The 69995-nt window shown below is 53.5% G+C and overlaps 1 protein-coding gene across 4 annotated transcripts; it reads left to right on the top strand.

Annotated features, from left to right (window-relative positions):
• The first annotated feature begins 56713 nt into the window (after nucleotides 1-56713).
• DLX4 (distal-less homeobox 4) lies at nucleotides 56714-63148 on the top strand. 4 transcript variants are annotated; one of them, XM_090292484.1, is made up of 5 exons: nucleotides 57945-58002; nucleotides 58936-59384; nucleotides 59529-59634; nucleotides 61379-61575; nucleotides 61971-63148. In XM_090292484.1, the coding sequence occupies exons 2-5, from the start codon at nucleotides 59091-59093 to the stop codon at nucleotides 62211-62213; spliced, it is 840 nt and encodes a 279-aa protein (XP_090148610.1). In that variant the 5' UTR covers nucleotides 57945-58002; nucleotides 58936-59090; the 3' UTR covers nucleotides 62214-63148. The 4 variants fall into 4 exon arrangements, with proteins under 4 accessions (XP_090148611.1, XP_090148609.1, XP_090148610.1 ...); XM_090292485.1 differs by lacking the exons at nucleotides 58936-59384; nucleotides 59529-59634 and adding an exon at nucleotides 56714-57088 and having other exon boundaries at nucleotides 57770-58002; XM_090292483.1 differs by lacking the exons at nucleotides 58936-59384; nucleotides 59529-59634 and having other exon boundaries at nucleotides 57118-58002.
• The last annotated feature ends 6847 nt before the right edge of the window (nucleotides 63149-69995 follow it).

The following is a 69995-nucleotide window of genomic DNA, read 5'->3' as shown; positions in this document are numbered from 1 at the left end:
CTCTGGGGATGGCCCCCACCTGCTCCTGCCTTCTCCCATCTCTCTTCCACAAGCCTGTTCCCACTCAGCCTCTTCTTTCCTCTCCTCTACACACCTGCCCAGGGCCCTTAGAACCCAAACAGGGAGCAGCAGGAAGCAAGAGCTGAGCCTGCACTTTGAATTCAGCTCCAAGTGATGTTCTAAGGGGGATGAGAACATTCTCAGGAGGATTCTCTGCTGGTTTCCTACTGGGTCTGATGACTCTGGGTCTCCTGACACATTTGGGAGGCCATGGAGTTTAGGGCTAGATTGCCCAGCTCCCTTTTCTGGGCTGCCCTAAGTGCCCCTTTAGCAGAGGGCTTGGGGGGACAGTCTGACTCCAGGCATATCTCCCAGGGAGTGATGCCTTGCGCACTCATTTGGCAGGGTGGTGCTGGAACCTTGGGCTGAGCTCCACTTTGAGGGGCAGGCTCTTCTTTAGGAAAGGATCCCTCTGTGAAGCCCCACTCTAGTCCTGTTGGCCTTTTTGGAGAACCCCCAGGTCCAGGGGTGGAGGTAATGCATTTTCACTACTTTGTCAGAAAGAAGGACACGCCCCCTGTCCTGACACTTGGTCTCCATCTTGGAGAAGCCTAAAGGTGGAGTGCTGCCCAGTTTACACCCTGTTTGAATTTGCTTCAAGCCAAAGGTGACTTCCCATTTCCACCACCAGGCTTCGGGAAAGATCAAAGGCAAGAGCTGGTGAGTTCAGGGAAGAGGATTGAGGAGGGCTGGAAATGGGAGAGTTGAGATTTATGTGGAGAGCTGGAGCAGGGGAGGACACAGGAACAGAGGCCGCATTCCCAGAGCCCTGGCCTAGGTCTGGCTGTGCCTATTCTGTCCTGACCCCTCTCCCAGGAAGCGCAGGTCACCTCTCCGTCCCTTAGTCCTGACCTCATGACAGAGGCTGCATGCGGGCCTCCTCTGTCCCTCAGCAAGGTTGTCCTGGTTCCTCTCTTAGCAGGGGTCTCTCTCCAGAGCAGGGGCCTCAGCAAGAAGAGAGAAGCCGCGAGCGCCCTGGGCACTCCCCTCGCGGCACCCGCCCCCACCTGTGCGCGGGGCTGGGCGGGAGGACCGGGCTCAGGCAAGCGGCAGCTGTCACTCACGCACTCACGCGGGAGGAATGCAGACGGCAGGGCTGCCCTGTGGTCACGTCTCCGCCCCACCGACGGAGGTAGGCGCCCAGGTACCCAGCCTGTGGGCCTTGGGAGCCCGCCAAGCTGCTGATGAAAGGCGCTGCAGATTAACCCTTTCTTGGCCGCGCCCTTCGCTGCTGCCGCCGGCTGCTGGGTGGTCGTTGACTGAAAGAGGCCAGAGGCTGGAGAGGAGGCTGGGCCAGCAGGCTAATGAGTGGGCGGCCTCACGCCTGAGGGCGCTGGCAGGCGTCCCCCACTACCCACCACTCGCCTCAGCCCCTTTGGTGCTAGGGCTGACACAGATGAGACAGGACTCCCCATAACAGATGACACCACCTCTCCCCACTCCCCCAAGATTCTCCACTGGGTTCTAGTCAACCTTCCATTTTGATGTGCTCTCTCCTGGAAAGTCCCTGGAGTTTAAAAGCACTGGACAGGGAACCCAAAAGTTCATATGCTCATCCAACACACACATATGAAGAGCTGAGAGGGTCAACTCAGCCATTAGACTCAAGAAAAGTGAGCTCTGAGTCCTATTTTCTCCAGACTGAAGAAATGCAGCATCAATATTTCAAAATGTGGGGTTATTTATTTGTGTCTGTTTAACAGCAACCCACATTTCTCCCCCAAGCAGAATCTCAGGCAGATGCCTAGTATATAAATCAAACAAAGGGGAGAGTTTCTGATTGGAGTAGAGGGCGAAGTCCCCTTTCCCTCTGACCCATCTCATGAGATGACCTAGGGAGGGCCCCAGGAAATGCAGTTTGGAAAGCTCTGGAAAGCTTGGAGATGCAGGCCAATGTGAGATCTTTTTTTACTCTGATACTTTCTCTTCCTTTTGTTTGGGTAGTTCAGAGAAGTGTCTGTTCAGTAGGGCCTTTGCAAAGCAGGTATTTGCTCTGTGTCAGGGCTCACTGTGGGGCATTCTGTGCTGCCTGGAGAGGGCTGGGCTCTGCTTCCAGGGTCTGGGGCTGTGTCAGCCTTATGATTACCATTCAGGGTCTTTGTCCCGAGGCCTGTGCTCCCTCTCTATACTCTGGAGCCAATGTGTCCCCACCAATCCTGTGTGTCACTCGCCCCTCCTCTCTGTTCTGCTAAGAGTTCCAAAGATCCACGTGTACATGGGGTGTCAGGTGGGCAGCGTGAGGAAGGCAAAGCTCTTGGACTTAAAGCTGCCTCAGAGTTCAGATCTCTCCCGGCTCCTCACCCCTGCTTCACTCCTAACTGCAAGTGGATCCCCCAGAGATCAAAGCACTATGTTGATCCTCACTGAACTGGGCCACAGGTCTGGAAGCACCCCCATCTCTCTTCCGTCTTATCCAGCTTCCCACCCAGGAGGACTGGGAGCTCCAAGAGAGGCAGGAAGTCTGAGGTCCAGTAGGAGGCAGTGCCAAGTTGGGGCAGGAAGCCAGGCGGCCTAGGGCCCAGCTCTAACCCCCACTCACTCTCCAGAGATCTCTGAGCCTCACCACCCCCTGGTTCCAGGGAGAGGATGGGGGGAGGGGGGGACGGTGCCGTCCAGAAGCTGGGTTTCTGGAGGGGCAGAGAACACAGGCTTTGGCTGTAGTAGAATTGGAGAGTAGACATCAGGAAGGACTCCATGTCTGACCTAGATGTCCAAAAATATTATCTCCCTCAATAACTGAGGCCTTGGGCAGGCCTTATTCTTAAAGGCACCACCATCTCCAAGATAGCATGACTAAAATTTGGAAGTCATCCTTAATGTCCACTTCCTTCATCATCCAGCCAGTCACCATGCCCCACTCTTCCTGCAGCATTAGTGGTTCAGAGGTGCCCGCTTTTCTTTCCACTTTGATTGTTCTGGACTCATTTTTAAAATTTTTATTTATTGATTTGAGAGGGAAAGAGAGAGCAAGAAACATTGATTTGTTGTTCCACTTATTTATGCATTCATTGGTTGTTTCTCATATGTGGCCTGATGGGGAATATCAGGACGATGCTCTAAGCAACTGAGCTACCCAGCCAGGGCCAACTGAGGCCTTTTTTCAACAGGTCCCTGAGACTATTGCAACAATGGCTGATTCCCCTGGCTCCAGGGTAGCACACAACCCTCCTCCGCACTTCACTAAGAGGGATCTCAGAATACAGGTTGGAACATGCAACTCCCATGCTCAAAAACCTTTGATGGCTCCCCATTGCCAGCAGGATAAAGTCCCAACGTTGTCTGGCATTTATAGCCTGCCCTCATCTGGTGCCAACATACCTTGCCAGCCTGGGCCCCCACTATGTACTCCATCCCCTTCAACTCCAGCCAGTGGCTCGTTTTCCCCTTGTCCTGCCATACACTTCAATGGCCGACCACCTTGGCTCACAGACAAGCTTGTTCCTGGCACTTAGGGTGTTGTGGAGGAGAAGGATTAATCCTATAATCCCATAAATAAATATATCCTTACAAACTGTGACAAGTTCAGGGTGTCTTTAGGAACTCAAGGAGAAGTTATAATGGAGTAGGACAGATGCAGTATGGGACTCAGAGAGGGCTTCTAGGCAGAAGAGGCACTTCGGGGTATTTTTGCGTTATCCCTTTGATCTTTTGTCAGGATGAATTTCCCCGTCTGCACACCCAGAATTTTTTTTGGCGTTCCTGCCTAGTTTGTCATTCTGTCTTGAACTGGAATCTGTTTTGTGTGTTCCTGCCCCTAGACCCCCAGCAACTGAGTGCTGCTCACTCACTTAGAACACCACCATACAGCACACAGTAGGTCCAAGACACAGGAGGCCTTTACTCAAAGTGCTTTTATTTTCGAGCTGAGGATGTGAGGACGTCTGCATTGAATATGCCTGGAAGTAGACCTTAGAACAGGAGACATTCTCCAACAGGTATTCACTGAGGTTTGGCACAGAAGTCAGGGCTGGGGGAGATGGCCTTCCAGTCATTCCCTCTCCCTAATGCTCTATCCCCTCCCTGTCTAACTGAATCCTCCCAGTTCTGGCCAGGAACAGCATTCCATTTGGCTCAGCTCCCCTCCCAGCTAATCCCCTAATCCCCCAACCCCTGGTGATCCATATTTGGGTGGGGGTGGGGGGCAGAGGAAAAGGAGCTCTCTTTCCTGCTGGGAGACTTGCTGTTGGCGTCAGAAGCCATGGGTGTCATTAGCTCCAAACCTGGGCTTCCTTCGCCATCTCCCCAAGGTCCCAACCACTGGGGAGTGCCCCCTGCAGGCTGCTCTGCTGGCTGGACCACAGGCCTGGGAGAGGAAGGTGCTCTTCTTTCCCTTGGTAGCACCCCCACTGCTAAATGCCAAGCAGTTCCTTCCCCCTCCAGCTCCTTGGGGGCAGAGCACAGAGGGAAAGAAGAGACTAGTGTGCCTGGCTTTGAGGGGGGAGATTGCTTTGGGACTGGCCCTAATCTAGAGCCTGCTTCTCTACACACACTGTCTTTCTCTAACCCCAGCCATTTCTAGATCGCAGGGCAGCAGGCAATTTCCCAGGTTTCCCAGCTCCCTCCAGCTTCCCCGGGACTTTCCCATCAGTGGTGAATTTTGGACCTGAGTAAGGAGTAGGGTGAGGCTGTTAAACCCATGACGGTGCCAGGCTCCCCCTTCATGAGTCCTCTGGTCTGATGGTAAGGGTCCAACCTCTACCTCAGGGAGTATCCCTTTCTGAGGGTGGAGACTCAGTCTCTGTTGTGAAACTGCTTCCAGGGTGCTGAGGGTCACAGTATGAAACCAGGACATAGATGCTTAGCCTGTCCATGGGGGCCAGCAGCTGAAGTGCCCCAGCAGGCTGCCCAGGTAGGGCCTGCTCCCACAGTTCATTCATTTCCTCCAAGGACCTGTGTCTGGGAGTCTCACTGCAGTCTTGCTGCAGAGGCCAGGGGGCAGCTGGCAGGTGGGGAGGGGGGGAGAGGAATGTGCCCCAGGCCAGGATGTGCCCAGGATGCCACTGGACAGTCCCAGCAACCCACCCCCTCCCTGTGACCTGTTCACCCCATTGCCTGTCCACCATGGTCCTGGTCCCTAGGCTGGGGGTCACAGCCAGGTCCTGGGTTCAGCTAGTCATTCCTGGGAGGAAACCTGGCCTCCACACATGAGGGGCATCTTGCGGGGCATTAGTCACTGCCACAACTGACATTTTAGAAATGCTGACCCTTGGCTGGCTTATTTAATCCTTGCCTTTCAATATTGTATCGCCCCCACTTTACAAGCATGAAATCCAAGACTCACGAGGATGAAGTCACTGGTAGTTTACCTGGTGCAGCCTCGTGTGGAGACACAGTGGACGGGGGTTCCCGAGGGCAAAAGGAAGAGGCTGCCTCACAGCTCCTGTGAGGTAGAGACAGGGGCAGGGATTCAATCAAAGGGTCCTTCACAGCCCAAGAGGAAATTTTCCTCTGCAGTGAGGATTAGATGTGAGCTGTGAGTGGGGACCGAGGGGCAGAAGGGACCAGAGTATGCCAGGGACCCCGCACTAAACCACCTCTGTCCACCTCCTCTCCTCACCCTTCCTGAAGCTGAGGGAGAAGGTGATGAGAAGGTAGCTCCCAGAGCCCCTGAATATCAGCAGAGAGCTTGCCCCCATCCCCAACCTTGTGTGTGACTGCCCAGGTGTTCTATTGTCACAGGCCCAGGGCAGCATCCCTGAGACGCACCCTCCCTCCCCCAATGTGCCTTGTGGTCCTCTCCATGGTGATGCCTCAGAACATGGCCAGGGGCTCAGAACAGTGAGTCTGGGGACAGACTCTCCAGCTTGCTCTCTGATCTGGCTGGCTGTTCCCTGCCTCCCTCTGCTCCCTCCCCATCAGCTTCCCTCCCAAACACTCAGTCATTCATTCCCCAGACCACCTACAAACCACCCATTTGCGTGGACCACACAGCTCCTCTGCCCAGCTCAGCTCCTGGGGATAATGGCCGCTCCCCAACCCCCATCCTTCCAGGACCCACCCCCAAGCCTAATTACCACCTTGGCACCTCCGGGTGGGGGAAGAGGGTGGTGGGCAGCACTGACCTCTGTTTATGCTTGGCAATCTCTGGGGCACAGGAGGCCTGCTTTCCTCTGGACATCAAGGCACAGGAGCAAATTAGAGACCCTCAGCTGAGTTCCCTCTGGGCCCTCCCACTCTACCTCTCAGTCTGGGAGCCCAGGCAACTGGGGCAGGGCAGGAAGGTAAGACGGTGGAGACAGATCCTATTTGCTCCTCTGTCTTCCTGGGAACAACGAGGGCTCAAGGAGGAGTGGACCCAGACTGTCCCCAGGATAGGGTCAGGGAGGACCCCCCAGGAGCACTGGGCTAGGAGTCACACTCTCCCCATCCTTCCACCCATCGAGCCTCAGTTTCCTAGTGCATGAAACAAAGGAGACAGCTGATCTCTGGTCTCTAAGGACTCCCCCAGCTTGGGGCCTGGAACCCCAGAGAGGTGACTGAGAGGTCTCTGCATTGCTGAGGGGACCTCCCCTGCTCACCTACCTCCTGAGCAAGGAAGCATGGAGAACTGAAGTGGATGTAGGAGTCTGCTGGAGGACGGAAGGTGGGCAGGACAGGGAGACAGAGCAGGGTCAGCCTGACACCTGTTCACACTGAGTGGGAGTCAGTATTGGGTGCCATGCCCGATAAGGAATGCAGAAGGCAGTAAGTCCTCACAGGCTTCTGGAGCTGGTGCGCTCTGTTCCCCCACCCCCTACCTCATCTCAGCAAGGTGGTGGCAAGGGAGGGCCTCCCTGAAGTGGCTTGTGACCCTGAAGGGAACCCTGTGCTTTCCTTTCTGCGATGTCTACACTGACCCAAGTCCAAGGACAGGTCTATGAAGGCAAGGACCAGTCTACTTCCAGTGCCCAGAATGAGCCTGGCTCAGAGGAGGCACCCAATAAATGTGGGATGAATGAATGGGAAGGGAACAGCTGGGAGGAGATTGAGGCAAACCCAGATGTGCAAGCTTACCTGTGGCTCCAGGGGTTGGGGTTGGCAGGGAGAGGGGAGAGCGGTGGGTGGGAGTGGTGTTGGGAGGTTCACCCTTCCCAGGCAGAGCCGAACCAGGCCTGGGCCCTGGGGGCCAGGGCCACCAGGGCCGGGCCAAGGCGGATGAGGTGGTCTCTGTGGGGCCTCTAAGGATCCCTCCTTCCCCCATAATTATTTCTGATTAGCTTCACCACAACAGTCAGGCTGGAGAGAACGAGGGGTGTTTGGGACATGGTGGGGAGGGAGCAAGGTGGAGCAGAGCACTTAGGACAAGCCAGGACCCCCCAGCTGAGCTCCCTCCCCACAGCTACACACACACACACACACACACACATACACGCACACGCGCACACACACATGCACGCGCGCGCACCCCCCCTGAGCTGGAAAATTCCAATGGAGCCCCATCTACACAGGCCTGAGAGCAGCAGTGCTTCGGGGGAATCAGGCCCTCTGGATAACGCACCCATAGGGACTAACACAACCCTCCCCCCCTCCAAGTTCCTGGGAGGGAGGGAGGGTGGGCATCACTTCCAGTCAGAGGGGAGCAGGGAACAGAAGAAGCACTTCAGGCCAGAGGAAGCTTTGGCAGGCATGTCCGCCACCATAACTCTGGGCCCAACCTGGAGCCGTCCCTGGAGCCCCGTTGCCAATACTCAGAACGTTCTTCCTGGTGTGTAGCTGCCCTTCTACCTGGTCTGTGCTAAGCTGAGTGTTTGCAGATAGATTAACAATGTCCAAGGCCCTCATCAACCTGCTGCTCTTGAGATAATTCATGTTTGGGCCTTCTCTGGAGGTCAAGAGGCTGGGGTCCCCTCTTCTGTAACAATGGGGTGGGGTGGCAGGGAGGACTTTCCGTCCACGTCCTCAGCAGGCCGAGCAGGAGCCACAGCTCAGGTCACTCATATTCTTCCAGGTTCACTTTCCAAGGAGGTGGAAGGAGGGGAGCAGCATAGGGAAAGTATCCCCTCCTTTCCTGATCTTCTGGGGTACAGAGCTGAGAGCTAGGTGCTTGTAGACTGGGGGAAAGAGAAGAAAGATGGGACATGCCTGCTTGCTCTGGAGCCCCGTCTTCGGAGAAACTATTTTTATGTAATCAATTGTAGTATTAGTTTACAATTAAAAAGAAAAAAGTAACTTACCCTAGGTTTGAGCACCCCTCTTCCTTGCTTTACAGTCTTTCACTGGCTTTTAGCGAGACACCAATCCCTTAAATCAGAGATCTGCTCAGTCTGATGGGGGACGCGCTGCCCAGTACCTCCCCTCCCAGTCCCTAGTCTGAACAGAACCAACTCCCGCCCTTAGGGAACCTGTAGTCTGATGCGGGAGACACAATGCACAAACCGAATGGGCACTGCTGACCCGATGTCCTCCCTGAGTTCCGTTCTCCAAAAGGAAGCTAGTTTTTTATAGGTGCTAGGGACCATGAGGCAACAGCGGTTTGGGGAAGGCACGCAGGCTTCCTGGGAGAGTTGCTCCCTGGTGGCAGCGGGCTGCCTGGAGGAGGAGGCAGGCCTGCCTGGCTGGGAGTGCAGAGGAGGCCGCCCCAGTGGCGCTCCCACGACCGGGGCAAGACCGTCTGGGCGCCGTCTCCGGTCTCGGGGCCTGCGGTCGGGGCACCGCGGGGCCGTGTTTGAGCCGGTCAGCTCTCCACGGAAATTACAGGGGCGCTCGGCGCTGCGGTCGCGCCCCCCGGGGCAGCACCCGCTGGTTGGAGGCGTTTAAATTGAAAGCAGCTTTGGGGAGAGGGGGCGGACGCGGGCCGCTGAGCAATGGATGGGAGGGGGCGCAGGGCACAGCGACCCCATTGTCTGCGCCCGCCGAGGGGCGGAACCTTGCGGTGAGCGTGGTGCCCCCTCCCCTTGCTCCGGCCCAGTGTGATCCCAGCAGGTTCCCACGCTGCCCGCCGGGGGACCATGGCCCCTAGCTTCTTCACTTGAGTCTCTCCCTTTCCTCCTCTGGTAACACAGGCCTACACTTCCTCCAGGAGGCCCTCACAGACTAACAAGCACTAATAGTCGTGATGTCCCTATGTCCGGGAAGGTCAGAAGACCTGGATCGAGTCCTCTAATAGGCCCTGTGACCTTGGGTACACTTCCTGCTTTCTCTGGGCGCCAGTGTCCTTTATAAAAACGTCGATACTTAATCCTCTCTGCCTACCTGCTTTAGTTATATTAAAGCTCATTCATGCTAGTGTAAGGGAAAGAGTTATAAAAGCTGTGAAGTGCTACAAACAGCTGCAGAGTAGTATATACCAAGAGTAACTCCCCCAACCTCTACTCCTCACCGTGTGGGTTCGTTTGCACACAGGCGTGCTGGTGCTGGAAATCTAGCCTGCTTTGAGGAGGTAAGCAGGCAACAACCTAAAGCAGGGAAAACCACAGTGAACTTCCTGGAGGAGGGGAATGTGGAACAGAGCTAGGAAGGAGGGGAGGGAGCAGTACTGGAAAAAGGGGAGAGATGGCCTCTGCCTCTTGGGAAAAGATCAGGAGGAGAGGCGGGAGCTAGAAAGGAAGAAGGGCTCCATGAGATGAACAGGTCCTGCCTGGGAGCAGCAGCTAGAGAATTGATTTGGGGACAATGGCTGTTTGCCCATTTAGTGGGTGGCATGTGTCCTGGAAGGCAGATTGGTGGCAGAGCCTTATGCAGCGATGGTGTCTGTTACCCCTGGGGAGTCTGGGGAGCTCCCCTTGGCCCTTTCCTGGTTCTTTTCCCTGAGGGCTTTGAGCACCCAGAGGCAGGCCCCTGGGCGCTGGGCACCAGGTGCAGGGAGCTGGGCTTGTTGTTTCCTTTGCTTCCAGCAGCAGAAGGTTGTTTGTTAGGCCTGATGCCCAGGGACATGCCCACTTGCTCCACCCCTGGCAGAGCCACATGTTTCTGCTCTTCTTCCTGGAGGTCCTTAGTGGGCAGTCAGGTATGAGGGCAGAGCCCATGGAACCAGATCCCTGTTATGGGCACGTGATGCATACACACTTGGTGACCAGACAGAGAACTGAGCCTGGCCGGAGGGAACAGGAATCTGTAAGGGCTCAGGGAAGAGACAGGAGCAGCCCTGGAAAGGAGGAAAACAAGAGGGTGAGGCAAAGGAGTAGGGAGGACAGGGGCTGGGCCAGGTGTTTCCACTAGAGGAGTGAGGCTGCCAGATAGAGTCCTTCCTAGTCCTCGCCCCGTCTCTGACACCCGCTCAGGCCCACTCCTCCCCCCAGGGCTCAAAGGCCTACAACAGAGATGGCTTTGATCTGGCAAGTGCAATGAGATCTATAAGTGGGCTTTGGGGCGCAGACTGAGGGGGCCTACTCACTGGGCTCTGTCTGTCCCTCTTACCTTCTCCCCTGGCCTGAGCAGCTGCTGAACCCACCCTCCCAGGCTAACTCACTCATCCTGTGCCCTGACCATGGGGACAGGACGGGAATGCCATGGGGAAAGAATGAAGGAGCCCAGGAAGGGGTGGTGACTGCCCAGAGTGACCTGACTGGTGAGGGCTGGCCCACCCCAGTCCAGAGAGCTGACAAGGCTCAAGGAAACTCCTAAACATCCAGGCCTGGGACCCATGGATACAACCTCTTCTGGGGGCAGGAGCCCAAAAGCTTCCTATACACCGAACTATATCAGCAACCCAATACTAACAAGTTGTACATCCCATTTGGGTCTAGAGCAAGCTTTCTGAGGGTTCTCTCCTGCCCCCTTTCCTCCCTATTCCTCCAGCCCTCCCTTCTTCATGACCCTACTTCCTCAGAGCCCCAGGCTGGCTTCTACACATACCACACCCCCCTTGGACCATGAATGAGCCTTTCCCAAGCTCACATCTTGTGGGAAGCCCACCAGATTGAGCAGGAATGGAGAAGTTGGAATCCAGACACCCACAGGCCTTGTCTCCAGACCCCACAATGGGCCAGACCTGAATGAGGAAGTGTCCAGCTTTATCCTTGCTCACTCTGCCCAGCCCAGGGTCCTCAAGGTCAGGGCTCTGAGCAGTGGGGAGAGAAGAGAGAGGCTGAGGCCTCTCCAGGCCCAAGTTTCCAGCAAATAAGCTCAGCATGGGATTGGAGTGACTCTTGGTTCAAACACTTTCTTGGGGTCAAGGATGGAACTTTGGGGAGTGAAAGTGGGACAGGAGAGGCTTAGTCTCTCATTTGGGTCATCCCTGTCATCAAAATGTCCACCGGCAGCACCTCCTCCAAAGAAGTCCTTACTCTCAGGAACTTAGGTCTGATGCTTCCAAATAGGGCATCTGGAGGAGGGGACCCAGGAGGGGAGAAGGTAAGTTGCCCCAGATGACTTATGAGGCTCCTTCTGAGCCAAGATTCTGCAGTCCTATGATCCTAAGAATCTTGGAGCCTGAGATGTTGTGGTCCTGAGATACTAGGATTGTAACCACTGTCATCATAACAATGGCTCCAGGTGCTGCTACAAAACTATCCATGCACAATGTCACTGGGACAGGGAGCCCAACGGGCTCTGTCCAACTTCAGAGCCTGCTCGCTAAGATGCTTCACTGAAGTCTTTGGGACCCTAACCCCTGCTCTCCATAGGGTACATGATTCAGCACATCACTAAGTCCAACATCAAGTCCTGACTAGTGTCTTTGGTGGAAAAGCCACAGGTGGCAGGGTGGATCCTCGCAGGGGAGAGATGAAGACAATGGTCTTCTGTCTTCTTCTGGGTCCCGGAAAGCTTCCTGGTGGAGGAGAATGGGCAAGAGGAGGCAGAAGAAGGGGAGGAGAAGAAAATGTTATTTCAAAATAGGAGGCAAGGCCATTCCAGATAGCAGGGTGGGCGCTTGGAGGGAAATGACCTTGTGTGAGAATTGGGGGGAGGGGGGGACCAGAGAAGGCAGGACAGAGAAAGGAAGTCTGGTCTGGCTGCATTCCCCTCCTCCACCAGCCAGGGGCCCAGTGTCTGGGGACTCAGACCCCAGGGGGAAAATAGGGCTGTGCCCTAAAAGCCTCATTTCCCACCTCCAGCTGCTCGGCCCTCTGCTCCAGGCTGGAGGCCACTTTCAGTCACTCTTAGGCCGAACCCCTAGGGGAGGGGTCCCACTGATCTCCCCCAGGGCTGATTAGCAGCATACAGCTGGAGAAGGACATCTGCTCTTATCCTAGTGGAAGCCTGTCCTTGTTCCCCCAAAGGGATGGAGCCAGTAGACATCTTTCACTAAGGAGACAGGGCTGCCTTTGCAGACATCTGAGGAGGCTGGACAGAGAGAATAGAGAAGGTAAACACTTATCTAGTGATAGTCTTCTAGCAGGTGGAGACATCTTTATTTTGCAGAGGAGAAACTGTGACCCAAGCAGGTGCAGAACTTGCCCGAAGTCCCACACCGGTAAAAGATTGCAGGCCAGTTTGTCTGGCCCCAAAGCCAGTTCTTTTCTGGCTTCAAGGTGCTAGGAGGTCTGTGCCCAGCCTCTGTGTTCTGCCCCTGTCTCCACCCCACCCCCACCCCCTGCCAACAGATTTGCTCCAAAAGGAGCTGTAGTGTTGATTGGGTCCCTTCCTGGAGGCAGGACAGGCGCATTTCCCACTTCTTGTTGATACTGCAGCTTTTCTGCTAGCTGGTAGTCATGGCTTACCTTCACCGAGGGTCTTCTATGTATTATGCACCGGGCTGAGCATTGTGGAGGCTGACATGTTAATCCTCTCAACTGCTCTACGAGGACGTCCTGTGACTCTCTCCATTTTACCAGTAAGGAGAGTGAGGCTCAGAGAGGTGAAGTAACGCTCAAGACCACACAACCGTGAGCAGTGGAGGCGGGACTGCCATCCAGAATCCTCTTGCGTAAGCTCTATATGATTTGGTGATACAATTGTTGGGGCTGTGACTTTCCAGGTCCCCTACTTGGGGTTCAACTGGACTGGAAGAGCACACCCTCTCATGCCTGCCCTTTCCACCTGCCTGAGGCTCTGTAGCTAAGAGATAAAGCCATCTCTCCCAGCCCAGCTCCTGGGCTGCAGAACTCCGCTCACTCCTGTCACAAATTGGGGATCAGTTCCCTCCAGGGTCAGAAAGATATGGCTTGTGTTTGGAAAGTAGATAAAATTGGAGGCTCACATCCTGCTGTTTATTTGCTGTAAGACCTTGGGCAAGTTACTCAACATCTCTGTGCCTCAGTGTTGTGTGGTCATCCATAAAATGAGGAAATGAGAGTAGCAGGCTCACAGGGATGATGAGGGGACTGATTTGGAAAGACTTTGCAGAGTTTGGAACAGTGCCTGGCACACGGGAGATGTGATTGATCTATTATTAGCTGGAGAATCAGGAGGGGCCTGTTTAAAAGGAGAGGACTGAGCCCTGGCTGGTGTGGCTCAATGGATTGAGCGCTGGCCTGTGCACCAAAGGGTCACCGGTTCAATTCCCAGTCAGGGCACATGCCTGGGTTGTGCACTGGGTCCCCAGTTGGGGGCACATGAGAGGCAACCACACATTGATGTTTCTCTCCCTCTTTCTCTCTCCCTTCCCCTCTCTCTAAAAATAAATAAATTAAATCTAAAAAAAAAAAAAAAAGGAAAGGAGACGACTGGAAATATGGGCAAGTCTATAAAAAGGACATGGTTGAGTTTGGGGAGGGGGGAGTCTAGGTTACCTAATTTTCAAGGCCAAGGGTTCCTGAGAGGGAAGGAAAGGGTGGATGGTTTCCAGGTGACATTCTTCCCTTCCCACCCCCATCCCCAGGAGGATAAAAATTCCTCACAGGTTTCTGTGCTTTCATGTGAAGCCTGCCAAGCCCTGGCCAGCATTCCTCTGCCCCTCCTGCCGGTTGGGGGCTGGTGGAGGGGGTCATTAGCCCCTTTTACAGCTGTGTAAATTGTGAGGGTAGAGGCCTGTAACTGAGGTCCCAGCTGGGAGCTGCTGAAGCCAGTGGCCTGCCCCCCAGCGGAGGGGCTTTGAGGCTGAGGACAAGGGGAGGAAGCCCAGCTGGGTGAGTATTCAAGGGCACGCCCTTAAACCAGCACCTGCGATGTGTGCTGATGCCTGTGAAGGGGACCAGGAGGACCCAGTCTAGTTACTTCCCCTGCTGCCATCCCTATCATGACAGCCCCTAGAGACAGCATTCCACATGGACACCTGGGGACATGCAGGGACACAGACCCCTGCCCTGTCTCTGCAGCTCCCAAGTCACTAAGGTGCAGGCAGGACCTAGAAAGACATCCAACCCAACTGGTCAGAGCCAGGGAGCCAGGGGAGTTAGAGGCGAAAACCGCATGGGTGGAGAAGTAAGGGCAGGTTTCCTGGAAGAGAGGGTAGGAAAGATCAGGGTTGGAGCTCCAAGGCTGGGTGTGATTGGGCACAGAGGCCTTCTCCTTTATCCCCGTGTATACGTGTTCTTCTGCATTCATCCCTTGACCCATTTTATATTTACTTGTCTGAACAGGACCTGCAAAAGCCCTTTCTCCATCAGCTGGAGCTGTCCCACCACAGGATGGGTTAAACCATAGGTAGTGAGTTTCACTGAAGTCTCACAAGCAGCTGTGGTAGGAAGGAGCCCTGAACAGGGTGGGAGCGCCCGTGAGTGTCCTCCCAGGTGTTCTTCCTGCTCTGGAGTGCTGTGAGGCCCTCTGCCTCCAGTTCTGCCTTCTGACAGTCTGTAGCCTGTGGCCTCAAGCCAGCTGTTTTTCCCATTTCTCCTGTTTTCGTCCCCGCCATCTCTGACTCGCCCCTCCTCTCTGCTCGGGCCTGGCCCCACCAAGGCCCGTGTGGACTTTGACGTCCCTCCTCCTCAGCCTCCCTACCGCCAGTCTGGCCTCTTTGCTGCAGCCAGGGCTATCACTGAAGGATCTTGCTGTAAGTGTGGACTTCCTTGGCTCAAAAGTCTTCCATAGCTCCCCACTGCCTACAGTAAAACAACCAGTGGCCCTAATCCAAGTGGATCCCAGGCTTTCACTCATTTTTACACAAGACATTTGCTCCACCTGCAGCACATTCCTCAACTCTTGCCACCAACTTGCTTGAAGCAGAACTACTGCTTCTAGTCTGGGCTCAGAAACTGCCTCCCCGATGAAGGCTCTGGCTGGTGTCCCCACGCAGGCAGTGACTGAGCTGCAGGGATGGTTTCCTGGAGGGCAGGACCACATCTTTTCATATTTGTGTCCCCAACACCCAGCAGGCCCTCAGCAAATGTAACCCAACAGTCGAATGAATCACTGAGGGAGTGAATTCCTATCCTTGAGCTTTGAGAACCCCCATCTTCACATGAATGCTTGTCAGAATCTTTCTCATTCTTTTAGGGCATCACAGAGCCTCCCTTGCCTTAACGCCTCCCCTGGGGCCCTCACCTGGGAAGTCCTGCTCTTTCCTTTGCCCCCATGGGGGAGTGTGCTTGTCATCTTTGTGTCGAGTGAGAGCGCCCATGAACTGAGTCTCTCTTCATGTTGTTGGTTTGTTATTAATTTGATGGAAGATTAATGCTCTAAAAATGTTTGCCAATGCCCTCTTCAAAATTAATTCAGTTTCTGAGCTCCCGTGGCTACATGTACTGGGCCTCATTGTCCGGAAGGGAAGCAGCCATGAGATCAGGCTGCTATGGCCTCTGTCCCCACTTCAGAGCTGAGTTACTGAACCCAGAGAGATTGAATCTCCTCTAGGGTCACCCAGCCAGGGAGTGGAGGGCCAGGCTGGCCTCCAGGCTGCTCCTTTTCCCTTGTGGCCCAGCAGGAGCCCTTTTACCCAGCCTGGGACCACCCAACTTCGATGGGTGCCCAATAAAGGGATAAGTCTACAGTGCTGAATTTCTTTTTAAAAATGACACCGATCGCAACTTCTTATTTTGAGTTTTGTTGATTGGGAATCCAGTCATATCCCAACCAGGTGATGAGTCATTTCTATTTCTGACATGAAAAGACATTTCAAGGACAACTTATTACTTCCTGGATCAAACCAAAGTCGGCCCTTTTGTCTCTCTGAGCAGCACCATGGTGACGGGCAAGAACAGGCACCTTAGGTAGGGAGGCAAAAAGAGGGGCCAAGACGAAAGTGGTGGATCCATTTCCTAAGAAAGATTGGTGTGATGTGAAGGCACCAGGTACATCAATGTAAGAAATATTGGGAAAACACTATTCATGAGAACTTAAGGAGCAAAATCACATCTGATGGTCTCAAGGGTCATGTTTTTTGAAGTGAGCCTCTCTGATTTGCAGAATGATGAAGCTGCATTTAGAGAACTCAAGATAATTCCTGAGGCTGGTCAGAAACTATCTTGAAACTATGCCTAATTTCCATGGCTTGATAGTTACCCATGATAAAATGTGCTCCGTGGTCAAAAACTGGCAGACCAGGACTGAAGTTCATGTTAATGTCAAGGCTACTGATAGTTATTTGCTTTGTCTATTCTGTGTTGGTTTTATTAAGAAAACAAAACAATCAGATTCAGAAGACCTCCTATGCTCAGCATCAACAGGTCCACCAAATTTGGAAGAAGATGATGGAAATCATAACCCTAGAGGTGCAGACAAATGTCATAAAAGAAGTGGTCCACAAATTAATTGATTCCAGGTAGCATTGGAAGAGACATAGGAAAGCCTTGCCATCTATCTGCTCCATGATGTCTTAATTAGAGAAGTCAAAATGGTAAAGAAGCCCAAATTTGAATTGGGAAAATAATGGAGCTTCATGGTGAAGGTCACAGTTCTGGAAAAGCTACTGGGGGTGAGACAGGTGCTAAAGTTGAACGAGCTGATGGATCAAGTCCAAGAATTTGTTTAAAATTCAGACACTTAATGGTGACAAATAAAAAATCCTATTTGTGGTTTAAAAAAAATCAACAAAGTCAGGCCACTCTTGGTCTTCCGGCTGCTTCCTCTGTTGCATCTCTCCCAAAGGAGAGGGTCAGGGCTCACCTCTGGGGCCTTCTTCCCACATTGGCAGCTCCTGTGATTGGTCAGAGATTGAGTCCTTGGTACTCCTGTGCTCCCTCTCAGTAGAGAAGAACTCCATCCAAACTGGAAAGTGAGTCCCCTGCCCTACCTGGGAGTCTGACCCCCAATATCTCTGGCTGTGGCCACTACCATCTCCCCCTGCTCTGGCCCCAGAGGGAACAAGTCTCCAATGGGGACACCTCTGCCCTCTGAACCCCTTACTCCATCTGCTCCATCCCTGATGTCTTGTCTCTCTTGCTGTAGAACAGGCTCCCAGCCCCCACCAGGCTCACCTGCTTGGCTCCTTTCCCAGGGGACACTGAGATGTTATCCCTGGGGTTATGGACCTCAATTGGAGCATTGTTCCCACCAGGTCCAGAGCAGGATAAGGGAGGGACAGGGCAGACACTGGGAATGCCCCAGGTGCCACACAGTCAGGCTTTGTCCTCCTCCTCCTCCTCCATCTCCACCTCCCTTCCCGCCCGTCTGCCTGTCCAGGCCCCCTTCCTCTCACCCCCAGCTAGATCACAGACCCTCCCCTAGCCTCTGCCTAGGCTCCTCCACTGCCTGGGGCAAAGCAGCTGTTACAGGGGTGGCGTTCAGCATGGCCTCCGGCAGTTCTGCTGGAGCAAGTTGTCCCCTCTACATGACAGTGCTCCATAAAGCTGGGTCTTTGCTCACATAGGCCCAGCCCTGCCTGCCCAACTTGTCTGGCTGTAGCACTCTTGTCCGGGAAGCACCCTGTCTGCCCCTTCCCCTAGGCCTGCCCCCTCCTCCCCATGTGTCATCCAGATCCAGTCCAACCTTAGCTGCCCCATGGGGACTTCTCCCAAGAGACAGAACAGGCTAAATATCAAAATTATTTCCCAAGAGCTGACCCCAGAGCCAGGACTCCTGGATTCAGGTGCCAGCTCTGCTAGCAGCTATGTGACCTTAGTGAGTTACTGCATCCTGTAGGCTTCATTGGTCTCATCTATAAAACGACATTGTTGGACTGTCTTCTCTAAGTTTCCCTTCGCATGTGTGGCTGCCTCCTGGGACATGGAGACAATGCCGGGGACTGACCTAGAGAGAAAAGAGCCCCCACCCCCAGACTTCTGCCTCTCTTTGACCTCCAGCCTGAGCTTTGTCCCCAAAGCATGAGTGACAGTCAAAGAAAGCTCCTGGAAACCTGCACTGCTGCAAGTGAAACTGATCTCCAGCTCCAGATCTAGTTTCTCCTCTTAGTGGCCCCCAGGCCTCCCTCACACCTGCTCTGGTCCCCTTTGTACGTTAGGCCAGGAGCGCTAGCTGTCTTTCATCCACCTCCTGCCCCATTCACGCCTTAAGCCTGGGGCACCGCCTCCCACCTCCTAGTTGGGGCATGATTGCTGTCGGCTGGCCAAGGGGGCACTCCAGAGCCCGGCTTCCCTCCCCCCTTCTCTCACCTGGAGAGAGAAATCACAGAGACGGGAGATCAGGGTGAAGACGGAGAGGGCAGGAGGGAAGCACTGTGTCCTAGTGGATGCAGCAAAGAGTTTCAGTACTGGGGGTTTTGCTTTTCTGCTGTAAAAGGTAAAAATTCAGAAGGGGTTCTTGGAGGAGGGCCAGTTTCTCACATGGATTTAGCACACATTAAAACCCAGCAATGCCTAAGAGCAGGTACCCGCCCCCTCCCTCTCAGGACCAGTTAGAGCCATTCACTGATTTATTTAGCAAATATTTATTGATGTGGACTCTATGAGGTGCCGTTTTAGGTGTTGGGAATGTGGTTGCAAACAAAACAAAACCCCTGCTTTGACAGGGCTTATATTCCCGAGGGGGGTTGAGGGAGACAGACACAAACAGTTGAGATGTTAGTTGGCTATAACTGTTTCAGAGAAAATTAAAATGGATAAGAGAACAGAGAGTGATCAGGTGATAGTTTAGATGAGCTCAGCAGGCCTCTCTGAGAAGGTGACATCTGATTAGAGAGCTGGGTGGACAGCTGGAGGAAGGTATCACAGGTAGCAGGAACAGTACATGCAAAGGCCCTGGGGTGGAGAGAGCTTGCCATGCTGAGAGAATAGTAGAGTGGAGTGAATGGAGGGGAAGCTGGCAGGAGGTGAGTCTGGAATCAGAACACACAGGGTTTTGTAGACTGTGGCAATGAATTTTATTCAAAATGAGGTGGGGTAAGAAAGACAGCCAGGGTGCCTCTCCTTTGGGACCCCTGGAAGGCTCTAGCAATCCCCTCTTCCTCACCGCCTCCCAGGATTAGGAAGTTAGGAGCTAAATTTGGGCTTCAGACAGACTAGGGTTTACTCATCCATTCACCCATGCATCTGTTCATGCATGCCGCCATCTCTCCATTTATTTGATAAATATTTATTGCACACCTGCTCTGTGCTCAGTGCTGCCACTTACTTGCTGAATGACCTTGAGCAAATGGCTCATTTTCTTTATCTGTAAAGTGGGGTCAGCAATATTTTTTTTTTCTTCTTCACAGATTTGTGAGGACTAAAGAAACAGACAAACAAAAAGTACTTAAATTGCTTTGCACAGTGCCAAACACATAGTGAGCACTCATATGTGGTCACTATGTGACTAGGTGCTAGTGTTTACAAGCTCCCACACACCAGCCTTCTCTGATCCACCAAAGGGAGCTGACTGTGTGCACCCTACTTCGGAGAGCTCTCCCAGAGACGGCATCCCTGCTCTGTGTTCTCAGAGCTTCCCTGTGCTCCTTTCCCTTTCCAAACTGGCCCACCCCTGCCCTCTGCCCTCTGCCTCCTCCCCTATGCGTTGTCAAAGCTCAACAGAACATCTCCCTGGGCCTCACATTCTACTTGGCCCTCTTGACTTGCCAGCCCACCTCTGTTTGCCCCAACTCGTGAGCCGCCCACTCACCACCCTCTGCAGAAAGGTGTTTTGCTATCTTATGTTGGCCCAACTGGGGGCTCAAAGCCCGGAAACAGAAACTTAAGTTCTCCAGAGCAAAACCTGGAAAAAGCCCAGGCTTTGAAGCCGTTTGGAGTCAGACATGTTGAGCAAACCCTGGCTCCAGCACATCCTTGCTGTTGATCCCTGCAAGTCACTTCATGTCTCTGAGCCTCAGTTTCTTTACCTGTCCAAGGGAACAACAGCACCTGCAGCTGAGGGCCGTTGGTGGATCAGAGGCCTGTACACACAGCTGCCGCATGAAGGGCATGTTTCTTAAGTCACTGTTAAAGTGGAGGAGTTGGGCTGCACGTACCCTCACCAAAAAGAAGGTGCTGGGCAGGGCCTGGGCTGTGAATCTCAGAAATCACATTCCCATGTGCATGTATGTTGTCTGGAGCAAGGAGGACGTGGCCAAAAACTTAAAAAGAGTTGAAGTCTAGAATTTGTTTTCATTCATTTTTAAAAAATTCAACCACTCGGTCAACTTGGTTTTGGTGCCTTCTCTGTGCCAGGTCCTGCGGGGGAGTCAAAGACACACATCAAGGTGCCCCCCCCATAGTGGTGGAGACTAGCCCCCTGGGGACACCATGCTCTACAGTCTATAGAGCCCCTCATGTGGGTCCCCTCCAATGATCCCTTCAGCTGCCCTGTGGGAGAGGCCACGTGGGGGGTTGTTTTACAGATGCTAAGTGACTGGTGCAAAGTCACACAACTGATAAGCCAGGACTGAGAGCCCTGCTCCCAGGCCTCCCTCAGGCGGGCGTGTCCACCAGCCCCCTGGGAGAGCAAAGCTGCTTCCCTGGTTCACCTTCCTCCTCCTTCTCCTGACTTCAGGTGCTTGATGCAGCCCACCCATTGCCCTCTGCCATGGGACCTGCAGGGCCCTGGTCCCGCCGTGGGTCCCCTCCACAACTCCTATCTCTGCCTGTGGCCGCCCCCCCCCCCACACATCTGGGGAGGGATGCAATCAGGACTTGTTGGAAGAGGCAGGCTGGCTTTGCAGTCAAAGGTTTTGAAGGAGGGGGGTGGCTTGTGCATTAGGTAGAATGGGTGGGGTAGTGAGAGATGGGGGGGCACCTGCCAAGGGACCCTCCCTCCCCACACAGCTTCCCCTGCCCTTCTCCAACACACAGTCTTTTTGATGCTGCTGAGGATAAGCCAGGCCTCAGCCCACGCGAAACTCTTCACACACGCCTCCAGCTCCAGGCGGTCCCCAAGACCTTGTCAGGAGCTGGCCCCATGCCTAGGTCCCAGCCCTGGGCACCAGGTAGCAGTGGGGGGCAGGAGGCCCAGCGTACTCCAGTATTTATTTATTTATTTGAAGGCCCAGTGTTTACACAAACTGGCTCTGATTCCCCCGGGGCCTGGAGGAGGGAGACGCTGCTGCCTGGGCCTTTGATGTGTGAAAGAAGAGATGGTGAGGTGGAGCTGAGCTGCTGCTACTGTGGGGTTTGTGTGCAGTGGGGGGAGGGGCGCTGGTGACGTCACCTCAGGAGGCGAGGATGGCGGTACCGGTGCCGTGGCCAGGCCCAGGTATGACTAGGAGGGATTGGAAGGTGGGGTAGAGATCGGAGGGCATTCCTGACCTGGACCCCTTGGTCCACAATCCTGCTGCAACCCACCCCACAAGGCTACAGCCATTGCCTTGGGTGTGGGAGCTCATGTACCCTCCACAGAGAAGGGGAGAAGGGAGGCAGGATGATGGAGGCCCAGAGGCAAGAGCCGCCATAGCCCTGTAGGCAGGGGGCTCGAAACAAGTCCATTCAATACCTCCCATCAGCCACCCCACAAAGAAGCACAGACGATGGTGACACAGCCCCAGGAAGGTTAATGTTCCAGCGTCAGGGACATCTAGGTATAGGCCAGAGACCCACTCAGAACCACCAAGACTCACCAAGATGGGCTCTGTAAGTGGGTCCTCCTGTCTCTCCCATGTGTCTAGGACAATCAAGGGGATGAACGCTGAGTGACAAGGGGGCTTACTCGTAAGTGAATGAATGAATGAATGAAGAGATGGCACAGATGCAACCACAGAAAGACAGGAGCACATCCAGCATGTCACCCATGTTTACTCTGAGTGTCTTCCATGGGCCAGGCACTGTTCTAGGGATGAATGAATGAGACACAGGGAAGACAGGGTGATATGGGAGGAGTGCGGGTGTGAGGGGGAGCCAGGGTCAGGAGGATGGTGAGCCATCCTTTTCAGCCCTGTCATTAGAAATCATTTCAAACTTAGAGAAAGTTTCAAAAATAAAAATAGGACAAAGAGCAGAACTTCAATACATTTCCCTCAGATTAACCTATTGTTAACTTTTACCCCCCTTGCTTTATCATTCTCTCTCTATTGTTTTCCCTGAACAATTTAAGGGTAAAGTACATATATCATAGCCCTTTACCCTTAAATAGTCAAGCATGTATTTTCTAAGAATAGGGGTATTCTCAGTTATCAATTTCATAAACTGCCATCAGTACAATATTTTATTCAATCTACCATCCGTAGATCCATTTTTCAATTTTGATTGGACTTAATTCTATTGACCTAATAAGACCCTTTCCAGGACTTTTTTCCTTCCAGCTCACAGGAACCCAGGAGGTCACAGAGCTGTGGGGAGGGATAGAAGCTGTGACAGATCTGTCCAGGCTGGAAGCATGAGCTACTGAGTAAGATGGAGGTGAGCATGTGGGGTGGGGGTGGCTCCAGGGGTTTCCAGCAGGTTGGGATGCCCTGGCGCTACACAGCAAACCTTGAGAGGCCAAGAGGGCAACCCAGGTCTGGACGCCTAGTTCTCCAAGAACAAGGTGTCCCCACCTTCTCAGGCAGGGGCTCCATTTTGAAAGTACTTTGAGACCAGGTGGCCAGGGGTCAGAAGCTCTTGAGTGGGATCCCAAGTACCCGAGGAAGCTTCCTTTCACCCTGCACACCTGGAGGCTGTCAACTCAGAAAAAAGAGAACCCCAAATTTCAAGAAAGTTCACAAAGCAGCACAGCCAGTATACTGTCCATGTCGCCTGCCACCCTCCCCAACACACACTCTGGGGGTGGAGATGAGAGGGTGGACTCACATCAGTTCTCCCAAATGTTCCAGCCTGCATGTCCCAGGCCCAGCAGGGCCAGGGGTGGCCAGTGGGAAAGTGTTGTCCCAATCCCAGGGAGCCTCTGGGATTTATGAGTCCCTAGGATTTATGGCGGGTGGAGTCTCTACCCACGGACAGCTGAAATCCTCCTGTCTCTCTGAGGCCTCTTCTGGAAACAGTCCCCCCAACCCATGATGGGCTCTGGCCTCTTCCCCATGCTCTTGGTTTGGCTAGAGCTGGGCTTCCCTGGGCAGGGTCCCTGCCTGTCTTCTTCCCTGTATATCCCCATGCCTAGACCAGTACCTGGTACCTAGTGGGTGTCAATAAATATTTTTCTTTCTATTCAGGAGACCACATTAGCACTTGTATTTTATGGTTCTAAGACTGCCAAACAAATCATTGGTTTGCTATTCCTGGGGGTATTAGGCTTTGCATAGTAGTGGGTGGGAACATACTACTCCATCCATTGGCTAAATCCAACTGCCTCCATGCTCCACCTATTGGAAAACATAAAAGGAGCCTGAGAGAGAAAGCATGGTAGGGCAGAGAGGAGTCTCAAGAAGAGCAGTGACCACCTGGTGTTTACCCCTGCTGAAGGCACCACGGGTGGAGCTTGCAGCCAGGAGACTCATGGTTTGACATCAAGGACTTCTCAGTATATTTTGGTGTATCTTGGATGGTTTCATTGTCAACCTGTCCAGAAACAGGGGGATGCCAGTGATGACTTCTTGACCCTTCCAGATTGCCCTTTGGGGGCCTCCCAGGCCCATCCAAGGCTCTGCCCACCAGGCGTGGGAGGCTGGACTGTGGATCGTTGGCTTAAGACTGTATCCTTGGACTGTGCCAATGGGGCCAAAGGTGCCCCACACACTGCCTGGCCTGGGATGGTATCCAGACTTGGTCCCCAGGGTCCTCCCACCCCTGCTGGACAGCAGCCTCTCCCAGTGACTCAGCCATGATGTCGTGGGGCAAGCGGAAAAGCAGAGGGCGTGGGAGGTGGTGTACCCTCCCTCCTGTCCTCACCTCCCTGGGCTCAGTCCCTATAACCTCCTTCCCTTCCACCATCCCTATCCTCTCTAACCTCCTTGTGAGTTTCCCATGAGCCCATGCGCTCAGAGCTGTTGCCCTTGCCCAAGGAGACACGCCCTTGCATGTGCCTAGGTGTGGCCAGGTCACTGTGGCTCCTGGATGGAAGAAGCACAGTGTGAGAGAGCTCCTGGTTTGGATCCCACTCCCTCTCTTCTCACCCTAACAGCCCTACCTTACTAGGGAGTGGTAGGGTACCAGCTCCTTTCTTATGTGGCTGGGCTATTCTTGGTTCACACCTGGACCTCTCTATGCCCCCAGGCCTTGGATCTGTTTATCTATCTGTTTTCCAGGGCCTCCCTTCTGTGTGTGATCTCAGTTTATTTCCCCCAGATGGAAGAGGGTCCCTGGGACTCAAACTTCCCCCTTGCAGGCCAGTGAACTTGTGCCTTCAACTCCGTCCTGCCTGCACCCAGCGGAGCAGGCCCCCTCCTCTGCCCCACTTCAAAGCCAAGAGCCAGCAGGAGCTAATTACATGCCCCCCACCCCCCTCACTCGTTAAGTGTCATTAGCCCCAGTTTACAGATGAGGAAACTGAGACTGGGGAGGTGGAGGACGTCACCCCCTTCATCCCCACCCTAGCCCTTGAGCCAGGACTGGCATAAGGTCTGGGGACCCTGCCAAGACTCCCCTTCCTTCAAGAAGCCGGGATCCCAGTGCTCATTCCAGCTCCTGATCCCTGCCTTTCCCAGCTTTTCTCTCCTTCCCTTGAAGCCAGCTCTGGGTCTGGGCAGATAGCTGTGGAGCCCCTGGGATGGGTGAGCAGGGAGCCTCTCTGAAATGCACAGAGGCAAAAATGTAAATGAGCCCCTCAATTACTACCGAGTCCTGGGTGGTGGCACTTTAGGTAATGCGACCTGGGAAGTGGAGGGACCCCCACCCTCCTGCTCATCAGTTTGCCAGAGGCATCCCCTGTGGGAAGAGGTTGGGGATGCCGTCATGCTGAGTGGAGCTGGGCTGGGTGGGGCTGGGTGGGATGAGGTGGGGTGGGGCTGGGGAGGGTGCTGACACTGGCAGGACTCAGGAGGGCACTGAGCTGACGCTGTCAGCTGGGACAGCCCTGCCCTCAGGGACCAGAGAGAAACTTCATCTCAGCCCCTCTCTGGGCAGGCAGAGGCTCCCTCTGTGGTCTGGGGGCAAGGCCAGTTCCTGGGCCCTGTTTCACTCAGCAACTGGGGCTGTGAGGCCTTCAAGATGCCCCTCAACAAAGGCGGACAGGCCCTCCTTTTCACAATTACAGACAGGGAGACTGAGGTCTGGACAAGGGAGTGATTTGTTCAATTGGGCTTGCACAGTACAGAGGGAAAAGCAGAGTTTGGAGAGTGCAGTGAGTGAAATTAGGACTCCTGAGGGAAAAGTAAAGGCTGGAAGTGGGCAGTGAACGAGAAGTGTGGGGGCTGGACAGGAAAACGCATTGCTCACAGAGCCGTGGCCTTCCCATGTGCTGAGATCTTATGGTAAATTTCTTTCATGGCTCCGATGGACAGCTGTCTTGCTGGGCCCATGGCAAAAGATAAATACTTATTTACACCCAGGTTGAGTTTTTCGATGTTAATGACTTCGTGAATGGAGAGAGGTTTAAACTGCAGCAAGAGAGACGGAGGACTGACTGCAGGAAGAACTTTGCACTTTAGCAGATGAGGGCCTCCAAGATAAGCGCCTAATACAGGAGCAGGCATTCTGCCCTGTCTGGTACCCTTGATCCTTCTCTGGGGTGGAGGGATGTCTCCAGCATCCATCCTACAGGCTTCCCCCTCCACACGGTTCTCAGCATGGGATGAAAGTCCTATGGACTTTGTCTGTCATCATGGGAAGATCCCACATCCGGGAAAACTGAAGGTGACATCACCGCAGCTTTGGACCAGGTGTGCAGCTGCCCCTTGCTGAGCCTTCACCCCTGCAGCTGTGAGGGTCTCCGCTGAGGTCTTGTTGGGGAGCTTTGGGGAGAGGTATCGTCGGGAAGCAGAGGGAAGCAGAACCGAAGAGCCTGGCTCCCTGCTCCTCCCTTCTGTGCCCCCCTCCCCTGTCTCTTTCCAGCACAGGATGTATCTCCTCAGGGTTCTTTTGGCCTGGTGGCTCCTTTTGAGTGACCACGGCCAGATGAAGTGACTTGGAGAGCAGAGAAGGCAGGGAACCTGGCGGTTTGACTCAGTGGGGGTGTCACTGCTCTTCGCTGAGGCTTAGTCATCTCTGTTTTCAAATGCAAGGCTTAGACCTGAGCAGTGGCTTTTACGGTGGTAAAGGATTCCACGCTGTCACTACCTGCATAGGACAATTCGGGAGACAGACCTCAGCTGACTTGCTGTGGGTAAACCAAGGGTGGGGTCCAGAATGCCGCTACCTGGGGATATTTGAGGCTGCAGACTGTGTCCTCTCCCCTGGGGAAAGCCTCTCCTCCCTCAGTCTTCATCAGCAGAAGCCCAAGCTCTCTCTGGGACAGGGCTCCTCTGCCTTATATTACTGTCAGTGCGCTGTTGCCCATCTCCCCTTAGAGAACGTAAGAACTTCAAGGAAGGGTCTGGCTTCTCCAGGACTGATTGGCTGGCTCAAGTGTGAATGTGGCAGAGGCTGAAACTCATGCAGCTTGGGCTACTACAACTCTCTTGGCTGTCTCCATGCTGGAGAGTATGATCCTGTGCCTTCCCCCTCCCACACCGCCACCACCAAAGCTCGGCTTCTTTCATTTGGCCGGGTGGACTGAGCTCTGGCCCTGGTCTTGAGGCCAACCTATGTGCTACAGACCTCCAGTGAAGCATTTCCCCACCCTGGGCCTCACTCACCTCCAGCTCCTCTCCAAAACCCCTTCCAGTTTGGACATTGCATCAAATCTATGCTTAGAAACTCATCTGGTCCCACAAAATATCCTTCTTTCATTCATTTGCATTTTATTTGCATAAATCTGCATAGAGCATCAAGAATCCCTGTTTCTCTGTTGAGCTGTTTTTGCTCCCATTTCTGATCTCATCTCTCCCCTAAATGACATGAACAAGGAGCAGGGGCAATGGACCATGTCTCGTCTCTGTGACCCTATCACCTGGCACAGGGCCTGTGACATAGTATGTGCCCAGTAAACGCTTGTTGAAATGAAATGGCTGAGAAGAGGTGCTGGGTGTGGGGTGAGGAGAGGTAAGTAACATCAGGAAGAGAGGTGAGTCAGTGTCTACATTCATAAGATTCATCAAAATGCTGAAATAGGGTCCCAGAGGGGTGTGGCAGCTGCCCAAGGTCATACAGCCAAGTCGTGGCAGAGCTCCAGCTCGAACCCTTGACTTCTAGGCTGATGCTGGAGAGGTGGAGGTTGACCTGGAGGGAGGAAGCTGGGTGGAGTATGGGTGGGGGGCTCTCCCCTCCCCTCAGACTGAAAGAGGAGCTGAGCTTGGTTCTCCAGTTACAAGGAGCTAGGCACCTGCAGGGAGAGATGGCCCCTCTGCATGGTGAGGGGATCCCAGGCTCTGAAGTGGCCCATGAGAGACCCAGAATCTGGATGGAAGGGTCACAGTGCAGCATGCCATGGTCCTGACCTTCCTCTGGGTTCTGAGAGGGCTTCTGAAGGGAGCGGAATCCTCTGCCCTGGAGCTCTTGGAGCATCAGAGGAAGCCTGGGGAGATCAGCCTGGTATGGTGACAGGGAACGGGGCCCTGGGGACTGTTCAGAATGTCCCCGGCCCTGTGACCCAGGAGGGAGTTCAGGAATCACAGAGAGGGACACACAGAGCCAGCCCACCTCCAACAGCGGGCATTCCAGACTGTCCGCCTCGACTCAGGCCATTCTCACCCTCTCACCTATCACCCGCGCACCCAGGCTGGTACCTGGGATGATGTCAGACCCCCAACCCTCAGAGGGGAGTAGAGTATTCCTTCCATTAGGGCCCCAAGGGGGAGAGCTAAGGGGCAGGGTCTGAAACTGGGGGTGTGGGTCTGGAAAGATGCTGGGAAGCATTCTTTAGAGGGTGAGGCCAGACCCAGCCAGCTTCTCCATCCTACATCCCCACCCATTTCACTGGCTCTGCTTCTGGAGCTCAGAAGGTATGGGGCGGGGGTTGGGGGGGGCTCCTAGGTCCAGGCCCCTCTTCTCGTGCCAAGGACTCTGTTGCTTTGACTGGACACCAGGGCTCTCTGAATGAAGCCTCGGAGGGGAGACCCATCAATCCCTGAGCTCACTGAACTCATATGGTTTGCACTCAGTGTACAGGGAGCCCTCCAGAGTGATGGAGGAGACAGTCATCGATCTGATGGGGAGGCAAGACACCAATGTCCTCAGGATATAGATAAGTGAGGTGAATATTGAAGGGTTGAGGTGCAGAGAAAGGGGTAAACTAAATTTGGAGACTGCATGGAAAAGAAGAGCCTGGAGCCTAAGGAAGGGAGGAGGAAGGGATGTTGCTTCGGAGGCTTAGGAGAAGAGAGAGTGCCAGGATGGATGGTGACCCTGAGCTGAGGAGGAGCTGAGGTGGGACAGAGCCAAGAAGAGAAGAGGGTGAGAGAGAATGGGAAGCCAGAAAGACGGTACCGCAGTCCAGGCCTGAGGGGCTGAGGCCGGAGAAGGAGGATGCTGAATCCTCATGGGGCCGATGGCAGGGGCCCAGAGGCAGGCCTGGCCCAGAGCCCTGACCGCAGGCCCCGACCCCATGCCCATCCTGGCCCACCCTGGCTCTGCCCAAGGCCAGCATATTCTGGCCCCCAGCTCTCCCTAAGCAGAGCCAGCCCCAAGCCAGTGCCCGGGGAGCAGGGTGCCACAGCTGCCGCTCGGGTTCAGCGTGGAGCCTCAGTGGGGGTTAATGGGAGACTGCCAGGCGCCGCTTAATAGGATTTTAATTATACAGCTCCAGCAAGAATTTTTCCCCCCTGGGCTTGGGCCCTCACAGATACCTCCATCTCTACCTCAGCATCTTCCCAGTCCTGCAGCCTGCTCTCCCAGGCCCCCGCTGCCCGCCCCCACCCACTGTGGGGGACTCTGGCTATCTCCTGGGGGCCTAGGGAGGTCCTGGTATCTGCCCCCAGTGATCACAGGGAGAACAGCACTAGCTCCTGGGGAGAACCCTGCTGTGGGGGGGACGGGGGGGGGGTTGCTCCTCAGAGGTCTGCATCCAGGGCTGTGCCTGGGCAGCCTTGACTTGGCTGCTGGAAAGAGAGTGTGCCCACCCGTCCACTCAGGATGGGCTCAGTGCTCACTTTTCTGGGGCGATCGTGCCCCATGCCAGGCCTTTTCACCATGAGTCTCTCATGTGACGCTTGCAACAACCCTGGGAGGCAGGCAGGGCAGATAGAATGATAATGTCCATTTTATGGATGAGGAAACTGAGGCCCCAAGAGTTTAAGTGACTTGCCCAGGGACAGGATGAGTAAGGAGTCTGGACTCCAAACTGGACTCCACGTCCTGGCCAGGACCCTGGGCGCTCTTCCCCTCCACTTCTTACCCCGGCCAGAAGGAGCGGTATGTAGGCCCTCTCCTCCCTTCTCCCCTTATCTATCTCCTATTTACCCTTCAGCCATGAGATGTTACCTCCCTCTGCATCTGGGTCAGGGTCCCCATCTTCATGCTCGCATAGCTGCCACATTTTGCCACCATAACCCCATCACACCATGTTGGATTGTCTGGTTATTTGCCTGGCTTGCCATTCATCTAGAAGTTCCTTGACCCATTACGAGAAACTTTCTTGATACCCACTGGTCAAGCATTGAGAGTCCCCCATCCAGGGACCCTGTGAAACGACCAAGGACCCTGACCTGCTGTTGCCTGCTCACCCCTCTCCCAACCCCCAATCAAGCCAATGTCAGTCCCCAGTGAGGCAGGATAACTAAATGGACTTTCCTAGTGGCAGCCCTTTGTCTGAGTGAGGCATTTTCTTTTTGGTCTTTAGTACTTTTTCAACACCTAGGTTTTTTGTTTTAGAATAATTTAGTTGTACAGAAAAGTGGCAAAGATGGAACAGAGACTTCCCGTACACCCCTCACCCAGTTCCCCCAGTTGTTAACAGCCTGTGTCACTGAGGAAACTTTGTCCCAGCTAAAAATCAAACATCGGTACTTTGCTCTTAACTAATACCAACACTGAATTTGGATTTCACCATTTATATTTTTTATTATTTTTATTTTATGTATTAAAATTTTTATTTATTAATGTGAGAGGGACAGAGAGAGAAACATTGATTTGTTGTTCCACTCACGTATGCACTTATCGATTGGTTCTTGCATGTGCCCCTTCTGGGGATCGAACCCACGATCTTGACGTATTGGGACACCCCTCTACCAACTGAGCTACCTGGCCAGGGCACCATTTGTATTTTTTAGTTCCATTAGTAATAGATTAATCCACTCTTGCCTGAGTTTTCAACAGTGTTAGAAAATAAACACTAAAATAAGGATATCCTTTCACTTCCTCCCTCTAAGCCCCTCCCACCCCAGGGGTGATTCTTCTGCCCCGCTTAGACACATACACCCTTTTCCTGCCCCTTTTTACCGAACAGCAAGTCTTGAACTCTGGGGGTCGACACATCCTCTGAGTGGGGTGATGACTCCCCGCTGCTCTCGTTTTCAACTCCTGCCCACCCCTCCAGGCTATGCTCAAGCCATGCTTCCTCTGGGCAGCTGCGAGGCGCTCCCAGCCCCTGGGAGGGCCCCTTCTTCTCACTGTCCACTGGAAGTCTTTGTGTCCCTCCCCTTGACGGCAAACAGTTGCGGGGATGACAATGCTTCTGCTGATGCTCCCTGAACAGCTCCTGGAATGGGATGTGGGAGTTACTTGGTATGAAGCTGTGAGTGACAAGTGAATCAGGGCTTCCGTAAGATCACAAGATACAATCAGCAGCGGGCAGTGGCCCCCGATACTGTGGTGGAGCAGGTAGGAAGATACAGAAGACCCAGTGTCTGCCCTCAGGGCCCCCCCCCCCCAGCTGTGCAGGAAGCACCCACACATCCTGGCCTGGCTCCTGGGTGACTGTGTTCCACAGAGTTCAGGCCAGGCCCACCTGTCTGTGCCCAGCAGGTGCCCAAGGCTGGGGGTTGCAGGGTCTAGACAAAACCTTTCCCCGCCCCCCATCTGCCAGGTGTGGATTCTGTTCCTTTCTGCTGGAGGCAGGGGGATGGCTGAGATATGCCTTGACCTCAGCTCACCCCAGCCAGAGGAGAAGGTTACATCTCAGCCTTCTGTCTCATCCATTCCTCGGTCCTCAGCAAGCCCTGGAGGGCAACTTGGCATTATTGCTTCAGCTTACCTGCCCCCATCAAAGCATCTTCTGCTTTTCTCCCAGTAGGCTGCTGCCACCCACCAGTATCACAGAGAACTTACCTTGTCCCCACCTTTGCCAGTGGGCCTCACCCCCACTTTCCCCCAAGGCCCTGGGGAGGGGGCTGGGGCTGGAAGGGAGCCCATAGCTGCGGTGGCAACTCATCCACCTGAGGAGCTGATCATCCTGACCTACCACTGGTCAGTGCATTCATCCCCGTGCCTCAGCACTGTGCTGGCTTCTGCCAATCCCAGCAAAAGAAAATGCTGGTGAAGAAAACAGCAGCTTCATCCCCAGTATCTGTTCCTTTGATGGTGGAGCTTTCTGCCACAGACTCACGGCCTCCTTCCCACTGCCCCTACCTACCTGGGCCTTCAAGTCAGAGATGACAGGGCAGGCAAAGGGCTCTGGAGACGAGAGGGGTCCTGGGAATGAGGAGTGATGGAGGGGAGATTGCCCAAGGAGGAAAAGACAGTGGGGTATGGCTCAGGGGGTGCACTCATGTTTCCAGGGGACAGTGTCTGCGGCAGGGAGACAAAGTCCTGGGCGACCCAGGTCTCCAGCCGTGTGGGGCCCCAGCCCAGGGGTAACATGGGCAGCCCGGGGGGCGGGGGGATTGCAGCATCAGCGGCCGGCTGCTGTGGCACGAGATGAAAGGCCTGGAGTGGGGTTGTTGGCAGACGGACAGGCAGGGTGGGTGGAGGCATGGGGTGTGGGGAGGGGAGATAACCATCTGCGAGGGCTGCCAGGTGTAGACATGGTGGAGTGTGCTGGACGCGGGTGGAGTTTTAGCCTTTGGGATGAGGGCCTGGAGTTGGAAGGGATCCCTGTGAGGTCATCTTGTCCAGCCCAATGCCTCCAGGCACTCAGCCCCAAACCAAGCAGGCCCTGCCTGGGGACGGCTTCCGGTGCTGGGGGCTCCTCCCTGGCCCCAACCTGGCCTCACCTTGCCCTGGGCCCAAGCACTTCTGCCCGAAGTCTAACTCAGACCCCTCTCTGTCCTACAGGCCCTGCCCTCTGTGGGGAGGGCAGGCCAGTACTGGCCACTGGTGGGTCATGTGCTAACTACTGGGGTACATCAAAGAGCTCGAGACTGGATCAGTCTCTGTCACCTTTCGCTCTTGATTCTCAGTTTCTCTTACTTTAGCTATGTGATTATTTGTCCATGTCCCCCACCCCACCTTGGAGAGAAGGTTCTAGAGACCATGGAGAAAAGGAGAAGGAACTTTCTGACTTCCTAAGTATCTCTCTAACTTCTCTTCACTGTTCTATACTACACCTACTTCTCTGTCCACGCTTCCATCTTTTCTTACCCAGAAGTTACTTCAACAGCTTCCCCACCCACAAATCCCCAAACTCCCAGACTCCTCACTGCCCCCTAATCCATTCCCCAGAGCTTCCAAAGTGGTCTTGCTAACATGAGAATCTAACCCTGTCACTTCTCTGCTCAACATCATTCATGGAAGTTCTGCCCTTAGAGCCAGCAAGAGGGCCCCTGCTCCAGGCCCCTAAACACATAAGCTCAGCACGGATGCTGTACTTGTTAAAGGACCTTCGGCTGCCTGGGTGACGTGGGATCTGGGAGCATCTCTTTGCCAGTGACAGAGATGGACATGGTACAAGAGCTTGGATCAAGTAAAAAATAAATTGGTATACTAGTAAGTGCTTCATTCCAGATAGCATATATGCAATGGGTTATTTTTTTTTTTAATTCAAGAATAATACAATGTTCAGGTCCCCAGATAGGGGCGTGAGTGAGACGCAACCACACAGTAAAAAAAAAAAAAAAAAAAGACAGGTGAGCAGCTTGCTCGGGGAAAAAAAAAAAAAAAGAATAATACAATGAATCTTTTTTAAAAAAAGATTGTTATTTATTTTTAGAGAGAGGGGAAGGGAGGGAGGAAGAGGGAGAGAAACATCGATGTGAGAGAAACATCTATAGGTTGCCTTTTGCACATGCCCCAACCAGGGACCAAACCCAAAACCCAGGCATGTGCCCTGACCAAGAATTGAACCAGTGATCCTTTGGTTTGCAGGACAATGCCCAACCAACTGAGCCACACCAGTCAGGGCCAGAATAAATTCTTACATAATAAAATTTTCTAGTTGTATCAAGCTTCCAGGTTCTTGCTTCTCTTTGAGTATACACAAATTAATGTTGTATTCAAAACAGGTACACATTGAAGGCAAGAAACATTTCATTCTATTAAATAATTCATATAACTCTTAATTTTGTATAAATGTAGGTCCAGATGTAACAGACATGAAATTTGATACTAAATCTTTATATTGGCAATTACAAAGCAATATATTTTATAAACATATTTCATCATATTTAATCGCATTTACAAAATTTTAAATTAAAAATTTAGATTTACTTCAGTAATATTAATTTACTGTTTTGATAGTCATTAATTATAATTTGTATTTTGCCTTTTAATTTTAATAGTTACATTAGAATATTTTAGTCATTCAGCCATATAAAAGCCATAGCTTTACAAAAAAATTTTATTTTGTTGTTATAAAGACTTATTGTCTAAGAAGTCACAAAGAATGTATTTTATTTAACAATGTGGTATCTCAGTTTGTGGGCTTCTGTATTCTTGTCCCAGGCCCCCCACGTTGTTGGGGCAGCCAGCTTCATTACTCTTTATTTCCTGCTGGACTCCTTAGCACGGCCCACTGAGGCCTCCACAGCCCAGCCTCTGCCTGCTACTCCAGCCGCGTCTGCTGGATGTCTTCATGTAGCCCTGGACCATGGGGGCTCCCAGACAGTTCTGTGTCTGCCCCATGCCTAAGGTAACTCCTTCCCCCTTGCCATCGTCTGATGGGCAAATTCCAACTCATACTTCCAGTCTCAGCCTGCGTGTGCCCTCCCCTGACCCCAGCAGATGGGTGTCCTTCCGGATGCCTCACTCTGTTTGGAAGGCGTCTGTTAAAGCAGCTCTTCCACCCTAAGGTGAGGCTTGTAGGCTACCTCCCCCATAGGCCAGGATGTTCTTATGGGCAGAGACGGACAGGGGTTTCAGGAGTAGACAGGGCCTCGATGGAGGGTCAGAGGCTCTGTGTAGTGAGTGACCAGAGCTCAGTGCTGGCCCTCAGTGCTGGGACCATGGAGGTGTTGGTACCTCTGAAGTCTGTCAGACTTGGGCCCTAAAGAAACGGGAAATGTTAGGGAAACTATCTGAGACCTTGGTCTTCGCCCAGGTCTAGACCACCTGAGTGGGCCCCAGGGAGCCAAGGCCTGTCTATTAGAAGGTTGGCAGGAACTCCTTTGGCATCCCTGCCAGCTGCCCTGTAGCTCTAATGTGGGGGAGGGAAAGGGGAGGTAGAATGCTGGGAGGGAGCCAGAGTGGGGTGGGGGAGCGTAGGGTGGATGGAGATGGCAGAAAAGCATCATGGGCCAGCGCAGGAAGCCAACGGACACCTTCATTATAGCCTCTGTCTCCCAGCAGGAGGATTCTCTTGTTGGAAAAAGTTGGGGGAGGAGGGGCAGATGGAATATGAAGGGAACCCAGCCTTCTGTCTCCTCAGACGACAACTTCGAATATGTTGGAACCCCATGGTTTATTGAGTACCTACTATGTGCCAGGCACTGTGCCGATGTGCTTCACCTCCCTTTCCCTGGAGAAGCACACCCTGCGCAGCAGGCTGGCATAAGAGACCACCTAGTCCAGTTCTCCCATTTGACATAAGAGGAAGCTGAGGCTCAGAGAGAAGGAGTGAATTGTCCCAAGGTAAATGAGAGGCAGAGCCTGAGCTTGAGTTTGCTTGCGTTTGACCCCTTGTCCGGGGTGCTCTCTCCCTATCCCTGAGACTTCCAGGACAAGGACATTCTCAGCTCAGAGCTAGTGGAACCCAGGACGACAAGCACACGTCCCAGGTCCCCAGTATGGTAGCAGGCCCGAGGGAAGAACTTCCCGACGTTGCCATCCTCGGCACCACTCACCCTGCGTGCCATTATGCAGAGTGGTAAGGGGGCTGGGAGGTGGCTCAGTTCAGCCTCAGTTTCCCCTTTCTCCCATGGACTAGAGAGCCTGGTCTCCGTGAGCCTTGCCACCTGCTGGCCCAGCCATCTCCTCTCTGGGTCCCTGAGTCCCCATCCAGCTTCAGCTTTCCTAAACTTTAAACCCCTGGGATCCTGCTTGCTTTAACCCAAAGGCCAGAAGAGGAGTCTGAGATAATCCCCGGGACTAGAAAGTGCGGGGCTGGGTCCCTTCCCCTGTACACCCTATTTATTTTTTCATCATTATTGTCATCGACATCCTCACAACAATGACAGGTCACATTTGAGTGCTTATGACTCTGCTTATAAGCAAGTATTATTATGTGCTCCATTTTCCAGCTGGAAAAACTGAGATCAGGGAGGCTGAGTGAGGCCTGAAGCTGCCCTATTAGGAAGTGTTAGAAGGGGTTGACTCCGCAGTCTGTGAGACACGCGCAAAGCCTGCAGTTCCACCCTATCTTCAGGTCCTCTGAGCCACGATCACTGGCTCCTCCTGGCCTTCCTGAGACACCTGAGAAACCTGCTATGACCCCTGCCCTCTTGTCATACCCTCGCCCCAAGGCTGCAGCTTGGTCAGCCAGACAGGCCGTCAGGAGCTGGGTGTGTGTGCAGACCCGCCAGCGGGGATGCTGGGTTTCCTCCTCTCTACCTCTGCCCTCTTGCCCATCCTGCCCACAGCTGTGTCTGCAGGTGGCTCTGGATGTGCCATGGATGGACAGAAACTATGCTGATTGTCCTTGTTCACTTGACCAACAGACATGGACTTGAGCTCTGCATGTGCACCCCACACCACACTGGGCACAGTGCAGACAGGTCCAGGCCTGTACTCCACCCTCCTGGAGCTCACTCTGCAGTGGTGGTGATGGAGAAGAAATCTATTACCACCATACATTCAACAGGTGATGGCCCCTGCATGCCAGGTGCTGGTCTATATATATATATATTTATTTATTTATATTTATATAAATAAACAAGTGATACAGCCTGTAGAAGGGGGGGGTGTGTGTCATGGAGAAAAACAGTGAGGGGAGGGGGTCAGGGAGTGGCAGAGGCAGATTTAATAGTGGGCGCACTGGGTGCACCAGGCGCACGCCCTGGGCCCCACTTCTGAAGGGCCCTGCAAACCCCCAACTTTACGCTTTTTTCTAATGACATCGAGTTTGGTTTCATATGTGCGATTTTAATTACGTACAAGTTGTAAACTTGTGGGGCCCTTCAGAAGTCGGGACCCAGGGCGCGTGCCCAGTGCGCCCACCGTTAAATCTGTCTTTGAGTGGGAGCATGGCGGCAATTACGTCACAAAACTAATGGGTGCCATGACAGTTTGGGGGCTCTAGAAGAGTAGAGAAGGGACCTCTGATCCCTGCTTCAGCTGTGCCTGCTTCTCTGGAGGGAGATGGGAGAAGAACTGGGAACTGGAACACCTGAGTTTCAGGCCAGTCGTCCCTAAACAGCATGGCATAGAACAGGCACAGTGGGGCATCCTGAAATGATCTCTGAAGACCACCTGCTTCAGAACCTGTGGTCTCTGTGCATACCCAGAATGCATGGGGACAGGCCTGCACAATGAGCACATGCTCACCTGCACAGGGATGTGCATGTGGGTGTGTGCCATCAAATGGACGCCTGATTACTGAGCACCTGTGCTCATTCAAGCACCCCCGCCCCCAAGAGGCTCAGAGTCTCGTGGCAAAGAACAGAAGACATCAAACAAGAGCCCGCATGAAGGCAGAACCATGGGGCAAAGGATTACAGAGAACTTCCAGGAGGTAGCAGAAGCTGAACCAGGCTGGGTTGCGTTCACTACATTAAGATCAAATAACTCTAACTTTTCTGTACTGAAATAAAATGAGCTAGCTCAGGATGTAGTGAGTTCTCATCCCAGGAGCCTCAAAGGAAGGTGTGACAACTTGAGAAGGGGATTCACAGACTCCATTGGGGAGGAGTACTGACATCTTCTGATGTTACTGGAGTCCTGTGTGCTGGGAAAGCTGCTGAAGCACTGGCGGCAGGAATGGCAGGTGAAGCACTGGTCCTAGAGGGCGGTGGGGAGCCATGCAGGGCGTGGGAGCAGCAGAGAGGCATAGCGAAGGCTGAGTCTTGGGAAGATGAGTCAGACAGCCGCACTCTGCTGGACTAGAACAGAGTAAGGAGGGATGCGGAGGGGAGACCAATTACTACTAGCCAAGTGCAGCATGTGAACACATGCATACTGTGTGTGAGCAGAAACCACCCATGACTAGACAACTATCAGCTGGGAGAGTGTTGAATGGTCCCAAGCCTTGAAGCAGGGGCTGACCTAGATGCTCTCCCAGCCCCATTTCCAAAGTTTTAGGCACGTGTCCCTGTGTATGTGGGTGTGTGCGCACCCTTGGGTACACACGAGCACATACGTAGTTCAGCACTCTTTATGCACTGATGGGGCTCTGTACATTTAGCAGGAATGCACGCTGCATTGATGTTGGTGTTGGCAGCTTTGAGAGCCTCTCTGTGGGGGTGTAGCTGGGGACAGGCACCCCCCCCCCCCCGTGGGAGTCTACGGGAAGGAGGGTTCAGGGACCCTGCTGTCACAAGTGTGACACGCAGATGTGTGTGCGTTTGTGTGTGTAGGGGAAGGACTGAGGAGGTACAAATGTTGTGTGAGGCTTTGAGAAGAAACGTTGCTCCTGCAGGCTCAGGTAGGACTAACCTGTAGTGATGCCTGGAGAGTCTGATTTGCATCCAGTCTGGGGGTACCTGTATTGAATGATGCTGTGAACCAGGGCTTTCCTGCACATGGGTTCACTGACCCGTCCTACTACTCGGCTTGGCACATAGTGTTGTTTCCATTTCCACAGGTGAGGAAGCCCAGGATCCAGGAGCCTTGCGTGGAGCCACACTACCATCCACAGCAGAACCAGAGCCCCGGCTTCCTGACTCCGAGCCCCTCACTTTTACCTCAGGGGCTGCCTCCCTTTAAGTGTGTCCTCCCCGCGTGCCTTCAGGATCCCGGGCAATGTCCCTCCCTAAGTTCTCAGCCCCCATCCCTGCCCTCACCCTGACCTCCTCCTGCCACTCCCAGGCTCATCGGCTCCCCCGTCTCTCCGCAGATCCACATCCCCAAAACCACCTCATTCCAGCGTCCGCCCGGAACAGTGTGCTTGTGTCTTCTCCATATGTTTTCACCCCCAGCTGGGTGCTCAGTTATTGTTCTGGCGCAGGAGGGCGAGGGGGCGGCTTGTGGGTGTAGCGACGCCGGGCTGTCTGCTCAGTTCTCCGCTTGTTATTACCTCTCCTCCAGGCTCCCATTAGCCAGCCTGCCCCAGAGGCCTGCACAGGCTCCCTGCTCCTCGGCACCTTTGTTCCTTAATTATCACTGGGGAGCCCTGCTCACCTGCCTGCCACTTTCTAAGAAGCTGTCTGGCTCCCCTTCTCCGCCTTGCAACCCCCCGACCAAAGCCCCTATACCACCTAAGAGGGTGGGGGCTGTGTCTAGCAGCAGCTTGCCCCAGGCTTCCCTGTGTTCCAGAGCCTCAGGCCTGGCCCATGCTTGTACCTCCTAGAAGCCCTTTCTTCTTGTCCCTGCTTCGTTCTCTGAGAACTTGGCCCAGATGGATGCGCTCTTAGATCTCAGGGCTAGAAGGGGCTTTAAGCTATCATGTAGTTCAACATACTGCCTGGACGGGGCCACCTACAGAAGGTACTTGATGAATAATCAGTAAGAGATTGATTAACTCTATTCAAATGACTCCCAAGGCAGCCAGTGCCACCAGGAGATGGCTAGGGCTGTTATAAAATCACTCGCCCTCGTCTCTCCCCAGGGCCCTCTGATTTCCCTTGCCTTAAATCTAGAATCCACCTTGCTGTGTTTGAGTCTGGGGCTCAGTCCTGTCTTTCCTACCGGGGGCTCACTAATGCCCACCTGGGGCAGGAAACCTCCTAGCACGAGGCTCTGTCCTGTCCCTGATTCTCCTCTCGGGCTTGGGGGCTCAGCCATGCCCCAGCCCAACTTTAGCCCCTGGCTTTGCCCCTATCTCAGGCTTCTGGCTGAGGTTCTTAGCCAGAAGGTGACGGGGAGGAGGCACTGAGGTGAGAACCCTCAAGCCAGACAAGCTCTGACAGCAGACAACTGCAAGGGCTCTTGCTGCATCCAGGCCAAGGCTGCGAGGCTGCGAGGCTGCAAGGGAAGGCTTCGGGGTGTCGTGGGAGACAATCTCCCCTCTCTGCCTGCCCGCAGCTGCCTTGCCTCCTGACCCTCGTACAACTCTCTGCTTCTCTGCACTGTGAGTACAGGGGGCGGGGGGGTGGTGGTGTCCAAGGCTGAGCTTCCGGATGGAGCCTGAAATGAGCAGACCCATGTAGGCACCAGGGTCACCCCTGTGTTAGGACAGTGGCTGCCCTTGTGATCCTAGGGCACAGTGCTTCTCTCCACAGGGATGGATGCCAGTGGTTGCCAAAGCTTACTGCTGCCGGGACTGGCCTCCTTACCCACAGTAGCATAGAGGGAGACATGTGGGCAGAGGAACTCTGCGTCCACAAAAGGTCTCAGAGCCTGAGCCCAGCCGTATTCTCACTGCTCTCCTTGGGGCCCTTCCCCTCAGTGCTCCCAGCTTCTCCTATCCCTTCCCCCATCCTCACCCATTATCTACTCCCAGTCTGGATCTGGTTGGAGAGTTCCCCTTTGAGCCCCATCTTCGTGTTCTTGGACTGTGTCTCTGTCTGGGGGCTCCTTGCAGGCACATGCTTCTCTGTCAGTTTGGGTCCACAAGAAGGGTGGATTTTGGAGCCTAGCCATGGCCTGGTCTTGGCTCGGAGCATCTTGTGTCCCAGGAGTGCCACAGTAAGACCAGGAAGGCGCCTGGTGCATGTCAGAGGGCCCTCTGGACAAACACCAGCTGGGGGTGGAGGACTTGGGTCAGGAGGCCACCTCCAGCCACCAGACCGTGATCTCAGCGAGGCTGCCCTGTGCTGCTCTCCGGATCTGACTCAGTCCCTTCCCAATGCTCCTGGGCGTCCATCCCCTGGGTCAGCCCCCAGGAGGTCCTCCAGATTCCACAGGCCCCGCCCAGACAGAGGCCACCCCCCACCCCACCCTGCTTGAACAGCCAGGGGCTCTTATAGGATTTGAGGGCAAGCCGATGGCAAAGGTCACCTGCTGGGTCACTTGCTCCACTAGCGCCATCCCTTCCCTCCTCATTCAATTTCTCCAGACCTGAGATTTGTGTCTAGGTGTTGGTGTGAGCCCTGGTCAGAAGCCCCTGATACAGATGTACCCCCACACCAGGCTGGGGACAAAGGGAAACCCAAAGGGTAACCAAGATGGTTCTTCTATGACAATCACCTTCTAGGGAGTCTCCCGAAGTCACCTCCAAACTCAGCACTCAGCCCCTCAGCAAAAGGCATCTTTCTTTCTTTTTTTTTCCTTAAATTGTTAGCGGTTATTTATTTATTTATTTATTTATTAGTTTATTTACTTATTTATCTTTAGAGAGAGGGGAAAGGAGAAAGAGAGGGAGAGAAACATCACTGTGTGGTTGCCTCTCACTTGCACCCCCAACCAGGGACCTGACGTGCAACCTGGTCATGTGCCCTGACTGGGAATTGAACCAGCGACACTTGGCTCACAGGCTGATGCTCAATCCACTGAGCCACAGCAGTCAGGGTAAAAGGCATCTTTCTTTATAAATGTGAATCAGAACAAGTCCTACCCTACTTCAAACCCTCCAAGGTATTGTTATTTCACTGAAAATAACATGAAACTCTACCGGCCCTACACCATCTGGACCCTGTCCACCTCTTGAGCCTCATCTTCTCCTATTTTCCCCTCATTCATTCCACCCCAGGCTTACCAGCCTTTTTGCTGTTTCTCACACACACCAGGCCTGTGCCACCCCAGGGCCTTTGCACTGGCCATTCCTTCCAACTACAATGCTCTTCCCTACACTTTTCCCCATTCAGAGCTCTTAACAGAGCCCTTCCTAGATGACTTCATCTAAAATAGCGCCCTTGTATCTATCAGCGAAAGCTGTATCTGTCCCCTCTGTCCCCGCCCCTCTATGCTTCCCCTCAGCACTATCACTACCCAAAATGAATTTCTCTTTACTTACTTGGTTATTGTCTGTTTCCCCCTTGAACTATGAGGACATGGCTATAATCTTAGGGCCCAGCACAAGGCCTGGCTTAGTGGGTGCTCAAGAGATATTGAATAAATGAGTGATCTTGGGAGGGAGAGAGGCACACACAGACAAACCAAGGGCTGGAAGGTTGGCAAGAAGCAGGGGAGCAGCACTTGTGGGGATACAGTGGAGGGAGCTGGTCCTTTGGCTCCCAGACCTCAAAGGGCATGCCAATGGCTGGGGCGGAGGAGGATGGAGGGAAGGTAGCAACGGGCTGCCAGTCATGCCTTTTTAGGGTACACCCTCAGGCTCCACTCGAAGGGCCAGGAGGGAGGTCAGGGAAGGAGGTACCACACTACCCATTCTCTGGGCATCCCCAGTCTGGAGGGGACAGGAAAGAGTGCCTGGAAAGTCCTCGAGGTCAGACCTCTCCACTGAGCTCAGAGCCTGGCTTTCCAAAGCTGGGGCTGCTTCTGCTTGGCGCACTGCGTCAGGCTCGGTGTGTTCCACACCCAGTGCCTCATCCCTCCTGCTGCTTTCTCTGGCTCCCAGCTCTGTCAACAGCCTCCTGCTTCTCCAGGGCAGGCAGGCTCAAGTGTCCAGAGTCACCACTGAGTGCTCCCTCTCACTCACCTTGACCCTCTAGACTTCTCCCTGGGTGGCGATAGGAGACAGGTGGTCCCCAGTCTGGTCCCTGTCCTCTCTCTCTCCTCTTTTGGCCCCAACACCCTCAGCTCCTGTAGCCAACTCCACCAAGGGGCTAGTGGGGAGAGGAGGAGAGGGCAAGAAGGGTCCTGTCCAATTCTGATTCCATTTTCTTTGGGGGAAATGGGCTTGTGATGGTAAATGCATGGACTCTGGAGGTAGGCAGACTTCAGCTGTCTCACTTTCTCCTTAATAGTATGACCTTAGTGAGGTTATGTAGCTTCTCCAAGCCTCAGTTTCCCCATCTGTCAGATGGAGGTAAGTATGCATATCTCACCAGGTTGCTTGGGGATTAAGTCGGAAAGCATATAGTAAGCACCTAGCAAAAAGTCTGAAATACAGTTGATGCTTAATAAATAGGAGGCCCACCCCTTCCCTTTCAACCTTAACTCCACTGCTCAAGAACTTGCTATGGTTCCTTCTTTCCTATGTGTCTGACCTAAGTTCCTCTCCTTGGCCCTCAGCGGTCTCCAATATCTGGTCTGACCTCAATTCAGCCTTTACTCCCAAGATTCCCCACACTCTTCCTCTACTCCTTTATCCCCAGTGAGCATACCATGGCCATTCTTTGGCTGTGCCTGCTGTTCACACTGCTGTTCTTGTCCCCTCTGCCTATCCTACTTGTCCTGTAAGACCCCCTTCTCCAGGAAGTCCCCCTGAACTACATCTGCTCCGAACATTCTCTGTCTCCTCCAAAACCCCACTACTCACTTGGCCTGGCATCATAGTCATGCTATTGGAGAGGGTGGATAGTCCACGTCTGCGGGTGTCACCTGCCCACAAAGCCTTCCAGGTTGGCAGAGAACCCTCCCTGGACCTTCAGAGCTTGCTACAGTGCTAAAAATATACCAAGTGCTCAGTAATCTCTGACTTTTGATTTGTTACAAAGCAGTAAATGAGGCAAATCAGTATAAGGCAAACTGAGGCCTTGGGAGGGATCCTGGGGTGGGTGAACATGTTGAGTCTCTTGATGGGGCAGGAAGTAGGCTCAGCACTTTATATGTTACCTCTTCCTTCTCACCTCTCCCTGGGACGGAGGATAAGCCCCATTTTACTGATGGGAAGACTGAGGTTCAAAAGGTTTAGTGACTTGGCCAGGGTCCCATGGCTAGACACCAGCAGGGGTAGGACTTGATCTGAGGCTGAGGAGGTATGTCAAAGGTGGGGTGCTGAGATGAGTATGTAGAGGCAGAGAGTGGGCTGATGGATGGAGGAGAGGAGGGGTATGTGGGAAGGCTCTGGTTTGCCCCTTGGAAGGGGCAGGAGAAGGGTCTGAACTGTGTGACGGACTGGAGAAAAATACAGCCAGACCCTGCAGGGGAACTGGTCGCAGCAGGAGAATTTTCCTTACCAGAAAAGTCACAGCACATCCCCTGGGTCTGTACCAGCTAATGGGTCAGCCTCCTGTTGCCAGGGCTTAGGGACAGGGGGGCAGAGAAGACAGAGTCTCTGCCCCCTCCTTGCAGAGGCAGGGATGTCAGAGAGGCTGAGAGTGATGTCACTGGTGACCTCAAGTTCTCAACCACCTTCCCCCAAACAGTTTCTTTAGTCACTTGTCTGTGGATTGCCCAAAGCCCTCATACCACAGTCCCTACTGCTGTCACCTCAGCACTTGTCCCTGCTGTGGCCTCTGCAGAGCCTTACCTACTCCCAACTCTCACTGAGGTGCCATTCTCAACTTCTCCGGTTGCCAGAGTTGGCATAGAGACCCTCGTAGTTCCCCTGCCCTGGCCAAGCCCTCCATGCGGGCAGCCAGGCCCAGCTGGAATAACACAGCTTCCCTCCTCCCACGAGCACTGGACTATTTACAGCTCACCAGGGCCTTCACACCCATGAGCTCACTGGAGCCTCCCCCACCCACCCTGGAAACCCTGCAAGGCAGGCGCGCTTACCCCCATTTTGCAGATGGAGACGCTGAGGCTGAATGCCTTGCTTGGTAAATCCCTAAAGCCTGGTCTCCTGACCGTTTAGTCTGAGGCTCTTCTCAATTCTTCCAGGAGGGTGGTTCGAATATCCCTAGATTTGAAGAGAGGGAGTTTCGGGCCAGGGCCAGGCCGGTGGGCGGTAGGCTCTGATGGGCTAGACAGTCCCAGGTGCTGAAGGAGCACCCGCAGCAGCAGGCCAGGAGGGTGGGAGTGGAGGGACATTTCATGGCCTCAGTCACTGGCTGGTAAGAGGCTGGCAGGGGCATTTTTAGGGTGGACATGGGATCAGGCAGAGCACGCTGGCTGGGACTGTGATTGGGGTGTTGACTCCCCAGACTATGACAGGTAGAGGGGAGACCCCAGCCTCAGAGCTCCCTCCTGGGCAACCAGACTCTGGTAGCTGTAGGCTGGCTGCTGCCCGAGGGACCCACGGTAAACACCAGACTGTTTAGCGAACTTCCTAACCACTTCCTCTGCCACATGGACAGAGTCCAGCCCAAGACCTCCCTTGTCACTTCACCTCCTATGTTTGTTCCATCCCTAAGTCCTCCCAGCTGTCCATCCTCCAGGACGCACTGTCCCTCCCAGCCCATACCAAGTCCCCACAGGCCCTTCCAGAAGCTTTCTTTGATTCTTCCTCAGTCTCAGGTTATGACTCTTCTCCCAGTCCAGGGAGCCATGGTTGGAATTCTCCTTGGCCTTTGTGTCAGAGCCTGTGTACTGGGGGGTTCTGACTCCCCCATAAAACGGGAAACTGGGAGAACAGGGACTGGTGCAGGCTTCTTTTTTCTAGTTCCGCTTCCTGCAGCCTGGGCAGCCTCTGCCCACAGGGGGCGCCCAAACAGTGTTGTTGAGTCCAGGCTTCCTCCCTACTGCTGGAACTGGATGAGGTGTGAATTACCTGTAGGGACACGGATCTGGGTGAGGTGTTCAAGTCCCCTCCAAAGCTCTGGCTTACTTTTCAATTGACTCTGTGACTAAAGGGAGGGAAGAATTTTCAGATAAAGAGAGAGTCCTCGCATTTGGGGTAGTAGATGTGGGACTAGATAATGACTTCTAAAGAAGACTCCTTGACCTTCCAGGCTCGGGGAGAGTGAATGACTTGAGGTGCTCATACAGCCCACAATGAACCCAGATGTCTTCCTTGGCCCCGCCCTGAAAACCCCCAGGCTAGTGGGCAGAGGCCCCAACCAAGCAACCCCTATGTCCTTCCTCAAGTCTCTCGGAAAGAGTGGTGAGTCAGTTGAGGCCATGAACTCATCCTAAGCAGTAAAAATAGGAAAACAAACAGGCCTCTCCTCCAGGCGGGAGGAGAGGGTAAGGGTGAGGGGGAAATGGGGTTTTCCCCGCTGGGCAGAAAGGACAGCCATCTTTTGAAGAGTGAGGCAAGCGTCTTCATGGCCCCTAGAAACTCAACCACATCAAAGCCACCTAAGAAAGGTGGCTTGAGGGGCATGCTGTCTCACACACAGTCACAGTCACACACAGTGACACACTGAGTCCCTGAGGGACACACAGTGACACATACAGTTGAGGGCACAACACCTAGCTACATATACAACATGCGAAGCCAGCAAGCCAGCAGGCAGTCGCAGATACGCACACTCACACAGCCAGACTCGCAGGTACTCTCGGAGACAGCGTCACAGAGTCCCATAGTCCCGTACATCCATGACAGCTGTCTCCACTCAAGGATGCACAGAGGTCACACGGAGCAACGCACAGCCACGCAGATGCCACATGCACATACCCAACACCCAGCCACTTGCAGAATCAATCTCTGAGAGCCACGCACAAGCAACACCTATTTCCACACATGCAGTCACACAAACACACAGCCACATGGACAGTCACACATAGCCCATAGCCACGCAGCTCCCACACAATGCACAGAGCCACACTCAAGCCATTAAGTGTCACACACATAGAGCTTCAGTTAACACACTAGTCACACGCTCACAGTCACAAAGGCAATATCCCCATATTATGAACACCATCACAGAGACCCATTCTGTTCACAGACCGCAGGGGCTAAGACCTGATGGGAGTTGTCCTCTGGGGTGGAAGTGGGGAGGTGTCTCATTCGCCACTGCCAGCTTAACTCCCTCCTCCTCTGGGCTGCTCCTCCAGGGCCATTCTCTGTTCTGAACGCCCACTATTTGGCGTTTTCCAGGCTTTGCTGAGTCTCCACACCCCTGCCACTGAAGGGAGGAGCATGTTGCCTTGGAGAAGATTGAGTCCAATCAACATTAAGCATCATCCATTTATTCAATATGCCATCATTTTTGCCCTTGCATGCCAGGTGCTATGCTAGATGCTGATGAATAGAGAAGTTATTCTAAATCAGACCAAAATTTTCCACCAGCTCAATGGCTATTTCCAAGTGTGTGCCTGTGTAACCCTCTATGGATCTAGCCCCAACCACCAACTTCTTCCCACACCTTGGCCTTGGGGAGGCTCCCTGGCAGGTGCAAGATTCTTCAATCTCATTTTTTTTTCCAGTGGAAATTTTAGTAGGGTGAATGGTTCTCATGTAATTGATAGCACCCCTGAAGGAGGCTCGGGGACAGGCTCTGGAAAGACTTCCCCATGAACTTCTCTGCCCCTTCTCTGGAGGATTGAGCCTTGACAGGTGGCTGGGATTGAAAATCATCCTGCACTAGGGACCAGAGAGTCAAGCTTTCGTCCAGTTCCAGCAAGTCATATTCCCTCTTGGGTTCAGCTTCTCCACAAGGACAAGGGAACTGGGCCAAATCAGTTTCTCATAGGGGGTTGCTAATTAATATGCAGATGTCCAAGCCCACTCCAGACCTTCTTGATTCCAGAATTTGAGACCTGCTGGCTCTGGAGACCTTGGAGGTGCTTTCCAGCTCTAGGAAGGACTATGAAACTTTGAGGAACAGCAATACTGGAGGCTGAGGGCTGCTCTGAGGGCCCATCCCAGCCAGCGAAGCCTGGAATGCAGGAACCACGGCCTCCCTCCACGAGGTGCCGCATCATCTGGCTGGTTTAGGGGCTTGGGCTTGTGGTTAGGGCAGGTGACAGGTAAATCAAAACTTCCAGGCCCAGTGCTTGGCTGAGGCTAGGCTTCCAGGATTGGGCTGTTTGAGGACTCTTGGCACTTCTTCTGGGGCTAATGATGCCCAGGTTCTGCAGGAATCAGGTCCCAACCCCAGGCCTGGGGGGCTTGCCTAAGAGGAGGGCAGGCAAGGCAAAATGGGAAAAGTCGTATGACAGTTTTGAGTACCTAGGGACTCTGGGGGTGCTGTTTTCTTTGGACCCAGTTTTCCTCCATTTAGTTAATCTGCTTCCTGGTTTCTACATAGCTCCTTTCCTGATGCTTCTGGAATTGAGTCATTTGCTGTCTGAATTGGAGGGATATTAGCGGGCACTTATCCCAATCACATACATCATTTGAAAAAGCTGCATTATTAACTTTCCATGTGCTCTGAATTTTGCTAGCCACATATAGAGGGTCATTTGATCGTCACCACAATTTTATGTAGTAGGTACTATTAACTCCACTTTACAGATAAGAAAAAGGAGGCTCAGAAATTCTAAGCTACCTCTTCAAGCAGCAGAACTGGGATTCAAACCTATTGTCATCTGCTCTGGAGCCCAGGCTTTCAACCATATCTTAGAGCATCCCTCAGCTCCTGCTCGAATGCCTCCAGGGATGGGGACTCTCAAACACTTTGAAGCAAAGCTCAGAGAGAAGTCAACCTGCCCTCCAGAATGTCTTATTCCAACAGAGGAAGCAAGATGTAAAATAACCACTGCATAGAAGGTAGAAGGAGATGGTGCCTAAAACAGGTGGAGGATGTGCGCCTTTGGGGAGTGCTATTAAGCATGTCTTCCTTCTGTCAAACCCAAATCTACATCTCTCTGATTTCCACTTGGTTCTTGGCATTCTGGCTTCAAAAGTCTCACAGAATTAGTCTGAAGCAACTCCACATGTTTGCAGCCAATTCTCACATCCCCACAACCTACTTTCCTTGGGGCCAGTTGCTTTAATTCTCTCCAAGGCTTGACTCCTGTTATCATACAGGGGCTTCACTCGGACCACCCTCACACACATGGCCAGGGACCCTTCCTCCTCTCTCCCGTTCAGAGACAGTTGGGTTGCTCTGGAAAAAACCCAGAGAACCTTAGAGTCAGGAGGCTGGGGTTCCAATCCCAGCTCTGCCCTTTCCTGGTTGTGCAATACTGATTGGGCAAGGCCCGGAGTTGTCTGATCATTGGTTTCTTCATCTGTGAAATGGGGACAGCAATACTAGCTCCGCCTGATCGGGTGGTGAGGATTAGCTGAGATCCTCAGTGGGAAAGTATTCCATGTGCCGCTGAGGGGGCAGACCCTCACAAGCATCCCTGTACTTAGGAGGAGCTGACCGTGGCTTCAGGAGGCTGCCCTCAGCACCTCAGTATTCAGGGGACAGGGAGGATGAGGAGCTGAGGAAGGCAGGGTTCTCTGCCCAGCAGAGGGTTCTGTCCTGGGAGTGACACCTCCAGCTATCACCCAGTCTTCTTCGAATAAAAGCTCTGCTACCCTCCAGGGAGATTAAGTGATGGGGACAGGCCTGTTCCTCGTGGATGAGCCTAAAGAGCCAACAAAAGGAGGAAGGGAAGCTAACATAAGTGAAACACCTACTTTTCACCAGTCACTTAGAGTATCGAACCTTCACAGCCTTGTGAGGTTGGGCTTATTATTATGTCTGTTGCATAGATGAGGAAACTGAGGCATGGGGAGGTTTTATTTGTTCAAGTCAGTAATGTATGGAGGCAGGATTAGAATTCAGATCTGCCTGGCCTACGTGTTGGTGTGCTTCTCCTGGCACCTGGCTGCGCTGGGCAAAGAGCCAGGATCTAGGGAGACACTCCCACTTACAGCCTCTCATCCCTGAGGAGCAGCAGGAGGAAGGGGAGGAAGAAGGGACTGTCTGATAGGAGCCTACCTCCTGGTTGTCACCTTATGGCCTCCTATATCACACCTGCCCCTGGGACTTCTCATAAATGTAAACAGTGGTACACCATTTCACTAATCCTCATTCATTCAGTCAGTGCCTGGCCCTGTGCTGGGTACTGTGTTCATCAAGGCAGCACACAGCAGTACTGGAGGCCAAGAACCCACTGAGAGCATCTGAGAGGGATAATGCAGCTGATTGCATGCTCCAGAGAAACCGGAGGGGTGGTTATGGTCCCAGACAGGGGAGCCAGGGTAGGATGTCTTAGAATCAACGAACTATCCAGTTAGGGAAGCAAGAATCCTACGTACAGTCTGATTCCATTCATCTAAAGTTCAACAGGTTAAAGTAAACAGATAGGGTGATAAAACAGTAAGGAAAAGCAGGGGATTGATTAAGCACAAGCTGGGGTACCTAGGTGCAGGAGAGAGTTATGATCCAGGAGGGTCACTCAGGGCAGGGCGTCCTGGGGAAATGGCAGTCTTTTTTCTTGACCTGGGCCTCTAGTTTATGTCTTTCTTAACTCTGCATGTATGCACTTTGACTTAGTCTTCTTTATACATTTTCCCCACAGTTTTAATACATAGGAATTGCCAGATTCACTACTGGGTGGGACCTAGGCTGACCTCCCACAGCGCCTTACACAGCCCCTGTACCTAGCAGGTGCTGAAAAGGAGAGTACTGAATGCAGCGAGTCTTGAAGGAGCTGGAAGCAGGCTGCACAGTCCAGGCACATGGGAGTATGTGGTCTCAGGGTTAGAGACAAGAGTTCGCTTACTTGGTCAAGTTGTTGAGGAATGGATTAGAGGCCTCTTTCCCATGATTACCTGGATACCTGAGGGTCAGCAATTCCCCAAATGGAGCCCCAGTTTCCAGAATTAGTTTTCCCTTCCCTCAGCCAAGCGCCCACCATAGATTAGTACGAAGGGCACTAAGGCACAAGAGCTAGCTCTGTACACACTTCATGACATGGGTCTCAGTGTCTTTATCTGTAAAATGGGGCTAATAATGCACCTACTTCACAAGTTACTATAAAGCCCCAATTAAGTTATATATGTGAAAAATGCTTTGGGGAATGACATGTATACTTATAAATGTCATATTACCTAGGTATTCTTTCTACCTCCCCCTACCCCAACTCCACTGCTGTTTTTCAGGAAGGGCTCAGAATAAAGCTTTGCTCTGATTTATAAAGTGCCCAAACCCCCAGGTCCTCCGGGCTTGTGATCTCCTAGGCCTGAACTTCAGGGTGATTCCAGGAGCAAGTTCCCCAAGTTGGAGGAAGCCCAGCTGGGGAGGTGGCATTCCAGGCGGCATGTCAGAGGGTGAGTCAGGGCTAGGGCAGCGCTCCCCCTCTCCTGGCTCTTGGCTCAGGGCCCAGGCTGGGTTAGTCTCATTTGCATACATCTGCATATATGCAACTTTCACCTGTGCACTCTGGCAGGGCCCCTGGAAAGACACCTGTGCAGGGGCACTGAAGGGAAACCAGAGTGGCTGGCTGCCTGCTGGAGCATCCAAACCTAGAATCTTGGTCCATGGTCCATCTGCCGGTCCAAATCTTTGAACCAAACACATGGCTTCTCCCCTGGGCTCTTGTGGTTTCCCTGGCCAGGAACTTCAGAGTCATTTTGCCTCTACCCTTTTCCGGTACAGTCACCAGGCCCAGTAGTTTGTCTTTGGGCCACCCTTCTCATGCTTCCTTTCCTTTCCATTGCCTCTGCCACCAGCCTGATGGGCCTTCCCTCCTCACTTTACACTTGACCTACTTGCAACAGCCTCCTACCTGGGCTCTGACAGAGGGCTTTTGCCTTCCCAGCCCACTGTGGTCCCAAGATGCTCCCAGGAAGTCTCTCAGCTCCCATCCTAATCCTCCCACTTCCTTTGGGCCCCATCCTAGGTTTTCAGTTAGCATTAGAGACTCTCCACAGTGTGGAACCTCCTGACTCTTGGTCTCGGCTCTTTCTTCACTTTCTTACCTTCCAGCCAAGTGGGTCTAGACCCTGAACACACCTTTTCTGTGCCTCGGTTTCCTCATCAGTAAACAGGAGATGATAGAACTTTCTTGCAGGGTTATTTGACAATGCATGTGAAGCACAGTACACAAGCCCCCAATAAATATTAGCCATTATTGATATCATTACTTCTCCTACCCCTGTTCTACAGAAGACATTCCTCTCCTGGGATTCCCTCTCCCTCTTTGGCCCTTCCTCTGCCCTTGTTGAGTGGTGCTTTGCCTGGTAAGACAACACTGTGGTAAAGAGGACAAGCTGATCTGGGTTCCAATTTTAGCTTTTAGGCAAGTTGCTCAATCTTTTTATGCATTTATTTCCTCATCTGTAAAATGGGAATAATATAGATACTTACCTCATAGAATCTGAGTGATAAATGAAATGATGCATATAAGAACAGTGCTCCAGAAGATTCCTTAGAGGTATCTCCAGGAATAATATCTCCATCTGGATCTTCCAGATAGCCAGAGAACCACCACCTGGGACCCCACCCTGCCCACATTTCCTGTGGGCAGCAACTCAGGCAGCCAATGCCCCCATGGGATGATTGGTCATTGGGGTTGAGCTTCCTCCTTCTCCCTAGTTCTGGGGCACATCCCACCCAGAATTTGCACCAGGGTGGAGCTTATCACTCCCAGAGTTTGGAAGCCATCCTTCTGCCACTATTGGGCCTGGACACTTACTTGCAGGTCAGCTCACAGACTGAGCGCTGTCTTCAGGGGAAAAAGGGGGGCAAGCTGGTTTGAGAAGATGAAAATGAGTAACTCAGCTCTGCTCAGTTCCCTTGGAAGGCCCTGAGCAGCGCCAAGCCCCCACCTCATCCAGCAAGCGCCAACTCTTCCTCCTTTCCTGTCCACTCAGTGTCCTCCAGCCTCTTACAGGGCAGCAGCTGATGAATTTCTAGTGTAGTGTGTGACTCTTTTCCATGGGGAATTAATGAGGGCGATTGATGACTGAAGACGGAGGGTAGGTGTGGTGCACGAGCCACCTTCTCTCCTGAAACAGCCCAACAGCCAGAGGTGCCCAGGCCCCGCCTCCCACCTCGGAGCCCCCACCCCCGACTGCTGAGCTGGGTGGGAGAACATTCGTTGAGCCAGAGCAGGGAAGAGTGGGGGTGGGACTGAGTTAAAGCTCACCCTTCCCGTTCTACCCTCCCCCACAGCAGTCCTGACAGCTGGAGCCCAAATCCGCGGCCAGCGGCGGCGGTGCACACACTGAAAGGCTGTGGCGTGCTTTTTTTTCTTTCTTTCTTTCTTTCTATACTTATGATTATTTTTCTCACTTTGGGGATAAGCCGGTATGGGTGCGGGTGCGTTTGCGGCACCCAGATAGTTGGCCCACTCTCCTCCCCAAGACAATATTCCCCCCATTCTCCCAGGCCCAGCCCAGCAGAGATAAGGCTGTTGTTCTCTTTTCCCTGATCCACAGCCCGGATAAGGATGCAAGGACCGGACCCACGTTTTTCTTATTAAAACAAAACGAAACAGAAAAAAAGTGTCCGGACCTCTGAAGGGTCGAGGAGTCAGAAAATGAAACCAATAACGCAGCGCCTAGAGCCCTTCCGTGTGAATCAAAGGATTCCAGAGGGGCGGGTGTGAGTACATGCGGGTGTGTACCTGTGGAGTGGGTGTGTGCTGTATGTGTTGTATGTGTGATGTGGCAATGTACGTGCTCTGGGTACTGGGTAGTTGCCTGCGGAGCGTGTGCTGGCCGCTGGGTTATGAGAGTACATATCTGTGTTCGTGGGTTTGTGGTGTACGTGTGTCCTGTACGATGCGTGTGTGCCCATGCACACACCCACTTCGTTGGTGCCCACTAGATGAACATCCTCACTCCTGATACATCCTACCTCTGGCTTCCCCCTGGGACCGGATGATGGAGACATTGGCGGAACGCCCTAGTTTCGGTGCCAGGGTCCTCACAATCTGGAGGAGCTCCCTTCGTTCGGGTAGCGGTGAATTCGTTGCAGCCGGGCTGCCCTCGGGGCCTCCCACCAGCTCTCCGCGTTCCCCGACTGCCCCCCTTCCCAGGGCGTCTGGCTCCAGGTCCGAGATCCGCCTGCCAGCTTACGCCGCAACTCTTCCCCAGACCCTCCGGGTCCACCGCCTGGACACCGGTCCAGAAGTCCCGCTCCCTGACCCGGGAGCCCCGCGCCCACGCACCCCCCCCCACCCCGGACCTTTCCTGGCTCCCTGGCTCGGGCAAGTCCAGCTTCCTCGAGAAGAGCAGCGCCTCCTCCGCACCTTCAAAATCACCCCATTTTTTGATCAACCATTTTATTTTGGGAGGGGGTGTACTTGATTTAAGAGTGGTTCATAGTTTTGTCTTGATCGCGTTTGGTGATTTTATATATATATATATATATATATACACACATATTAAACGTTCCAATCAATTCCAAATTGAAGACTTTTCCTAGAACGGAGGCTGAACTTTGGAAGTGAAGCAAAGACAGCACGGGAAGTGTCGCTGAAGATGATGCCCGAGACACTCGCGGGGAGCCCTCCAGTCTAGCAGTGCCCGGATCTCGTGGTGGTGCTGACCCCAAGGACTCTCCCCTCCTCCTTCTCCCCTAGGAGATTCTCCAAAGCCGGGCGCCCATTTCCGAGAAAGCTCTCTGGGAGGGGGGGTGACTGTGGGGGGGGGGAGCGTGGAGGTGAGCGCCAAGAAAGCGCAGGCCGGGCTTGTGGTGACCTCGGTAACCAGCTCACCGCCCCGTGTGCGCCAGCGCTCATTAACTGCTCCATCAGAAAGAAGAAAAGAGACGTGATAATTCAAAAATTCAGAAAAAGTGAAATCGGAGGGGGTGGGGAAACGCGGGCCTGTAAGGACTGAGCCTTGCCTGGGCCTCGCCGAACGTGGGGGCTTTAACCGCAGCGCGCCTGGAGGAGTGGAGAGAGGATTCCTTCCATTCCACCCCCAAACCGAATTATTCACAAATTTTCCCAAACCAAGTTACTACAAAAGGCCCGCCGAATCGGGCTTAAATTCCACGGAGAACAGACAAAACTAAGCTCAGATTTCGTTTGGCGACTGTGGATGGGCTGGAGAAGAAAGGCCGCGGATAAGCCCGCCATGGTCTCTGAGCGCCAAGGACTGGGGTCGCGGTGGAGCCTCTGTTTACCTGGGTGGATCCAGACAGGTGTAACATGGGTAGTCTGCACCAGTTACAGACCCAAGCGCCGGGCTCGAGTAGTTGACGCCGAGCCTTTGCTCAGGAGCGGGCGGGCCGCCGGGTACCGGTACCGACCCCAGGGCCTGTGGGGAGAGTCCTGCGCACCCACCACCTGTTTAGGGAATTGGGAAGGGTCACTGGTTCGGATGGAGTTCCCCGCTTCAAGAGAGAACTCGAACTTGGGGTGACTTCAAGCAAAGCATACGATTCCCACCGCTGCGGGTGCTTATTCTGCCGGGTGAGATTGTATTTGCTGGGCGACCTGCGAAGAACCTGCAAACCACCATGCACCACGCGGATCTCTCAGGTCCAATCGCCGCTCCGTGGTGACTCCCAAGACCGCGGAGGCTTGGTGTCCTCTACTGTCGGCTCCTGGGGCCTCACTTCAGTGCTGGGGTTCTCCAAGCGAGCTCTTTTCGCTAAGAGAGAGGACCTGCGGAAGAAAGCTGGGAGAACCACTTCCGTCTTTGCAATGAGCTAGAGGCTGAGATAACGCTAGTGACAAAAGAGAGTTCGTTTGGTTCCCCTCCTTCTCGGTTTCATTATGTTTTGGGATTTTGTTTTTTGCAACTCATTCTAAAGCAAATGACAAAAGCTTAGAGTTCTTAAGTACAGCTCCCTCCTTTTATACCTTCTGGAGAAAATGAGTCTCAGAGATGGGAAATGGCTGACCAGTGACCCAGCCTATCACAGCCCCCAAATTGGAGGTTGAGCTGGAATGGGAACCCAGGCCTCTGGCCAGAGGTCAGCCCTCCCTTGGCTCTGATCAAACACACATTTACAGTTCTCCTTAGTCCCCATCCCGTTCACCTTTCCTGACTACCCCTCTTCCCCAGGTTGGAGAGATGTGGCACTTGCCAGAGGGGACTCCTCCCTGGGGAGGTACCTCCAGGGTACCCTACCCCCACCCCCAGCCCCGTATCCTCCAGCTTTGGAAGAGGGAACCCTGAAAGGGGAAGTGATCATGGAGAGAGAGGTTTCCTCACTTGTAAACCGGGGATAACAATAGTACAGACTTCACAGGTTGTGTGTGTGTGTGTGTGTGTGTGTGTGTGTGTGTGTGTGTGTGATGTACAAGGATTGGATGTTGTGAGTGTTTCATAAATTCAAAAGGGCTGCAGAGTGTTTCTTACTGCTGTGTGGGGGTGAGGATCCTGCAAAGACCCCTGAGTACTTAAAAAAGCTCTCACTATGGGTCTCCTGGTTTGGGGGGTTGCCCAGGACACAGGCCTGCTGGAAAACCCACCCTGACCTTTTCTTGCTAGGTCCAGCAATAAAGAGCCCTGGGTACATGGCCCCAGGAGGAAGTGTCCTTCTAGTCACCCTCCACCTCAAAAGCACCTCCTTTGTGAAACCTTCCCTGACAGCGAACCCTGCTCCAAAGAGCTTTCTCTTCCTTGGGTGCACCCTGAGATGCTGTCCTTGGAACCCACCATAGTTTCAGGTGCTGTTGTGTGGCTGCCTCCCGCCAGAGAAAGATAGTGGTGGCAGAAAGGAAACTTTGAAAGAATAAATCCTTGTAAGTTCATAGCCCCAATTCTAAGGAGGTGGTGGAATAGCAGAGTTGGGTTAGAAAGGGGGAAAGGTTGTCCTGTACGGAAATAGCATTTTTCAATGGAGCAAACCTTGCGTGCTCTGTTGAATGAAAGGGAGTGGATTCTTCAGCTACCCAAAGGAAGGGTTCCCATACATCTTTTCCTGAAGCTCCAGGACTTGAGGGTGGAGAGCTTAGAGCCAGGTGTCACGGATGTGTTTTCTTGGAAAAACGCTTTTCTATCCATTCTAATGGGGAGTCCAGATTGAAATCAACTTGCTTTTCCTACTCCTCTTCAGGGTCACCCGACTGGGGGGGGGGGTGTTCCTACCACCTGTACACCCCTTTGATCTTTATATCTCTCAAAGGAGACCTGAGCCTGGCCACCCCCAGTGCCTTCTCTTACTCTTCTAAGCTTCCCCCTTTCTCTGACCGTTGTGCTCCTCCATCCAATTCAAAGATTGCTGGCTTCATTCTGAGCCCTGATAATGAGAGTCATGTGTATGTACCAACATGAATGTGCCTGCTTGAGTTGCTTACTCAAGTGAGAGGTGTGTAAATGAGTATGGTGAGGAATGGTGGGTTTGGGGATGTATCCATCTCTCCCCTAACATGAAGTAGCTTAGATGTGTGTGGACAGATATCTCTCATAGGGTAGGTACACGTGCCTATGTGTTTATATGCTTGGATTTTCTGTATTTCCAAGTGTATATACCAGCAATTCGACATGTATAGTCGTGGATCTGTGTAAGAGACAACTATAGTGCTTTTATTCAGTGATATTACTATTCATTATAGTCTATACTCTGTATTTGCAAACCCATAAAAAAACCCGACACCTGTTTATTGGTATATGCAAGTGTATATGTTGTATTTGAATGGAGTCTCATTGAAGTCATGTACATGTGGTTATAGATGCTTGCACACGTGGACACCTGTCCACCAAGGTCTTGGGCACTAATGTTTAGAGACAGGTCCTGCACACAGACTGAAAATGCGGTCACTGAGCCAGGCCTTCTATATTTCCTACGCCCTCTGAAGAGCCATCAGACTGGACTAGCCTCTCACTCCCAGATTTTGTCCCAGTTCGTGAACGGCTTCAGCCTGACTCGGCGCCCGGGGAAAGGCGGGGCGTCACAAGGGCCAAAGCCCAGACTGTGGATCCCTCCGGCGGCCTCAGGGGCCAGAAGGAGCTGCGGTGTCGCAACCAAACGGGGCCACTGCCGGAAGCGGAAGCCAGGATTGGGGTGGGGGAGTGGTGAGGCGCCGTCGCTGCGGTCGCGGCTGGCTTGGCCCCGGGCACCCCGCGGGGGCGTGCGCTCCGCGCGCGTGCGGGGCAGGCTGGGCGCCAGACGGTTCCTCCCCCGATCCTGCGTCTGTTTACCAACAAACTGCCGGCGCTCAGCAGCGATGCATTCCGACGCGTTGAATAAGCTGCCAGCGCTGGCAGTCTGGTCTCTACTCTCCTCCAGGTTTGTGACGGCGGGATAGGAACCGCGGGTCAGATCCCGAGGGTGGGAGAGCATGCCGAAGTTTCCCTGCACCCCGCCGACGCAGCGCTCAGCCACTGAGCTGCTTCCCTTGCCCATTGGGCATCGTAGTCCCGTCAAGACCAAGGAGTTCCCAGACTGCCCCAATCTCCTTGCAACCTCAGCACCCCTCTCGGAGAGGACCCCAAGATCACTGGGCCAAGAATGTGCGCAACGCCCCCCGGCATCTCCCAGTTCTGAATTTCCCTACCTTGGCTGCCCCAGGGGGCGGGCCCTGGCTCCAGGCCTCCTGGAGGTTACCGCGTGCGGTGGCCAATCCCGGGAGTCTAAGTGGGCGGGGCCCCCGTCGGATCCCGGGAACCAAACCCAAGAGACAGAAGAGGGGGGCCCCATGAATTTAGGGGGGAGGGGAAAAGTCATGGGGGCACCCCCCGGAACCCCTTTCCCAGGCGCGCTTTCTGCTGGAAGAGGCACGGAGAGACACCTTCCTGGGAATCTTAAGTGTGGGGGAGGTTAGCTGGGGGACTCTTTCAGCCCCAGCGCCCGAGGCTTGGAAAAGAGAGAATTGGCAGAAAGAGCGGACTACGTGCCGGGCCATGGCCTAGGCCCTTCAGCCCGGGCCCCGGCCGCAATGTCCTCTTTGCCCTGCCCTCTTCCTGGCAGGGACGCTTCTAAAGCCATCTTTCCGGACATCGCCCCCGATCCATCTGTAGTGGCTGCCTACCCCCTAGGCCTGTCCTCCGCAACCGCAGCCGCCTCCGATTTGCCCTACTCTGGGCCATACGGCCACCTTCTGTCCTATCCCTACACCGGGCCGGCGACGTCCTCAGATGCCTACCTGCCTTGCCAGCAATCCACAGCGCCTTCTCAGCCCTCTCAGCAGGAGCGGGAAGCGGGTAAGTACGGCCGCGGCGGCTTTTCCCACCTGAGATCATGCTCCTGTGCGCCCCTAAACTTCGCGCTCGCCTGGTTGGGCGCAGCTAGCGGGATTCAGACCTTACTCAGATTCCACGGGATCTGGGGGTGGGGGGAGGGCAAAGGAATGGGGCGGGAGACAGGGGGGAGAGGCGGGGGCGAGTTGATCTCGGTCTCCTTTCAAGACCGACCTGGTTTCGATTTTCAGTTGTGTGAAGCCGGGCAGCGGGTCTCCCTACCACACCCCCTGGAGCAGCGGGGTTGTGTGTACCTATGGGTAACGGAAAACGGAAAGAATCCAGATGTGGGTGTGGGTGCTTAGACCCTTCCCCAGGATTCTCTCCATCGTGCACGCCCCTTCCCCATGTCGCCTCTCTCCACTGCATTCATTTTCTCTCAGAAAACAGTGCTCAGGCCAAAGACTGAAAAATAGGGATCAGGTCCCAGCTGGAGGGCAGTAAAAGTGCGGGCTTATTTGGGACCCCTTCCCCTCCTCACCCCCACATTGCCCAAAGTGCGTGAGACTGGAATCTGGCCTGAGAGAATCTGGGGCCAGGACTCCATCATCCATTGTTCTAAGAATGTAGCCATTGGTGGGTCAGGTAGTCTCTCATTGTAAACCTCAACCTTCCAGCCAAAGGAGCAGACTATTCCTGTCATCTTCGTTCCTTGCTTTTGGGGTAGGTTAGGCCACAGCTCCCATTGCCTGGAGCAACTTTGAGCTCCTGAGAAAGTACTCACTGGAGGTCATCAAAAAAGCCCAAGGAGCTAGCCTGTCTCCTGGTCCTGGGCCTTGCATGGGCAGAACCCATGCAACACTATACACACACCACCTGTACTAGCTCTCAGCTTAGACCTCAGGTCCCCTGCACTCCCTGCCCCCACCTAATTGCCCCCGAAATTGTCTTTGGCAGTTTCCTCCAAGGCTGCACATCTACTGGGTGACTTCGCTGGGGTCAGTCCAGGACCAAGACATCTCCCTTGCCTTCTGTCACTTCGCTGAGATACAGGAGCTCATACACATCAGAGCTAGGAGTGACCCTAAAGATTTGGGAGCTCAACCTCCTTGATGTACAGATCAGCACACCAAGGCACAAAGAAAAAGTGTGCATGGGCAAAGGAGACAGCCTGGTTTCCAGGCTCTGGGCCCTTGCAAGTTGACTTTTCACCACATGAGGCCAGAAAAGAGGATTTGGGGGAACTTCCTCAGAGCCCCCCAAAGTTAACTGCCTTCTGTGCCAGAACTGGGGCTGCCTCTCCCAGGCTGCTGAGTCTATCATTGGAGGAGGAGCAGTTGTCTACAAATGATCTAGTTTCTACAAACAATTCCTTGGACCCTTCCCTTCAAGTATATGCTGATATGGTATATTTGTGTGTGTGTGTGTGTGTGTGTGTGGAGTGGGGTGGGAGTAAGATAACCATGTCCTTAAGATAGCTGTTGGGAATGGGGGAGGGGTGTTTTCAGCCCTGTTTGCCACAGTCCCTGCCTTCCCTTTGCTTGGTCTAGGGACAAGAGTGGAGAGTTCCTTTTCTTTATGGAATTTCCCGGATGCTACGAAAACCACACACATCCTTAAACAAGATTGTCGCGTTTTTTCTACTGAAACTGGGAGGTTTGGCTTACTCTAGATTGAATGTTTGGGGTGTGAGGGCTTGGGGTCCTCCTTTTGCCCCCACTCCATGACTTCCCCCCACCCCCTTACCCCCCGCCCCACCACCTCAAGGGAAGGTTTGGCTCTGAGTAAGCTACGTGCCACCACCCTGCCTATCAGGCCGACCGCCGCCTTCAGGGAGGCCCTCAGGCTTCATAGTGGCGACCTGGGCAGATCCTGTCGTGACTTGTTGCAGCTAGCGAGGAGAGAGGCAGCTGTCAATGAAGGAACTTGGCAGGGGTCTGCTGGGAGACTTAGGGCGCAAGAACTGCGGAAGTTCCGGAGCCCCAGCTGCCTCCCAGGCTCTCTCTGCGTCACCCTTTGAAATGGCGGGTCCACGCAGACAGAGAGACGCGGGTGGTTGCTCAGCTGCCAGTCCAGGGCTTGGAGCAGCAGGGTGGGAGCAGGGAAGGCTGGACAGGCGCGGGTGGAGAGGAAACCCAGGGTTTTTCTGGGAATTGGCTGAGGTGGGGGTCGAGAGGGATGGATCTGAGAAGCCCTAAGTGCCTCTGGCCACGGGTGAGGGATGCGGGGGAGGTCGCCGCGGCCAGCCAGGGATCCTGACATGTGGGGTGAGCCAGACAGAAGGACGAAGGCCTAGGGCGACAAGGGTGGACCCCAGCCATCTGGGCACTGAGGCCAAACGCCCTTTTTGCTGGGACGGCCGGCAGACCTGCGTGGAATGCAACAAAAGTTGCCCTAAGCCCAGGGACGTTTTTGCCACTTGGTCCACCCCAGCCCTACCGTCTGCATGGAATGGTCTTCGTGTCCCCATACAGTGGCGTAGGTTGGGGCCGCAGGGATCGGAAGTGGAGAACCTCTCAGCCCCCTCGTTCTAGGGCCGGGTTGTTCCACGCCCGAGATTCCTTGGGAGGCCGAGCCCAAGGGCCTGAGGTGATCAGATCTCCCACGCGCAATCCGGGAGCGTCCGGGAGGGCCTGCGCAGCCGGTCACTGCGCACTCTCCGGACCGGGGTCGGTCTCCTCCCCTACCAGCCAAGAACCCTTCTGTGAGTTCGGAGGGGTGACTTCTAGGGTCCCCGAGAGCCTTCTCTCCTAGCCAGCCGGCCAACGGGGGAGGAGGGAGATGGTCAGTTTTTCTGCAGTAGGGGAGGCATGGCAAACCCTGGGGGCACTTTCCAAACTCTGATCCTGGGAGGGGTGTTCATGCAGGCGTCCAAGGCCGGCTAGGCGGAGCCCCTCCGACCCACTCCTCTTCTGGCAGCGGGTAGGCTACCACGCAGACGCCGTAAAGTGCCTCTAAGCCTTGCTAGTGAGTTCCCTCCGCCTGTAAGGCCCTTCCCGCGTCCTCTCCAGGTCTCGGCCCAGCCCTCGACTGAGCCTTTCTGCCCCACCCCGCCCTGTCCCGCCCCATCCCAAACTGGCGCCACCGCACCCGGCTGAATTGTGACCCGCCACAGGCGCCTCCCCTACCCTTGCTCCGGCCACAGCAGCTTTTTCCCTAGGGTCACAGGGCCCATAAGAGCGGGAGCTCCCTGAGGGCAAGAGCTGCGTCTTGTCCCACCTAGAGCACAGTGGACGTGAGGTTTGGAACGAGCGTGGAGCGGAACGTAGAGAAGGGTCGGCCCCGTGCTTGCACTTTTTGCTAATCCGAGGACAGCATGCAAACGAGATGCAAATGAGCCTATAAAACGGCGAGCCTGCCCCTCTCTCCAGCCCACCCTCCATCCTGTGCTGTCCCTCAGATTCCGAGAAGCCGCCGCTGTCCCCGGAACCCTTGGAGCGGCTCTCGCAGGCCCCGACCAAGAAGCTGCGCAAGCCTAGGACCATCTACTCGAGCCTGCAGCTGCAGCATCTAAACCAACGTTTCCAGCACACGCAGTACCTGGCGCTGCCTGAGAGGGCCCAGTTGGCTGCACAGCTCGGCCTCACCCAGACCCAGGTTGGGCCAGTCCCATCCTTCCTGCATGCTAACCACCCCTAAGTGTGCTCTATGGGAATTACCCCCCTCCCCGTGGGAATGACAGATGAGTCTCCTAGCCCGGTTGTCACAGTTATTCAGGGTGTGTTCATTGCTGGCCCTCAGTAAGTTGAGGGAATGTATTTTTAAAAGGTGTTGGGGGGGGGGTAGGTTTAGGTAGAGGAGGATGCCCAAACTGGGAGAGCTCAGAGGCAGGGACTTAGGGGCATCCAGGGCTATGGAGGACTGGAGCAAGCATTCCCAGCTTCTGCTCATCTCCCAGGACTGCTCCCTACTGCTGGGTTCCTTTACTTGGGTCATATTCTTCCACACATATACTCTGCCTGATCTTCCATTCTTTCCTTTTCTCTCCAAAGGTAAAAATCTGGTTTCAGAACAAACGTTCCAAATACAAGAAGCTCCTGAAGCAGAACTCTGGGGGGCAGGAAGGGGACTTACTTAGTAGGCCCCCCTCCCTGTCTCCCTGCTCCCCACCCCTGCCATCCCTCTGGGATCTACCCAAGGCAGGGGCCCTGCCCACTGGGAGCTATGGCAACAGCTTCGGAGCTTGGTACCAGCATCACTCCCCAGATGTTCTGGCTCCACCTCAGATGATGTGAGCCTGGGGAAGGGTGGGTCAGGCCCCCAGTAGGAAGCTCAGGACCCAGCCCACCTGCACCCCTTCTGCACCGGGAGGAAACCAGCTCCAGATGGGTTTTCTCAGGATGATGAGGGGGAAAAGGATAGTATGGAGTCCTGTCCCCCTTGTCCCATAACCCAAACAGCCTAATAAAAAACTTCGGTCTTAGCCACTACCCCCACCACTACCATGGACTGTACACCTTCCCTTCAGCTGGCCAAAGGCTCTGGAGAGAGTAACTGGCTGGAGTTCAGACTGTTCCCAGGACCCCTGGTCTTGCCACCCCTTCCTTGAAAGGACAGCAGTCCCATTGTAGTCTGGGGTCAAAACCAGCAGGAAACCGTTTTCCCTGTGTGTGCTTTGGGCCTTGCCCAACCTATTGCCAGCGAGAACAGACGTGAAGGACATATCCAGTCTTCAAGCTGACCACCATCAGGTCCCACCCACCACTTTTTCCTAGAGGTCAGTCCATCACCCCATAACTCAGACACCTACTTCTCCTGTGAGGGAGAGAAATGCTGAAAATGTGGAGTTTGTAGACCTATGGGTAATTTATGTTCTCTTCCTCAAAAAGCCTGCTTTCCTCCATGTCTACCATTTTGAGTAGATAATGGATCCAATTATCCTTATAATTCAATGGATATTTATTAATAACCCCCCAATACATAACAACCCACCTGTATATACTCTTGGGAACACAGTAGGCTAACACTTTGGGCAGAAAGAGGACAAATAGGCTCTGTAGATGAGTGTAAATAGAGACACCCCAAATAAGTGGGATGGGGCTCAACAATTCAGCTTTTCATGGCTCTCTCTGTCTAAAGGAAATTCTCACCGATCTGACTAGCATCTCCGAGCTCTTACCATCCCTCATACTGTGAGCTTCCAGAGATTAAAGTTTGTATGAAAACCTGGTCCCTGGCTTTGAGGCATGTTTTTTTCCTGATTCTGGGGTGGCCGCTCATCCCCCTTTTCTACCATCTGACTCTTCCAGCCCTGAACTAAAGGCACTGGAGCCTGGTTTTTGCCTCTACCACTCACTAGCTCTGTGGTTCTAGCTCTGGAATGTTTTAATAATGTCCATATTTTTATAACGATCTAGTGTGAAACCAGAAGATGCTAATGCTGGCAACAACTAAAGTCTGAATGGCCCTCACCAGCAAAGTTTCTCCTGCTGCAGTTCTTGAAGCAGTGGGGTACCACATAACCTCCTGTGCCCCACCTTTAGCCCAGGAGGGTCCCTGATCACCTTGGGAGAGGATGTGCCCACTGACCCAATCCAGTTCACCCCTGAGAGAAGTGTGCTCCCTGAGGATGGAAAAGCTCCAGCCCACCTAGGGGAAGGGAGAGGAAGAGGCAGAGGAGAAGGACCTAGACTTCTCCATCCAACACATTTGTAGAGCCTCTGCTCTGTTAGATCTCAGATACCAAGGTGACTTAGGCAGACCCTGCAGGCTAACAGGGGAGCCAGACAAATGGCCAGCCACTTGTGTGGTGCCAGGCTCAGGGAAGTACAGAGGGCAGTGTGGGCAAAGCCAAGGGGTTCCAACTACGCCTGGACCCATTGGTAGACTTATGGCCACCCTACCCCACCACTCACACAGCATCCAGCCACAGGGGGGCTAAGGACAAAGGCAGCCAAAAATTCCAGGAATCGAACCCAGCTGGACTGGAGAGGTTGGGGGAGGGGCCTCCAAGTCCAGGAAAAAAGCTCTCAAATCCAGCTTTCCTCTTACTGCCTAAACCTGTTCACAGGCACTCGGGGCCCACCCTGTCTGAAAAGACCACTCAGGCACTTTGAGCCAACCGCACTGGCCAGAGAAATACCCAAATTGGAGTTCTGTGTAGAGTAGGAAGGTATGAGATTCAGTGGAAGCCCCCCACCTTGGGAGAGGGTCTGTAATTAGTCCCTCCTAGGCCCTGTTCTGGGTCAGTGGCCACCCCCACTTCCCAAAACACATGTGGAGGGTTCTCCTGGGGATGGCAAATGGCACGGGGCCAGCCAAAGCCAAGGTCCAGGAGCAGTAAAGAGTGAGGGCTCCAGCAGGAGAAACCTCCTCTTGCTCTTCTTCCTGCGCACCAAATGCCTTCCCTCACCCCTGGCTCCCTTCTCTCTCCTGGCTCTCCATGGCCCCTGCCCCGGAACCCTTCTCTGGGTCTTCTGTGAGGCCACAGGCCCTCGGGTGGCTGTTCCCTCCCACGACAGGTTGCACACTCCTCCTCTTTCCACAGACCCGTGATAAGATCTACCGCCCCATCTCGGAAAGCCTCCAAAGGCGAGATTAATTGGGCAGCCCAACAGGAGTCGCATAGTTAAAACAACAGCCCAGGTTGTAAAGTTAAGTAGCAGGAGTGTAATTGCTCTCCTAGCCAGAGGCCAGCTGAGCTGACAGCGTCTCCCCCTTTTCTACCCTCATCCACTCGCTGCTTCCAGGGAGAATGGGAGTCCTTTTCTACTTGGGAGCTGGTTCCGTTTCCTTTGAGCTCCTGCTTAATGATGGGACTGGAACCCAGTGGAGGAGGAGCCCTATTCCCCTTCCCTCCAGCCATCTGAGCTGTAGAAGAGTAACCTTTGGTTTCTCCTGGTGAGGACACCCCTCCTGGAAAATTAAGTCAGTAAGGGAGGGAGGACAAGAGTGGCTAAGAATGGGGGCTTTGGCCTCCAAAGACTCCCAGCCTACAGTGTGGCTTTGGCAAGTGACCTCAGCTCTCTCTGAGCCTTATTTTTCTCCCCCTAAGATGGGCATACTAATAGGACCTGCTTCGCAGTGTTTGTGATGATTAAATGAGATTGTGCTTGTAGCATGCTCGACATAGTGCCTGAAACGTAGTAAGCACTTGATAGATGCCATTTATAGCTGCTGTATGATTACCAGGGAGGAGGGGTCATGGCAAGGGGTGAGTTCCCACTGCCACTGCCATCCATTCACCTTTCCCCTCTGACCCATCTGCCTCCTGAGGGTAGGGAGGAGGGGTGGGGCTGGAAGCTGGAGAACTCCACTCATCCCTAGTCACCACCATTTGAAAGCAGGACCCAGGCAAGGTCTTAAGTGCACTGGGCATGGAAAATGCACTGGGCAATGGAAACAAGGAGACCAGGGCACATTCTCAGGGTCTTGGCTGCAGGAAAGCTGACTCCGGGCTTCCCTCTCCCCATATGCTATTTTAAGACGTGCCCCCCATCCTCTCCCCCAACAAAATGAGATTCAATTAATTCAATTAAAGCAATTTTGGGAGCAGCTCCTGAAGGCTTTCAATGTGAGATAATTACAAGTAATTTGCTTCTGTGAAGAGGAAAGGGCACCCGGGGTCTGGGGGGAAAAGGAGGGAGTCCCCTCGCCACCAAACGCACACAGATCTAGAGGGATTCCACACTGCAATCTTAACTGCCTTCCCATTGGCCAAATTACTTGCAGGTGGGAAGAGGGAGAATGTGGTGATGGGAGGGGGCTGGGAAGACACTGAGTGACAGACTGCCCCTCCCCCACCCCCAAATCCTCTGTGCCCAATGAGGGTGGGGAGCTGGTTGTTCCCAACAAAATGTCTACATAGCCCTAGCAGCTGATTACTCAGCTCCAAACCTCATTTGAGCTTGGATGCCCAAACTTGTCTCTGGGATTGTATCCAGAGTCAATGGAATGTTATCCGGGTAGCTGAGGCCTGTGTAGACGGGGCCTTGGAGATCAAGGACTAACCCCACAACTTATAAAGGATGTGGGTAGAGAGCGGAAAGGCCAGAGAATGCAGACACGAACTTCCTGCTATCAAGGAGGCAATGATACACCCACTCTCTCTCCTCCCCTGATCTGGTGCTTTCTAGTTTTGCTTGGTGTCTAATCTCAACTGTCTCCAATATAGTGGTGGCAAATCTCCTCTCAGCTTTCTGTCCTCAGGGCCACTGAAGCCTCTTCTTCAGAAAAGTATCCTGCAGGTGTTGCTTAACACCAGCAAACCTGGGATAACCCTTTCCTTGCCAGGGCTCATATCACCTCCTCCCAGGTGAGGGGGTAAGTGATGATGCTAAGAGGGAACTACAGGCAGAGGCTAGGAGACAGAGGCTGAGACAGGTGTAGAGATGAGCTTCAGGCCTCTGCAAAGACCCTTTAAATCCGGCCCACAAAGTAGCTGGTTTTCAAGGAACTAGGGTCTCCCTTTGCCAGGCAGCCCTATTCCAGGAGGTGAGTAACATTTTAACAATTATGGTAGGGAAGAAAAATTCACTGACCCACATAATATTTCTGTTTTTATCTTCCCTTCTCTCACTCTTCTTGCTTCTCCCATTCCAAGGAGGGGTGAAGAAGAGGGGCTCCTTCAGCTCTATCCCCCTCACTCCAGCCCTTGCCCCTGCTCTGAGTAGCAGGCATGGCTGATGGCCCTGGGGAGCCAGGGAAAAAGTCTATCAGTGAGTCCCTGGGCGATTGCTGTTTCTTCCCTCCCAAGATGACAAAACTTAGAGAGGGAAAATTGGCCTCTTCTTCATGCCTCTCCTTCCCCCTGTCCTGGTCAGCCTAGGATGGATAAGAGCAGGAAGGAATTAAAGACCCTTCCACTCCAAACTTCAAAATACAAAGGTCCCAGGCAAATGCATGGAGACAGGCATATAGATGCAGGAATCAGGCACAGGGACATCATAAGTGCATTCACAGGAGACAATGTATACACAGGCATGCAGATACATACTGTTGCATACATGCAGTGGGCATGGCAGCACACAGAGACACATGTGAGCATGTGTTCATGAAGCCCTCCCATGGTTGCACATGGACATATAAAAGAAACATACTCACAGGTTATAGACTCACAGAAGCCCAACAGAGGGATGAACCAAGAAGGAGATATACAGAGGCTTAAACACATGCAGAAATAGACTGCAACAACCCAGAAACGCACAGACTAACCTCCTTGTATGTGAGTGTGTGGGGAGGGAAAAAACGGGTCTCTCTTTCCTCTCCCTCTCCCCACCCCTTCTCTTCTCATTCCTGCCCACTTGCCTTGCTCTCCATCTCCTGTTTTCCGGGACCATAGCCCTTGTGAACACTTGGGGAGGGAGACTGAATGGCCACAGAAACCAGATGATTTTATTATGACTTGTTTTCTTTGTTCCCTGAAGCCTTGCCTCCTTCTTTTCCTGAGTTCTAGCAAGAGCTTCTATCCTAGGCCTTCCTGGAACATCTCATGGTTTGCAGAATGGCCCTGAATTCCATCCCTTGCACAGGAACCCAAAGGCTGTCCCTTCAGATGTCTCCACTTATCCCTCTACTACCTTGCCCTGACAGGAAAGGAGGAGGGGAGCCGGAGATCACAGGTGGTAAGAAAAGCACTGCTGTGCTACTATTTGCTGTGTGACCTTGGACAAGTTACATACCCTCTCTGAAGCTCAGATAATTTCTCTTCCAAATCCTGTGTGTGTGTGTGTGTGTGTGTGTGTGTAGGGGGTTAACGTGTGTCCACCACCGATTTCTACTCCAGGCTGGGGCTTTGCAAGGCAGAGCTCATCTTCCATCAGATTGGAGTCTCCCTAAATAGAGGGCTTTGCTTCTGCCATCAGATTGGATGCATTCTGTAGCTCTTTCCAACCCTATAGCTCGATGACTGTAAGGTACTCAGCCCCATTGGTATCCTGGGGGACATGTCTGACCAGCCCAGAAAGGAGAAAGGAGTTGGCCCCAAGCTTCCTTCAAACATCAAGTTTTCTGGTTCAACTTCTCACAGTGTCAGGCTTTCAACCTCTCTGGTCCAAAAATGGAGAGATGACTTCATTTCCAGGGGAGAGTGTCACTCTCTGTGGAACTTATATGGAATATAGTCCTCTCAGCTTCATCTCAGCCATCCCCTTTTCAGATCTCAGTTGAATTTTGGGTCAGATAGAAAGAAAACCCTTTGGCCAGCATGACCTGTAGCTCCCTCTCTCTTACCTCCCTCACTTCAAGCTGATGAAGAACAGAGAGGTCAATCGTGAGGCCGGAGATGGTATCTGGATTATCCTACTTAGGTCAGAGGCTCTGCTCAGGAAACCCCTTGATCTAGAAGTCCACCCGTGATCACCTTCTCTGTCCTTTTTTTGCCTGATGCCCCAGGACTTGGACTCCTCCCTCAGACTGGAGGCTGCCTGAGACTTCCCCTCTTAGTCTGTGGGCTGCCCCCTTCAATGGCTCCTTCCTCAGTCTGATCACTCCTCCCCCCAGCCCCGGTGCTCCCACCCTCTTAGGGTTGAAGGGCTCCAGTGCATGGAATTGGGCAGATGACTAAGAATGGAGGGGCATGTGGCTCTGCCCGGGTCCCACCTCGTCCACTTCTCACTGTACCTGCTGTAGCACAGCCACTAGACCCTCCTCTCAGGCTGGACCCAGGAGCTGCTTTCTCAGTCTCTACAAGCCGGGGCCTGTTGCAAACTCCTCCTCCCAGCCCTGGAGCCACTGGGAATTCTTTGCTCCAACAGATCCTGGGGGAAGCCAGACTGAGCGGAGGCTCTGGACATGCCTCTGCTGGGCTCCTGTCACATTCCCCAAGTCCAGGGGAATCAGCTGGATCCACCGATGCAGGCTTCTTCCACCCCTTGTGACCTCCTCCTCAAGTCCTCCTACCTCCCCCTTTAAAACCTGAATCTGTGCTGGGACTCACCCCTGGCTTTGGATGCCTTCTGCTCCCAGCCCCTTGGCAGCCCCATCTGAAGAATAAGAATTATTCCCTCTGGCCCCTTGAAAAACAAAATTTGTCTCTTCCTCCAGAGGGACTTCGTGGAGTCTCCGGAATGCAGATACATAGCTAAAAGGCCTTGGGCAAGTCACTTTGCCTTTCTGGGTCTTTATCTTCTCACCTATGCAGTGGGGATAATGATCAATATAGCTTGGAAGGGCATGGAGACAGGAGAGTGCAGTCTTGGTAAGTTCTGAGCTATACCAGCTATGTGAGGGGAAATGAAGGCTTATTCCCTCACCTTGGCCATAATGGTTTGGTGCTGGAAGTGTCCCTCTTCCCCCATCCAACCTAATTCTCCTCTGACCTATCAGCTTACCACCTAAATGGTGAAGAGTACAGTTCCATCCCCAGGAACCAAGATAATAAGGAGCTGGATGCCTAAGTTCAAGTCCAACTCTATGACCTTGGGCACATTTCCTAATCTTTCTGTACCTTACCTAACTCACCTGGAAAATGAAGATAATGATAGCATAGGCTTCACAGAGCTGTTGTGAGAACTAAATGAGTTAAAACACAAAAGGCACTCTAATACAGTAAGGATTCAGCAAGGATTAGTTATTATTATTATGTCCAACTGCTAAGCAAGAAAAACCCTCTCTGTCCATGAGGGACCTTGCCCAGGTTCTCCTGTTCTGCTGTGGCTCAACACCTGAGGGTAGAACCCTAGTCTGGCTGTCTTTCCCAGACACACCACAGCATGAGGGTGGATTGAACAGAAGCTGCTTTGCAAAGAGAGAGAAAGTTGTGCAGGAGGCTGGCTAACAGGTGAGGATGTCTGATTGTGCTTCCTGGACAGCCTTCTGGGCACCCCAGGTGAAAAGGGGTTTGAAGAGGTGAGACCATCCAGCACCTGTCTGGGCCAGACCTAATGCAGAGGCAGACAAGGTCCCTGACTTCTTCTTTTGTGAAATATCACCCCTCCTGTAACCCTTAGGCTAAATTCAGGGATAAAACCATTTCTTTTTTACTGATCTTTGATTGTATACCGAGAAAAAGAGATTCTAGGGGGAAAAAAATAACCCAAAAAATCCCCAGAACTTTGGTATAGTGGCTGGATACAAAG

This window comes from Furipterus horrens, unplaced genomic scaffold (genome assembly GCF_987537825.1).
Source record: "Furipterus horrens unplaced genomic scaffold, mFurHor1.1.pri manual_scaffold_11, whole genome shotgun sequence".
NCBI lineage: Eukaryota > Metazoa > Chordata > Mammalia > Chiroptera > Furipteridae > Furipterus > Furipterus horrens.
This window is presented reverse-complemented; position numbering and strand designations above follow the sequence as displayed.

Coding starts and splice junctions, on each gene's coding strand:
- DLX4 (XM_090292484.1), top strand. CDS start 59,091: ATGTACAGATCAGCACACCAAGGCACAAAGAAAAAGTGTGCATGGGCA. Junction 59,385..59,528: donor TTCAAGTATATGCTGATATG/GTATATTTGTGT, acceptor TGCTTGGTCTAG/GGACAAGAGTGGAGAGTTCC. Junction 59,635..61,378: donor TTTTCTACTGAAACTGGGAG/GTTTGGCTTACT, acceptor GCTGTCCCTCAG/ATTCCGAGAAGCCGCCGCTG.